Source organism: Gossypium raimondii, chromosome 8, assembly GCF_025698545.1.
Source record: "Gossypium raimondii isolate GPD5lz chromosome 8, ASM2569854v1, whole genome shotgun sequence".
In the NCBI taxonomy this organism is placed as follows: domain Eukaryota; kingdom Viridiplantae; phylum Streptophyta; class Magnoliopsida; order Malvales; family Malvaceae; genus Gossypium; species Gossypium raimondii.
Genome location: NC_068572.1, coordinates 44,992,732 through 45,062,055, shown reverse-complemented (window position 1 = coordinate 45,062,055; position 69,324 = coordinate 44,992,732). Strand labels below are relative to the sequence as shown.

Genomic DNA, 69,324 nt, shown 5'->3' with positions numbered 1-69,324 from the left:
TTATATTTAGGTCACCCTGCTCATAAGTACTTTTAAAGAGAGTGCAATATACCTTATTACCCAGTACTCGATTTTATATTAAAAACTCATATAGAGGGCAATGATTGATAAGGTTGTACGTAACTGTGCATTCCATTCGATCATTGGGCTTCCAAACCGAATATGTTTCAACTCATTCTTGTAAAATCAATCCATTCCCAAAGCACAAAGTTATGTTGAACTGTGCTAGTATAATAATAAGAGTATTTGAACTTTTGTAAGTAAACTAATTTAGAATTAGAATATTGACCTACTTAGCTTATGGTTAGTTATATGTGAAGGTAACTACCCCCAACTACATATGGTTGTCCATCTACTTCTATCCTATCATTGATGCCCTTAATTTTCCATGGATACATTTATTATATTACGTAAGCTGGGTGTAATTATTAAAAGGAATCACGACTTATTTCGTCCTCTAATTTTCAAAAAAAAAAATTTCAACTCTTAAATTTGCGTTATTTATCAAATTATCTTAAAATGGATGGAAAAGTTAACGTTGTTAACTTTGCTGATGTGGCATATATGTGGATTGCCGAATAGATTTCACGTCAGTAATAAATTAATTTTTTTCAAATTTTAAAAGATTCAAAATTTTATAAAAAGTATTTTTAAAAAATTAAAATTATTAAATTATAAAAATATAAGAAAATATTTTTAAATTTTTTAAAATTAATTAATTGCTAATGTGACATACAATTACAATCCACGTGAATCTTATGTCAATAAAGTTAACAAACATTAACTTTTCCATCCATTGAGAGTGATTTGACAAATAATACAAATTCAAAGATTAAAAGAGGTGAAGAATTAAATGAGGACTAAAAAACTTTTTTTATAAAATTAGAGGGTCAAAATATCATATACCTTATTAAAATGCCATTAAGAGTTTACGACCTTTATATTATAACAAAACCAAATACTTTTATTACACTTAACTATGGCACATTCACGATGAGAGAAAAAGAGAGTAAAATTTGTAATTTATGTATGGTTTAAATTACATTTTAATCATTAAATCTTAAAAATTATAATATAATCATTAATTTTTTTTTTATTTTTAGCTATTTAATCCTTTTTCTTTAATCAGTTGATTTACTTTGATTGTCGAATATTGATGGTGTTGAATGAGTAAGGCCAAAACCAACATAAGCATTGGACCAAGCGATACAAGATTGAATCACTTAAGGTGAATACGTTTGTTCGGATTTTAGAATGCGAAGATAATTGTAAAAATGTACAAGTGGAAAACTATTGCTTTACAATCTTGAACGAGCAAAGCCTTGTATAGAAAATAATTAGTATTATTGAGTTGGAGGTAAAAAGTAAATTATGAGTTTTATTTTTTATTTAAACATTGTTTTCATAAATATATTTATTATATAACGTGATAGTCTAGTATTATTTAATATATTAACTCATGCAAATTTGCAATTCACATATATTCATTTAAAATACTAAAATATTATCATAAACTCTTACCCGAAATATATATTTATAAAATCAAGATAGTTTTATCTATTTTTCAACATTATTACAGCGTGTTTGGTTCACCGTGTTGGGTATGCGATTACGCCTCTATTACGCGCGCCCCACCCATTCCTGCGTTTGGTTCGCTGTAATGCCCTATTACGGGCTTATGCGGTTACGGACGTATACGGTATATTCTCTGCTTCCAGGCCGATTCGCATTCCCTTCCAAAAACCACGATTACCCTATTACGGACGCATTCCCGAAAACAGAGACTGTTTTACCCTCGCCGAAATCGACCTGCAGCCTCTCCCTCTCCCTCCCTCCCGAAATCGCCGAAATCACCTCCACCCTCTCCCTCTCACTCCCTCCTGAAATCGCCGCTCCCGTTTCACTCCACCATCTCAGATCTCTGGGCCAACTGTTTCGGCAAGTGGTTCTTCTCATTTTTTCATCTCGGATTTTTATTTTCTTCCTCACGATTTTCTTTTTTATCATTTTATTTGTTTATTCCCACCGGCTGAATGTTGTTTATTTTTAAAACTGATTTGCTTGTTCTGTCAACACACAGCAGATTTGTGTTCTTCAAATGCAAATAAACCCCAAAGAAAACCTTTCCAATTCAATCAAGGTAAACATTGCCTTCCCTAATCCCTTTTATGTGTTCTGTCAATAATGTTTCGATTCTTTGTCAGTATAGTTAATACTCATTCAAATTTTATGATATTCTTTGGGGAATAGATGCCAAGTTTAGAGGTGTTTGGAGGACTACAGTGAACAATCCATAGATGCATTCATAATCCCCTTTATTTTTAGATGGTAACAAAGGCAAAAGACTGCTAAGACAATGATAAATAGCATTATTTCCTTCTGAATTTCCGTTGAATAGCACTAGATCATAACTTAATCAAGGAAAAAAGCAACCCATCAATGGTTAGAGTACATAATAGTCAGATACGACCGTAGGCATTATGGTTCCTCAATCTGTTGTAGCAACAAATTCCAGTTGGTATTTCATTTCTCTGTCCTACTAATGAATGGTTAGAGATAATCCTCATCTACCAACGGCTCTGATTTGTTCTATTCCTTTTTCTGAGTCTAACCGGTTCTACAAGGCAACCAAAAGGTTGCTCCTCCTCCGAAACATCATTGTTGTGAAGCGATTAGACTCATTCGTTGACTGTGGAGGCACCATAAGAAGGTTTTGTTTTTTCTTTTGCTTCAACAACATTAGAGCAAGTTCAACTTCGCTGTCACTGAATCAACTACCACATTTGGTCCTGTACAATCAGAAAAACAAATGTATAATAAATAAATAAATAATAAAACTTTTCTTCTTTTAGTTGTTGTTTACATAAATTCTACTTGTTATCACTTGTTTCTTTGTTCGGTGAAAGTGAATTGCAACATCGATAAATTAGGAGTGTATGCAATTAAATTTCATACCATCTTCAGCTACCAAGCAATGGATTCATCATGGCATATAACATATACTATAACAGATAAGCAACTACAACAGTTCTAGCAGGAAAAAGAATAAAAAAGAACCAAACCAGTCCAATGGCAAGAACATCTTTGATCCTGCTGAAATTGCTCAAAACGACCTATGACTGTTTTGAATTTAAATGGAAGATTATTTTGAATCTGATATGCAGTCTATTGTTCTGTTGAAGTTTGTCTTATTTAGATGAGGGTGAAGTTTGTCTTATTTAGAAGATTCTGATCTGCAGTTTAATGTGATTTCTTAGGTCAAATATCTGTATGTTGTTTGACATGGCTTGCAGTCTAATGTGATTTCTTAAGTCAAATTTTCTTATTTAAATTTGTATGTGTTCTATTTTGATGTTGTCAATATGAAACATCAGATCATCATGTTCTATCATCCAGCTTTAATTCTAGTTTATTCTTCTGCTCTTCCTTTGCTGCATGGAACTGCAAGATTTCAGTCCCATAAATTGAGAAAATTAATCTATGACTTGATATTAGATAGTTGTTTTTGTGTTTGTCATTAGATAATTTAGATTACACAAACATGTATTGTGTTTGATAAATCTGTGTAGGCACTTTGACTGAGCAAAAATGTTATTTGTTCTTTCTTGTTATTTGACTGAGCAAAAATCTGTGTAGGCACTTCTGCCCTTGTTATTTGTTCTTTCTTTTCTTTTGCTCGTTCTTTTGCTCGTTCTTTTGCTTAAAATGCGGATGTCTGTCACTAGGTTGATTGGTTGATTGACTGTTTGATTGACTGTGATTCCTTTGCTGTTACTTTGCTTAAAATGCTTAGAAGTGTGAATTCTTTTGTATATTAGCACCCCTGTTAAATTTCTTACAAGTGAGGTTCCAGTAAATTGATGTTCTATGTGAACTTTTGTAGGTATTGGACTGTTAGCTACCGATTTGCTCCAGACATAAATCGTTGGCAAGCTGAAGCTCTAGTTGCAATTCAAGAGGTATTTTATAGTTGCAATTCAAGAGGTTTTTATAGTTGCAATTCGATAGAATTGATTTGTTTTTTATGGATTACTCCATAGTAATGTTTTATAGTTATATTTTGCAAGTGGTGATGTAATAAGTTGATTTTTATTGGTATTGAAAATTATACGGATATATGTCAATTTGTTTATTAATACGGATGTGTGTGTAAAACTTATTGAAATGAAAAATGCATTTCTCGGGAAACAGTAAAACATGTTAATAGTGCAGAAAATCCAGTTTAAGGTACTGGTGTGAATAAAAGCATGAATTATTCCTTCAAAATCCAGTTTTCGGTTGGAAGCATGAATTTTGTTTCGTCTCTGCATTCTTTTAATTTCGGTTTTAAATCATTAGTAACTAGTTTAAATTGGACTATATAAATCGATAATGATTGAAATACATCAAAATAATCGATAATGATTGAAATACATCAAAATACATCAAAATGAAATTAAAATATCAAAATTTATGTAGGCTTCATAGACTTGTAGGACTGGAAAGCCGAGATGACTACTGCAACAGATCTCTTGATCTCAATACTCACCCAGTCTATGATAACTGTATTACCCTTGTACTGGGAATACAATATTTCACCAATTCATCAAATCATATCTCTAAAATCCTGAAATCTATCGGCAGATTATATTAATATGTTAGTTTAAGTACAGTCAAATGTAATTGCCAGTGAAGTTGATAATTTATGAATAATAAACTTTATTCTTAATAAATATTGGTAAATTTATTCATAATTAATACGTTTTTTTGTTATGATCCATATCACAATGTTTCTACCTTCTTATTTATTACAAGTATAATTGTATGTGGTATTGATTATCAAATAGTATTAATTTTAGATGATTGATAAAGAAATGAATTTCTTGTTGCAAAGATAGTTTTAATTTCTATTTTGTTCTTTGTAATGATTCTAAATTTGTATTGTTCCTTTTTTTTTATAGTGTGTTATTGCATCCTCTTCTTTTTTGGATTGTTTGACTGCTTCATCCACTCACAGTTGAGCGTCTTCTTTTCACGCAATCATTGTAAGTTCTTTGGCAATTAAATTATTTAATTTTACTGTACTGTTATTGAAATTATGCTTGGAGAAATGTGACCATTTTAAATAAATTTGACAATATGGAACACATTAATATCTTGCAGTAATGACTCGTCTGCCTTTAATTGCACAAACTGTGAGGCGTAAAAGAATTGGAATTGTAGTGACAATATGGTTGGAAATTTGTAACATTGTCAGTTGGTTTATACTTACATTGGGTGTCATCGATAGCCTTCATACTTATAGACCAAGGATTAGGTCTTATATTTTAGATTTTTATGCACAACGGGATTATGTGAAAAGGCTTGTACATGCTAGTGACGAGACCTGTATTGAACAAGTTAGGATGAATAGATTTGCCTTTTTCAAACTATGTGAGATGTTACAAACGTTAGGGGGATTGAAGTCGTCAAGGCACATGCTTGTTGATGAGCAAGTTGCAATGTTTTTACATATCATTTCCCATCACCTTAAAAATCGAGTTATCAAGCATCACTTCAATAGGTCCGGTGAAACTGTTAGCAGATCATTTCATAGTGTTTTAAACAAGTTAGGATGAATTCTGATGCAACTGGTCATTTTTCTTCTTCAGTTAATGATGCTGCCACTTTATTGGCTGAAAACATTCGGGCCATTGGCGAACAAATTAGTAGGAGTATTGCCTCCGATGTGGTAGTTCACTAGGGCATCCGAGAAAAAGTGGCAAATTTATATCCAACCTTATGTGAAATAGAAGGTTTAACTGTGGATGAACGGTTTCAAGCATTGACTAAAATTCCAGATCATCCAACTCAAATGGTAGTTTTCTTTAGTTTACCTTCGATGTACGGTTGGAATGGGTCGGAAGATTTCTTCTTGACCATTAAAATTTATGGTTTTGTTGATGACATTTTCGTAACTTTTACATTTGTAATATTTGGGATGGTATGTCATATACAATGTTCTAACTTTTGATGTGGCAAAAGCGTATAACATATGGATTGTGACATAGAATTTTATGAATCTCATTTAACCTTTTGTTAATATTCATTGTTATTATGTTTATGCAAAATACAATTCTAAAGTTATTTATTCTGCTAATATTTTTTATTGTAGAATAATTAAATTATTTGTTCCACAAATGATATTTTAGCACATTAAATATGTATTGCGTTTAATAATAATAAAGTATATTATAAATTATATTTAATAATAATTATTTAAATTATATTTTATAGTATTATATATTATAATTTTAGTAAATTCATATAAGAATAAGAATTTTATTTATTTATTTATTATTATTAAATTATATTTAATAATAATTATTTTAAATTATATTTTAGTATTATATATTATGATTTTATTAGTAAATTTATATAAGAATATTTATTAACAATTTTATTAAATTATATATTTTATTAAATTATATTTTATAACAATTATGTTAAAATATGATTAAATTATTTATTATTTATATTAATAATCTTATTAAAATTTAATAACAATAACAATAATCATCTACTTTAAAAAAATTCTACTAAGGGTATTCTAGTCATTTTAACTTTTTTCCTTATGCTATTACACATCTATTCCATTCAACCAAACACAAGAATACCATTACGCCTCTATTCCATTACATTCAACCAAACAAAAGAATTACCTATTACGCCTCTATTCCATTACGCCTCTATTCCATTACAGCGAACCAAACGTGCCATTACTAGTTTTTTGCCCACTACTCTCTAAGCCTAAGCCACAGTTGTCGTTCATGTGAAAGGGGAAGAGGGAGAGGACGATGGTGGGGGAGTGGGTTTGGGATGGGAATTTTTATTTTATTTAATCTTAATATAATTATATTTAATTAGTACTAATATTAATATAAAATTTAAATTTATTACTATAGTTTAAAAAATATTTATGCATTTTTATATATTTTTTGAATTTTTTAGAATTAGAATCCAGTTGAGAATATTGTAAATTTAGAGTTAATTTTAGATTTATGATTAAATCAACATAATATATAAAAGTTTAGGGTTAAATTTATTATTAAACATATTCTTTTAACTATCATGTCAATTTACCGTTTATGATTGTAACGGAATGACCAAAATGATTAAAGCGTATAACGTAGATACTTAAATTATGAACTTTTTATTTTAAATACCTAAAATAAAAAAATATAATTACATGAATATCTTTATAATTGTTATGAAGCGTCGATAATATTAATAACAATATTATCGAAATATTTAGATAATTATTATGCCAACAATTATACTAAGAAAATTCCCGATTAAATTGGAGGGTCACAAATGGTCCCACTTAAAACCCAACAACTAGACAGAACTCGAGTTAGTTATTTATAGCAATAATAACTAAATAAATATAACCAACATAAAGCTATTAAATATAAGCAAACAAATGAGAAATAAAACACCAGAATTTTAACGAGGTTCGGCCAATTTAGCTTACGTCCTCGAACACTACCAAATTAATATTTCCGCTAGAAATATTACAAAAGAGAATATCAACACCAAGTTACAATTAGCTACTTGGATTTTCAAAATGAGATTTTGGGATGATGAAACCTAAGGGGGAGGGGTTCTATATATAACAAACCAAACCCCTCCCTTTCTATCTTTTCCCAATGTGGGATATTACCAATATTCAACAAATCTCCACCTTGGCGATATTCCACATTTTCAAACATCTTCTCATAACACAAACTTCAACAGTGTCTTCAAATTTGCGCCAACGACGCCATATCAAATGTGTCGGACATTGATCAAGTTTAAACAATGTTCAAACTTGGCCCTTGTAACCACCTTAGTCAGCATATCTGTAGGATTCTCCATAGTGTGAATCTTTTGGAGAAGTATCTCCTCTTCTTCGAGAATTTCCCGCACAAAGTGATAGCGAACGTCTATGTGCTTCGTTCGTGCATGAAAGACTTGATTCTTTGCTAAATGAATAGCACTCTGACTGTCAGAATATACCTTAAGTTGTTTCTGACCAACTTCCAAGTCTTTAAGCAATCCGTGAAGCCAAATTGCTTCCTTCACAGCCTCTGTAATTGCCATATACTCTGCCTCTGTTGTAGACAAAGCCACCGTGGACTGTAAGGTAGATTTCCAACTAACTAGCGCTTTTGCTAAAGTAAACAAATAGCCAGTTGTAGACCGTCGCTTATCCAAATCACCTGCATAATTAGAATCACAATATCCAACTATGCATTGACTAAGTGATTCATCCCGCTCGAATGTCAATCCGAAATCTATGGTATTTTGGAGATACCGCAGAATCCATTTCACAGCTTGCCAATGACCCCTGCCCGGATCATGCATGTACCTGCTAACAACACTAACAGCCTGTGAAATATCTGGTCTCATACATACCATTGCATACATCAAGCTTCCAACTGCATTTGCATATGGGACTTTTGCCATGTACTCTCGTTCTTCCTTAGTCGTTGGAGATAACTGGTTACTCAGTTTAAAATGAGGAGCAAGTGGGGTACTTACAGGTTTTGTACCTTCAGACATACCGAAACGTTGTAGTACCTTCTCTAAATACTGTTTTTGTGACAGCCAAAGTTTGCACCTCTTTCTATCCCGAGTTATTTCCATGCCGAGAATCTTCTTGGCTTCCCCTAAATCCTTCATCTCAAACTCTTTACTCAACTGAGCCTTCAGTCTATCAATCTCCATTTGGCTCTTTGCTGCAATCAGCATATCATCAACATACAAGAGTAAGTAAATGTAGGAACTATCTTGAAGCTTGCGCAAATACACATAATGATCGTATTTGCTTCTTTTGTACTTCTGGTCCTTTATGAACTTGTCAAATCGTTTGTACCATTGTCTCGGAGATTGTTTCAATCCGTACAACGATTTGCTAAGTTTACAAACCCAATTTTCTTTACCAGCAACCCTGTATCCATCTGGTTGAGTCATATAGATTTCCTTCTTCAAATCACCGTGTAGAAACGCGGTCTTCACATCAAGTTGAGCTAGCTCCAAATTCAACTGCGCTACCAAGGCCAACAAAACTCTAATGGAGGAATGTTTAACAACTGGAGAAAACACCTCATTATAGTCAATTCCCTCCTTCTGAGCGTAGCCTTTAGCCACCAACCTTGCCTTGTAACGAACATCTTCTTTGTCAGGAAATCCTTCTTTCTTTGCAAATACCCATTTGCAACCAATCGCCTTCTTCCCTTTTGGTAGATGTGCCAGCTTTCACGTCTTGTTTTTCTCTAGAGATTGCATTTCCTCTTCCATTGCACCTAACCATCTATCATTCTCTGAACTTTGAATGGCTTTGGTGTAAGTGGATAGAATATTATCAACAACTGGAAGTGCATAAGCTACCATGTCAGTGAAACGAGCAGGTTTCTGAATTTCTCGTCTCGCCTCGATCGCAATTGGCTCGATTCTTGTTGAGGTTCTTGGTAGGAACCTCTTCCTCATCGACTCTGCATCTGCCAATGAAGAATCACTAGTGGTACCTTCTGCTGGAATTACCACACTCTGCTCAAACTCCACCTGCTGCGAAGTACACTCCACCTGCTGTGAAGTACTACTCACTCCTTCTGGATTTACCTTATTCAACATGGCAGATTCATCAAAGGTAACATCCCTACTGATTATCGTCTTCTTTGCCTCTAGACACCACAAACGATATCCCTTAACACTAGCATTGAAGCCCATGAATAGAGTCTTCTTTGCTCTTGGATCTAAATTTGATTCTTTAATATAATAATATGCAATAGAACCAAAAATACGCAAGGTGTCATAATCAGTAGCAGGTTTTCCATACTATTCCTCCAAAGGAGTCTTGCCATTTATAGCAGATGATGGCAAATGATTGATGAGATGTTGAGCGTACGTCACGACCTCATTTCAAAACTTTCTATCTAATCCAAAGATTAGATAACATACATCGAACTTTCTCCTGGCGTTCGATTCATACGTTCGCCACCCCATTACATTGCGGTGTTCCACCTACGGTGAAGTGCCTTACTATGCCACAATCTTGGCATATCTTCAGGAATGGATCGCTTTTATATTCTCCACCGTTGTCTGATCGGAGAACCTTAATCTTCCTTCCTGTCTGATTTTCAACTTTAGTTTTCCACTTAAGGAAAACTTTAAGCACCTCATCTTTGTTCTTCATAGGAAACACCCAAACTCTTCTGGAAAAATCATCAATAAAGGTGACAAAATAACGTCTTCCTCCAAGTGATGGAGTCTTGGACGGTCCCCATACATCAGAATGCACATAATCCAGAATACCTTTAGTATTGTAAATCCCAGTGCCAAATTTCACCCTTCGTTGTTTTCCCAGAACATAATGCTCGCAAAATTCAAGTTTGCAAGTCTTTGTATCTTTCAATAATCCTTGCTTGGCTAGAGTTTGCAAGGATTTTTCACCAGCATGGCCCAAACGCATATGCCACAGCTGTGTTGCCTCAGCGTCCTTCTTGGTACTCGAAATTGCTGCTGCTGTTGTCCCCACCACAGTACTACCTTGGTAGTAATACAAAGTGTTCTTTCTTATGCCTTTCAACATCACCAATGCTCCTGAAGTTGCTTTAAGAACTCCATCTCGTATTGTCACAACTAGGCCTTTAGATTCTAACGACCCCAAAGAGATGAGATTCTTCTTCAACTTTGGGACATAACGTACATCCCACAAAACTCTAGTAGATCCATCATGATTCCTCAGTTTAATTAAACCTATCCTGACTGTTTTACATGTGTTATCATTACCCATGTAAACAACCCCTCCATCTAGTTTTTGAAATTCAAAGAACCATTCCCAAATGGGACACATATGATAGGAACAATCAGAATCCAAGATCCACTCATCTGCATGTGATGTTGAAGATGACATACTAAGAGAAAAGTCTGACTCTGCTTCACTATTGCATTCTGCAACATTTGCATCTTGCGGAGTCTTCCCTTTTTTCTTCAATTTTGGACAATCTTTCTTCCAATATCCTTTTTCTTTGCAAAATGAACATTCATCTTTGGCAACAGCTCGACCTTTAGACTTTCTTTTCTTCCCCTTAGACTGACTTTGCTGATGACCTCTTGTTACCAATGCTTCCACTACTGCTTCACTTGAACCTTTCAACTTATCCTTTCGGCGTAGTTCATAGCTATACAATGCATCAGTTACTTCATTGAAAGTTACTTCCAACTTTCCATGAAGTAGAGTAGTTTCAAGGTACTGAAACTCCTCAGGAAGCGATCCCAACAACATTAACGCCAAGTCTTCGTCTTCAAAAGTCACATCCAAATTCAACAAATCAGCCACCAGCTGACTAAAATTGGTAATGTGCTCGTTCATCATAGTACCAGGAACATAACTGAAATGAAACAGTCTTTTCTTCATATGTAACTTATTTTGACTGTTATTCTTCAGGAATTTCTCCTCCAATGCTTTCCACAACTTACTTGTAGAAATCTCTTTACTGAATGTATACTTCTGCTCTCTGGAAAGACATGATCGAATTGTACCACATGCCAATCGGTTGATGGTCTTCCATTCTTTATCATCAACCCCTTCTGGTTTTTCTTCCTCAATGGCAATATCTAGACCTGTTGAAAGAGGGATCTAGAAGCTCACTTTGCCACATGCCGAAATGACTGTTCCATCAAAATTTCCACCGCAAATCTCAGATTTGCGGTTCCAACCTCGACAAAATGTACGAGGTGGAAGTTGTTGATGTGGATGGTTTTTCTTTCATCATTTTGCCATAGCTTCTATTTAATAGCCACCAAATGCGAATACCCACAAGCTTTAGGAAATGTTTCGATGTGTAAGATCGACTAAGTCGCAAACACAGAGCATACTACAAAACCTTGGCTCGGATACCAATTGTTGCGGAAGCGTCGATAATATTAATAACAATATTATCAGAAATATTTAGATAATTATTATGCCAACAATTATACTAAGAAAATTCTCAGTTAAATTGGAGGGGTCACAAATGGTCCCACTTAAAACCCAACAACTAGACAGAACTCAATTAGTTATTTATAGCAATAATAACTAAATAAATATAACCAACATAAAGCTATTAAATATAAGCAAACAAATGAGAAATAAAACACCAGAATTTTAATGAGGTTCGGCCAATTTAGCTTACGTCCTCGGACACTACCAAATTAATATTTTCGCTAGAAATATTACAAAAGAGAATATCAACACCAAGTTACAATTAGCTACTTGGATTTTCAAAATGAGATTTTGGGATGATGAAACCTAAGGGGGAGGGGTTCTATATATAACAAACCAAACCCCCTCCCTTTCTATCTACCACATGCCAACCGGTTGATGGTCTTCCATTCTTTATCATCAACCGATTGGCATGTGGTAGATATAAAGGAGGTTTAATTATCATTCATTTGAAAATTTTGAATTATATTGATTTTTCTTTGTAATATTTCTAGAGAAATATTAATTTGGTAGTGTCCGAGGACATAAGCTAAATTAATATTTCCGCTAAAAATATTACAAAAGAGAAGATCAACACCAAGTTACAATTAGCTACTTGGATTTTCAAAATGAGATTTTGGGATGATGAAACCTAAGGGGGAGGGGTTCTATATATAACAAACCAAACCCCCTCCCTTTCTATCTTTTCCCAATGTGGGATATTGCCAATATTCAACAATAATTTACCCTAAAAAATAAATATATACACACCAAACTTGAGAAGTAAATTCCTAGATTATTAAGTGCCTTAAAGGACACGATATGATTAAAAAAAAGCATTACCATCTTTTATCAAATTTGGTAGTTAGAGTAAATTAAATATTAAAGTGTAGATAATATATCCAATTACGAAACCCCTTTATTTAGTCAATTATATATTGCCTTGACCTATGTATACGGTACATCTTACATGACGCTGCAGATTGCTGAACCAGTGTTTCTCAGGTGTGTGTGCCGATATGCATTTGACTTCTTTTTTTTTTTTTCTCATATAGCAGGATAAAAGTAGCAGAGTTTCAGAATTCAGAGGCAAAATGGGCATATCTTTTTTAACAAAGGAAAGCATTTAAAGATTTAGAGAGTCAAACTTTCCTCCGCATGTATATCTGAGTGTCAAGAATTTGTTTGTAAAATATATAAAAGGGATAATTTACTATACGTCCCTAAATTATGGTTCAGAATCTATGTTAGCCCTCAAAATATAAGTTTTGTATCAAATTAGATTCTTCCATTAGCCTAGCAATCGACTTTAGTGTTAAACGATAGCTCGAATGTGAAATATATTTAAAAAACGTAGATCAAAATTTAAAAATTGTGCCCATCACGTGAACAACTTAGATCTAATGTGTTCAAAAATAGCTCTCTTATATTTTAATTGTATTGTGTTGTTCTTAGCACGTGAAGTCTAAACTGTCCATGCAGTAGCTATACATATATTTAGAATTTAATCCATGTGCTTTAACTATACCCTGTGTAGATTTAAGCTAGTATTTAATGCTAAAACCAAAAATCATAATTTGTGGACTAATGGTGAAATTAACCCATATATAAATCCATATTCGCTGAACCTTCCAGGAACAGTTACAGAGATTAAAAAAAAAATCAAAAGAGAGAAGTCAATGGAAGAATGTTGAAAAATAAGGCACGCAGCGGCTGCATGCTTGTCTTGTCTGCATGGAGCGTTGGTAGTAAATTGTTGGTGGTGAATTGCTCACCTAACCAAAGCCCACATGACTTAACCCGTTTCATTTAAGACACCCCTCCACTCCTCCCCTTTCTTCTTCCCTTACCGCTATAAAAATCACAAACCCTTAGCTATATATATATTATTTAGCCTGAACTGCACCAAAACAAAACATTCTACTATGTTTTGGTCTGTCTGAACCCTTTCATTATTTTCTTTCCATAGCTTCATTGCCATCATCTGTCTTTTATATTTTATTTTTTACAGTCTTTTATCTGTCTGTCTTGGTTCCTCAACTAAACTCATTTAATTCTCTTTATTCAATGCTTGAATTTAAGACCCTCTAGTGTTTTTTCTTTTCTTTTTTGATCTTTAAGGAGTTTCAACAACCTCTCAGTGCATTTATGGTGGTGCATCTGATGGTTAGACACTAAAGAAAGGAAGAAACAAGTTGGTGCAATTGAAGGGAACAGTCTGTCTCTAGTAATTGCTTCTCTTTATAATTTCACCTATAAATCCTATTTCTTAGTGTTTTTTACTTTGCTTTTTATTCTGAGTAATACCCATTTTGAGGAATAGTCTTTCCTGAGAAAAATAAAGTTTGTTTTTTCCTGAGAAAATTTCTTCGGTAGAAGGGGTTGTTTTGTTATAGTTGTAATAGTATGGATATATCGACTGCCTTGCTCCTTTTGGCAGCTATCACAGCTTACCTACTGTGGTTCACGTTCATCTCACGGTCTCTTCGTGGTCCACGTGTCTGGCCTCTATTGGGCAGTCTTCCTGGCTTGATCAAGAACTGTGACCGCTTGCATGACTGGATCTCCGACAACCTCCGTGCTTGCGGTGGGACGTACCAGACCTGCATTTGTGCCGTCCCGTTCTTGGCCCAGAAACAAGGTCTCGTGACGGTCACGTGCGATCCGAGGAATTTGGAACACATCCTCAAGACGCGTTTCGACAATTACCCCAAAGGTCCTACGTGGCAGTCCGTGTTCCATGATCTGCTCGGTCAAGGAATCTTCAACTCGGATGGTGACACGTGGCTATTCCAGAGGAGGACTGCCGCGCTGGAATTCACCACCAGGACTCTTCGCCAAGCGATGGCTCGGTGGGTCACTCGAGCCATCAAGTTCCGGTTCTGCCCCATCCTTGAAGAAGCTCAAGCCAAAAGCGAGCCGGTTGATCTACAAGACGTATTGCTTCGGCTCACGTTTGATAACATTTGCGGATTAGCTTTTGGAAAAGACCCGGAAACATGCGCTCAGCGGCTCCCCGAGAACGGCTTCGCTTCAGCTTTTGACCGAGCCACCGAAGCATCTCTTCAAAGGTTTATTTTGCCAGAGGTTTTATGGAAGCTTAAGAAATGGCTTCGGCTTGGATTAGAAGCCAGTCTGAGCCGAAGCCTCGTCCACATGAATGAGTATTTATCCGACGTGATCGTTACACGTAAGCAAGAACTGCTGAGTCAGCAGAAAGATGGGAACCCACACGACGATTTGCTCTCAAGATTCATGAGGAAAAAAGAATCCTACTCGGAGGAATTTCTCCAACACGTTGCACTGAATTTTATTCTAGCGGGACGTGACACTTCATCCGTTGCTCTTTGTTGGTTTTTTTGGCTCCTCACTCAACATTCAACTATTGAAGATAAAATTCTACATGAAATTTGCACCGTCCTAATCGAAACACGTGGTATTGACACGTCAACATGGTTCGATGAGCCTTTAGGATTTGAAGAAGTTGACCGATTGATATATATGAAGGCAGCATTATCTGAAACCTTAAGGCTATACCCGTCGGTGCCGGAGGATTCAAAGCATGTCGTGGTGGACGACGTGTTTCCGGACGGAACGTTTGTGCCAGCAGGTTCGTCGGTAACATATTCAATATATTCGGTGGGGAGAATGAGGTCGATTTGGGGTGATGATTGCCTCGAGTTCCGTCCCGAGAGGTGGTTAACGGCTGACGGCAAGGAATTCATCATGCACGACTCGTACAAATTCGTGGCATTCAATGCTGGGCCAAGAATATGTTTGGGAAGAGGCTTGGCTTATCTTCAAATGAAATCAGTGGCAGCGGCAGCGCTGTTGAGGCATAAGCTGACGGTAGCGCCTGGGCATAAGGTGGAGCAGAAGATTTCGCTGACATTGTTTATGAAATATGGGCTTAAAGTCAACGTGCATGGCAGAGATTTGGGAGCCATTGTTGAAAAGATTATCAACGAACAAAAATTGCATGGTAAATGAGGGTTTCACGGTTGAGGATATTTAAGGCATGGCGGCGGCGCGTGAGTGACGGTGGAATGCAGAGTTCAAATCTATTGGTTAAAATTTCAATTTCGTGTAAGGAAACTAGGAAGTGGGGGCCATGCTGATATTGAGGTTAATATCACAGAGGTTTTAATTCATGACCTTGGCGTATACTTTAATATTAAATTCTTGTTTTTTTCTTTGTGGGGACATTTTGAAATTGCTATTCTATAAAATTCTTTTATCTTCTTTCTTCGATCTTTCATAATTTTGTGTCCAAATTATTTCCGTGTATTGTGTTTTTTTTCTTTCAACTTTGGGTGACGGTATTAGCTGGGCCAAAACAGGCCCACAACTTCTCTTGAGCTATGACCCAAAGAAAAACTTACAATTATCGGATCAATGATGGTAAAAGTAACATGTGGCCCAAAATAATTGGTAAAACTGTTGCAAAACCCCCTGTACTATACTCTAGATTGCACTTTAGCCCATCTACTGAAAAAATGGGCAAAGTGGTCTTTGTACGTTAGATGAGTGAGCAAAACAGCCTCTCCGTTCAAATTGCAATATTAAATGTTTATTTTAGCGTTTTATATTTATATATATATATATAATATAATAACAAAGTTAGTCATCAAGCTTTACATCTTTATTCAATCTGACCCTACTCTTTTATTAGAAGTAAATTAGAAATTTTGAAACTAATAAGGCTAAACGGTAAAAAAATACCTTAGTAACAACAAATTAAAAATTATTAAAAATCACAATATATATAAAAAAACTATAACTTTTATGATTTTGTTTATAACTCTTAAAATTATAAAATTTTTATATGGAACAGGCCCACTTCTCTTGAACCATGACCCAAAGAAAAACTTGGAATGATTTAGATGATAAGATATATGAATTTTCATTATCATATTTTAAAGAGTTAATTCATTTATTTTAATTTATTAAAATTTATTTTTTATTTTATGAAATTTTAAAATTAGTTAAATTGTTAAATTTGACTCAACAACAACTCAATAATTTGTAAGGACAAAACTCAAAATTATTCATCAGTTTTGATTCAATGTGAAATTTGATATGTGAACAATGATTTGGAACAATTATACACATGAAACTTTGATTGTGATTCAAATGTATACATAAAATTTTAATTCGACCCAATTGTATACCTTTAAAGAAATGGATACGTCTATTTATTTTTATATTAGATAAATGTACTTATTTGTATATGTAATATAAAACATAAAATGATGTTATATTTGTAATTATATTAATAGTTTGTGATAATTAAATCAAATCAAAATTTTATGTATAAAATTGCACAAAAATCAAAATTTTTGTAAAATTGCACATGAAACCAAATTTCATGTGTAATTTTGAGATTTATCCCTAATTTATACCCAATATATTAGCAAAAAAATCATTTCAACAAATTATATGTAACAAATTAACAAAAATCACTTGTTTTATTAACGATTAAATTAATTTCTTTATTTTTATAAAGTAAAAGAATCAAATGTTGATAAATTAAAATGAAGTGATTAATTTCTCAAATTAAAAAAAAGAAGCATAATTATGCATAGATAATAATGACTATGCTTAAGTAGTTGATTGAGTCTTTGCTCGATTGGCATTACATTGTTGTCAGTGCAAGAGAACGTGGGTTCGAGTGCGTTGAAGCGCATTATCCTCCTATTTAAGGGTTGGGGGGAACTATGGATAGTTCTAGGCATTATTTCTTATCAAAAAATGAGCAGATATGTTTCCATAATGAAATTAATGTTAAAAAAATATGTTGAAGTAATATATATTTATATAAATTTTAATATATTAGTAATTAGTGTTTTTGCATATTTTTAACAAATCAATTTATCAGTTTTGTATTTTTATTATGTTTTATATAGAATTTTAAGCTCTATATTAGACCATGAGACAAAACACATAAGAAAAATTAGATTACGATACATTTATGATGTAGGTGAAAAAAATTATATAATAAATATATATAAGATATAAAAACCAAATGTGGTTTTAATTGAAATGATAAAGTTGAAGAGAAGATGATTATGAAATATTAAGTTTTGTTGAGTAATTTTGTCTCGTGTCTCATCAACAGGAACATCCGGGTATTTCTACTATCACAACTTACAACCTAACCCCACTGTTTTGTCTCAACTCCATCGTTCTTAAGACTGGCATTTCGTGCGGGTTCCAGGCTTGCTAGACATGTGTTGCGCCCTAGGTCGCCTGTAATGTACATGGTCCTCTCTGTACCTAGGATTAACATTCTGAGTGGGCTTTAGGCCCGCAGGACACGTGTTTCACTCTAGGTCGCCTGCAGAACACGTGATCTCCCTTCTGTGAGCACCTTAGGCTTTCAACAAGCACCTTGGGTATATGCGGATTGGGGCCACAATCCATGTTGGAGTAGAATAGCCAATCCATGTCACGAGATTCAGGGTGTAACGCTTTTACATCCTTTCATAACTCATCTATCTCATTTTTTCACTCTTTCACCTGCATGCCCGATACCTCGTCCTGTGTGTTGACGTTGTTTTGAAAACTAGAGTTATCAAAATGCACATTTCTCCTCACCTCCTCAATTTCTTCAACAGCTCCTGCTAAAAAGCTTGTAGTTGCTTGAACCGTGTTTCTTGAGTAGCAATTTGCTCCCTTATGAACCTCATTTTCTCTTGGAGGGCAAAAAATTATTGTGGGGGTGCCTCTTGGTTAGGAGGGAGCGGCAACCCCTGGCCGACGGAAACGTTCAGGTCTAGAGGGTTAGAAACTCTCTGACGAACTGCATTGCCGAAGTTCTCTAGTCTACCGGTGAACAAATTCGTTTCATTGTGTTGACCGCTTGAGCCTGAGGCTCGGGCTTGTTATGATAAAAGGTTGAAGGGAAAAATTCTCATTTGGGTGAGTTATTTCTATTCTCCAACTGAGGAAAAGAGAACCAAACTTGTTGAAATCCGATGATCGGAAGTCTATCCATGCTCATCGCACCAATTGTTGAGTAATTTTGCCTCGTATCTCATCAACAGAAGCACTCGGGTATTTATACTATCACAGCTCGCAACTTGACCCTATTGTTTTGTCTCGACTCCATTGTTCTTAGGACTGACATTCATTGCGGGCTCCGAGCCTGCTGGACACGTGTTTCGCCCTGGGTTGCCTGCAATGTACATGGTCCTTTCTCTACCTGGAACTGACATTCTAAGTGGGCTTTAGGCTCGCTGGACACATGTTTCACTCTAGGTCGCCTGCAGAACATGTGATCTCCCTTCTGTGAGCACCTTGGGCCTTTAGCAAGCACCTTGGGTATACGTGGACTAGGGCCGCGATCCTCACTCAATTTGTGCGAGCTGGATCCGAGAGCTCGCCTTGTGAGCTAGATCAGCGAACTCCCTTGTTGTCCTCACGTGGTTCACTTCGCACTCAATCATTTGGTGGGACCTATTCGGGTCACAGGTCGTTGACCCGGGTCTTATCTAGAACTCGGGTTGGTGATCACTGATGTATAACAAGTTTATATCTTATCATAAGCATATATTTTTAAAAATTGTATATAAAAAAATAAAAATATCTCTAATCTATATTTATTATTTAATAAAAAAACATTTAACTTTAGATAATTTCATACATGGATGAATTGAGATGTGGTTGAGAATAATCATAAAGTCAATGACAATATATATGAAAGAAGGAGATTTCACCTAAAAGACTTTTTTCCATTGAACTTCGAAGTAGACAAGGGCCTTAAAGGTTGGGGAGAAAATGTTCTTAACAATTATTTTATTTTCAGATTTTTTTATCGTGATTTAAAAGAATATTTATTTGTTTATTTCATGTAAAAACTTGTGATTTAATTTAATTATATTGGATTTTATTTTTAAAACAATTTTATTATAGATTCTAATTATATATGCTTTTTTTGACACAATGCCTAAAATTATCATAGCTCCTCTCAACCCATAAATAGGAGTTTAATACGCTTCAATGCACTCAAACCCACGTCCTCTTATATTAATAACGATGCCTATGCCAAACGAGCTAAAACTCAATAGACAATAACTGCCTTTTTATTTATTGATTGATAATAGATACAAATAATCTTAACTATATTTTAATAATTTTATAAAGTAAAACATTAATCTACCAAAACATTATTTTAGCTTCTTTTTGTAACACTTTTAAAATTTGTCATGAAAGCACCAATAAAGTCAAATAAAATTTTTTTTTTTAATCAAAGTTACTCGCCAAATATTTGAAGGGATCCTTTTTAAAAATTCGACATCACTAATCATACAAGTATAAATATATGTTCGAAAAAATGAATTACAAACATTTATGGTATATACTTAAGGATGAGTCTCCTCCTAAGCTAGTTCACAAAGCACAATTCAATATACATGTGATTAATTAATTTGATTGATAAAACATAAAATGTTAATTCTAATTGAAAAAAAATCATTTATTTGTTAATATAAGTGTATAATAAGGGAGGGAATAAGGAGGCAAAGGTGGTGGTGCTAGGAGAATCGGTTCATCTAAATATGTGGCAAGCCAAAAAAGGACATAAGTCAAAAGAGGGATAAAAAAGCAAGGGAGACTGAATGTAGGTAAAGGCTTAAGGATGTAGAGGAGGCAAAAGATCCCTCCTTCATCATCTTAAATGGTATTTATAGGGAGGGAGGTTTTGTGCCCAGTAATGCTTGTACGTGGGTTATCGTTAGGTGCAGTGCTACTTTGACACGGTACAAGGTTGTTACACCTAGTGGTCCTTTGATAGTTCCCTCTAGGAGATGGGTGTGTTCTCGCTAAAACTTGGTGGCTTAGAGGACAAGACGTTCGGTTCACCAACCGAGTGATGTAAGACGAGGGACTATCCAGGTGATCCTCATGTGGGAAACTAACCAAGTGATGTGAGACGGAAGGCCATCTGCGAATGCCTCTTAGGTCGAAGTAAAATCTTGTTATTAGCCACGTACTATGCGCAAGCTATGGATTTAGTCTTTATTCTCCAATTTGATCATTTTTCGTTATTTTTAAATTTTGAAATTTTAACTTTGATTCAAAAGGCAGATGTTAAATAAATTAACTATAACATATTTTTTTTGTGAAACTTGCAAATTGACATGACATTAAACAAGTGATGATGTATTTGTTGCATAATATTTTGCAAATAACAGAATTTAACAGCTACTTTAAGATAAAAATTTTAAAATAAGAAATGTGCATGACCAAATTAGAATATAGTGACTAAATCTAGAACTTACATATTGTGTAAGGATTAATTGCAAAATTTGACCTATTACAAAACTATGGACTATAGATGTAATTAACTAAAATTTTAAAAAGTACACCCCCAAAAAAAAAAAAAAACACACACTATTTTCCTCTCTCGCCTCCCTCTCTGTCAGTTATCCTTTCTGAGTTCGCCGACCACCGCCATATCTCTGTAGTTCGAAAGCACTGAAATCTCCACTGCTTTTTTCTCGAAGGTACAATCAATACAACGACGTAGACGTATTGCTTATAAATTTCAAAAAGAAAATAATGAATTACTATATATTAAGCATCGAAAAGAACTAGAAAATCGTTTTTACACTTACCTGTATAGACTTACTTTTTTGAATCATTCCTTCATTGTTTCGTTTCTTTAACGGATTGATTTGCGACAGAAATGTCTTCCACTTTATTATTATTAAAATTTGTTTAATTTATACGTATCCGGTGAATTAGCTTTCAGGCTCTGTGAGCTAGGTATGAACTGTGATTAATTCATTTTTGTTTGATTTTTAGATTTATTTATGTTGATTTGTTGCTCTATGTGTTTTTATTTATTAGAAGATGTCTGTTTTCTGAGAAAACGAATGTGACTGGCAAAACAGGAAAATAATTATAGGAAAATGAAAAAAAATTAATCATGAATTAGGTATTCTTCGTTGTATTTAGATTTTAGAATAATTGATGCATGCATGATATTAGGTTAGCGTTTAGTCTGCAAGCTGTTGAAGTTGTTTTTGGGTAAAAGAACTGTTAGAACGGAAGAAAGACAGCTCCTTTATCTTGTTTTTTTTCGAGAAACTTGGCAAATGAAAATTTTGGCTGCCATGTGATATTTCGGTAGTTCTAACAACTGGCAAGGCACCTAGCTTTTCTTCGCGGTAATGATTTAAGTTGCCATAAGTTGAACAACTGATTTTAAAATTTAAATTGATGAATTTTATGTTTATAAATGGTAATAGAGGTGGAATAGTTGTAATACTAGAAATAGTTTTTCCAGGGAAGTGTTTAACCAGAGGTGTCAAGCTCATTTGTGAACAGGAACTTTTGTGTTGACTTCCTATGAGGGAATAATGCTACCATGGATCCTGCTTGGTTTGCTGCTGTTGGAACTATCTGTATGCTTAATGGTTGTGCCATGATTCATGAGGCCTTAGATAATCAAGTTTTGTCTTGTAGTGGGATAGAGCAAACATTTCAGTGTTAGCTTTAGCAAGAACATGTATTAATTCAGAGTTTTGTATTTCTAACGGCTTGTTATGCCTCATTTGTTGAAACCATACTATTAGGCTCAAACACACGCAGAATTAATTAAAAATGCGTTTGACAGAGTCAGTTTATGTTGTGACCTGTTTATTAATTACTACTTAAATGCGGAAGCTTGACTTTAATTTAATACAATTGTTTAACTGTGCAGTTATTTAACAAAAACTGAATGATCTGTCTGTAACTCTGCTGCATATCATTCTTTCTTCTTCATTTTCCTGCTTGAACAGCATCAAATTGCTGGTTTACATACCTATTGAGATCTACTTCTGAATCAATGTTCATGCAAGAGAGAAATTTGCCACTGATTAATAGTACTTGGGAAACTTATTACAGGTTTGAGAGTCTATGTCACTTAAGAAGTGCATAGCTGTTGTCTGATTTACTGTATTCAAGCTTTTGAGTGCCAGAGTATACTACTACGATAAGCTGTACACAGATACCTTTTTCTGTGTTTCAAATATCCTTTCAAATGTCAGAGGTTGATATGGCAGTCATAAAGCCTGAGGTAAGTTTATAGTGTTGTTTTCCCTTTGATCATAATGAACAGAGGTAAGGTACATCCTACTTTCTATTTTCTTATTTTACATTTTAGGTTATGAACCATTTACTATATATCCTACAATAGTGCAGATTCTATTGTATTCTTTAGGGTTCCTTTTGTAGGTATAAATGACATGTTGTTCATTATTACATGTACTTCTCTAGCAAATACAATATCCTGGGTATTTATCAAAATATTTAGCTCTGGTGTAACATGGGCCTAATTACTGTGCTGTGAACAATTATTGTTTGTTTGTTTTTTTAACCATTATGTTTATAACTTCCTTAAGATAGGCTAGATTGATATTTATTATTTGTATTAGAGCAGATTCTTTTGTATTCTTTAGGGTTCCTTTTGTAGGCATAAATGACATATTGTTCATGATTACATGTACTTCTCTAGCAAATACGTATCCTGGGTATTTTAGCAAAATATTTAGCTCTGGTGTAACATGGACCTAATTACTGTGCTGTGAACAATTATTGTTTGTTTGTATTTATAGCCATCATGTGTATAGCCTTCCTTGAGATGGGCTAGATTGATTTTTATTTTTTTGTATTTTTAACAATTTTGTCTAAAACTTCCTTGAGTTTGGTTAGATGGACACCATGTTGTGAATGAAAACTATGTTTCTGTCTGGTGAAATTTGTGCCTTACATAGTTTGCTTAGTAGGGTTCAATGAGTACCCAGAAAATATGTTGTTTGAGTGTTTGAATGATGGGATATGGGTAACTTCAAACTCAGACTGGGTAGAGGAAGGATTGAGTTAACTGTTTAGTTGTTAGATGGCATAGAATTTCTTGTAACAGTTTGCAATCCTGACAATTATACTTTAGTAGCCTTGGTTTGTTTTTGAGTATATCCTTAAGTTTTGATTCTGAAGGATTGTTGGATTTGTCTCAGATAATGAAGTCTTATATTTGGCTTCAAACTGTTGATGGCTCAATCCAACAAGTTGAACAGGAGATTGCGATGTTCTGTCCCATGATATGTCATGAAGTTATACAAAAAGGCATGGGATCCTCCAAGAATTATGCTATATCTCTTCCCCAGCAAGTCAATCCTGCCATGTTAAGTCTAATCCTCGATTATTGTCGGTTTCATCAGGTGCCTGGCCGCTCGAACAAGGTAGGTTCAACGTAATTCTCAATTAGCATTTGCCTCTTATGTCTGATGCTCTCCTCTTGCTTTCTTTAGTAGATGTTTAATCTTTCTGGAGTGGCATAAATGGAGCCAAAAAATTCCATTCTTTAGGTATAGAATGGCTTTCTTTGTATACTTGATTTCCTTAGCCACTTCTTTTTGCAAAAGGAAAAAGGAAAACGTGTTTCTAGGATATTCAATTCCATATAACAAACTGACTCTGATCTTCCTTGTTTCCTTCCTTTGCATGTTATTGTTCCTGTTTGAAGGAGCGCAAATCTTTTGATGAGAAGTTTATCCGAATGGACACAAAGAGGCTCTGTGAGTTGACATCTGCCGCTGACAGCCTTCAGTTAAAGCCTCTAGTTGATCTTACTAGTCGTGCCCTTGCACGAATTATTGAAGGGAAAGCCCCAGAGGAGATACGTGAGATATTTCATTTGCCTGATGATCTTACTGAGGTGTCTGGTGCTAGTTGAAACTGCTTTATTTTTTATCTGTTCTCTTAATCTCTTTTCTTATTTTAGAACTTGCTTTGTTGGTTTAGGAAGAAAAGCTGGAGCCTCTGAAAAATGCCACCGATGACCCACGCATTCGACTGTTAAATAGATTGTATGCGAAAAAGAGAAAGGAACTAAAAGAGAGGGAGAAACTAAAGGTGACTGGGCTCTTGTTTTCTGCTGCTTTAATGCTGGTTATTTATTAGCTGTTCTGCTTTACTTCTTACTTCTTAGTAGCATGTTTATATGGTTGACATTGCTTTGTCAATTAATTTTTCAAGGCATCATTTTTCAACTCCCTACTTAAAAAATGCATGCAAATAAGTCGGGATTTCTATGTTTCAGAATGTTGAGGTTGACGAAGAGCTTGTTGATGATCGTTCAGTTGATGACCTCTTGTCATTTATTAACGGAGATGATGGAGGTATACTTAAGTTTTTCTCTAACATAGATTGTCAGCATATATTTATTTTTCCGTCCAAATGATTGTAGTTCTGTATAAGTTTCTGTGTTTCATGACTATTTTGGTTGGTTGACCTGCTTAAATTAGCAGAAGAGATGGTTTTACTGATTAAATAGCTCCTTCTATAAAGAATAGTTTAGCACTTTTGCTCCTGTGGTTGCGTCTCATGTGTCAATCCCAATGTCCAAATGTCTTCTATTTCTCTGCAGTCATTTGTGAGTGTGAGGGACTGAGGAGTGAATGATAGGGGCCAAAATTGAAGAAAAGCAAATTGTTTTGTGTTCCTTTATCATAATCCTGTTTGATGGTAAATTATGAAGACATCAAAAGGATAGGACCTTTCTTTGAAGATGTTACAAGATGACCTGTTTCGAACTTTTTATAGCATAGGATTAAAAAATAATTGATGTTTCCTTCAATCATCATGGTCTAGGAACTTAATCTAAGAATAATTTTCCAACAAACTACAGTTAAAAATTGTTGAGATTTCAGGCTCTTTTATGGATATCTCGTAATGGATAGATTGTTTAAAATTCTAATTCTACATAAGTTTTATACACCACAATTGTAATCTTTTAAAGTTGTGCTGCTTTATGTATACCAGAAACTTCCCAGTCTTCATTTTTTAGTTCTTTCTGAAGGCCTCATAGGAGGTAAGGGAATTTTATTTTGCAGATTCTAAAGGGATTAAAACTTCGAAGAGTAAAAAGAAGAACCGAAGAAGAAAAGATTTGCTGAAGAGCACATCTGCTCATGAAGCCACTAAAAACCATAATAAGGTCTGGACCTCTCCATTCATTTTTTTTTCTTTCTTTCAATACTGTCAGGTTTCTGAAGTTATCATGTTCAGGAGTCAAATGGTCTTAACTCTGTATGCCGTAGTGCTGAAGTTGGTCAGATTCTGCCCGGTGTTGGTGCTACCACAAACTTACAGGATGTCGAAGATGATATTTTTCCCAATAAGAACGAGTTTGATGACGGTGATATTGATGATGAGATTGATCCGACATTGAAGGAAAAAATTGATAGGTAAGGTGATTTTTCCTTGTAAATCTTCTTCCTTGCTTCTTCTTCTCCACTCTCTGGAGCATTGAAAGACAAAGTGGTCACATTTCCCTGGATTTTGCCATGAGGCTTAGTGTTTGCATATTCTTCAATTGGTAAGCAGACAAAGATGAATATTGTACCTGATGAAGCAACACGTTAACATCTTAACACGATTTTGGAGGAAATTTATAGATTAGCCCTACCAGTCCTTTTTATGTTGTGTAGGGAGGTGGAAGATTTTGCCCGTAGATTGAATTCAGATTGGCCGGAAAGAATGCAAGAAATTCTCTCTTTGGGCCAAGAAAAGAAACCAGTGCATTTGTCACTTAATGGCAAGGGTTCATAAGGAGATATGCAGGTATGCTGCTCTCTCTTTTCTTTCGTAAGTTTTAGTGTCTATGTTACTTGGATTTAGGTGTCAGATAGTTTTGAAGCTTTTCCATGTATTTGAAGGGCCCATATTCCCGCCCCCATTATCGAATGTCAGACAGAGATACTTTTAGCAAAATGAAACGTTGGAACAACATAGTCTAGTGTGGTTGCTTGTGAAAGTTTTAATCAGATTATCTTGGACTTTTATTTACTTAACGCAACATGTTCATTCTCGTGATGGTTTATCATTTGAAAGTTAAAACCGAACTTGGTTTTCTTCATTTGTCTGATCAAATTAGTAAAAGAAGCAACATTAAAATAATCTTGTATGGCAAGACTCAGATCCGGAGCAGAGGTGATTCACAATGAAGGTATGCCTGAAAATTTTTGATGAGATGCTTTGCAGGTGGATGAAAGATGGCTTCTAGAAGGGCATTGTGGATCCTTTGTGAGTTTTTAATTTCCTTTTTAAAATTTATTTTTCTTTGTTGTGCTTAGTCAGGCTGCAATTTTGATTCTGAGTGCAACTTCTTTTTACTGTATTTTATTCATATCATCTTTGTGTATATTCTCGTGTTATAATATTATTTAAGGTATTATATATTTTATTATAGTTTTGAGACATTAATAGTTGGTATTATATAGATTTTGAGACACTGATGTTAGTTTTTCTTTGTAGTTGTGTTGTGCTGTGATGGTATATGTTCAAAATTATCGGGTCATATAGTGTACAATCATGACATTATTATAATCCGAATTATATCTAATCGATATGGTATGGTATATGTATTGACAAGAAAAGAAAAAGGTTCAGCTGAAGTTATCCTTCTCCCATGCTGAGAGGGGGTCCACATGTGTGATTCGTCCATTAAAGATAGTGCGTGTGTGAGTAGCCGACCATGTGGCCCCCCCTTCTTTTGCAGCTTCAGTGCCTTCTGTCTAGAGAAACCCATATGATATTCCCCTGAGCTCAGGTCCATCTCTACCAACACGTGTTTCGCTTCGAGTGGTTGGGAATGGAATTCGACCAATAGTTAACCAAGAAATCAGTGTGGTTGATATTACCTGATTCAGTTGTAGTAGTAAATATACCAGGAAATCTGTACGGTCCATACGGAAACTTTTAACCATTTTAGACAGTAGCCGGTAACCTTTGAGCTTCAGTAGCTCTCTATTATGATATATTGACCCACGCGTTTTCCGTTTTTCAACCACACTCGTCGCTTACTAGTAAAAAACAGAATCATTCCCTTTTGTTTGTGGCCTCCCATTTCTCTTTTTTCTTTTATTAAATTAATATTTAATATCAATATGAACTGGTCTTATGGTACATCCCGAAAGAAATAAAAATATTTAAATCATGATTTTTTAAAATTATAACTATTAATTAAATAATTAAATAATTTTATTAATCAGATTTTGAATGTGTTGGAAAGTTAAAGATCTTAAAAATCTTGCTTACTCAAGCTCAAATTCATAATATGGTGGTTTTTATTTTATTTTTAAATAAATTAAATTATCTATATAATTATTTTAATATATGATTATTTTTAAAAGAAGTTTAGTTGGTAATTTTTCAATTGAGTTTTTATCCGAATGATTCATAATTTCAATACATAAAGGAACCCATTCAGATTCTATTAAAATTTACAGATACGAACAGTAATAAAACAGCTTGGATTTTACAAAAATTAATACTAAAAATGAACACTTTTATTATTATTATCATAAACAATCTTCAACATAAAGTTAAAAGGCTAAAACCTATTTCTTCCCTTGAGCAAAAATCAGTCCACCCAAAAATGAAATAGCGTGAAGTGCACACTTCGGCCAGAGCGTGAACAACACAGGACAAGAGTAAAAGGCATTTCCTCGCTGTTTATTTCATGTCCGAACCTCAAAACGACAACTCAACCAAGTGAGGTAAAAAAGGAAGAAAACAAAACAAAAGCGATATTTTTCATCTTCATTTCCTTCATGCTTCCATCTTCTGTACCTTCTGATAGTTCTTTTTTAAAATTCTCTGAACAAAAAGGAGGAAGGAAAAAAACCCCTAAAACCAATTTATTTCTCTCCTTTTTTTTATGGTGATTCTTTCCAAATATGGAAATTAATATTGTGTTTATCGTAATTTTAATAGTAATTTTGAGTGCTGGGTTCGTTTCAGCTGGGGACATAGTTCATCAGGACAACGTTGCTCCAAAGAGACCTGGGTGTGCTAATAACTTTGTTCTGGTATTCCCTTTAAAAGTTCTGAACTTTTTTTTTGGGTCCATGTTTGATTGGTTGCTGAGAAATTGGAGGGATGATGAAAGAATCTAGCTTTTTGTTCTTGTCCTTGATTTTCGGTTTAGATGTTCTCTTATATTCGATAAGTAGTTTGAATGTTTTTATTTACTTCAAATTATGACTTTTGTCTTTTTGCTCTTCCTGTTTGATTACTGAGAAAATGGTGGGAATATCCTTTTTTTTTTTTTTAAATTTTGGGCTTATTTTGTGGTTTGGTCGTGATGGAAAAAAGTTAATGTTTTCTCGGGAGTTACTTCAATTTTGGTGTGGATAAAGGGAAACTGAAGTGGTCAGTTTTTCTATGAACTAAATTATTGTGATGTAGGCTTTTTCTGTTTTTCCTTTCTCTTAATTTCGTTGTTGAGGTTGGGAGGAAATACATTGACTTCGACTTCTTTTGTTTATATGCATCAAAAGGAAAAAAGCTTTGTTTAAACTAGGCTAAATAATGATTTTGACCTTTTTTTTTGTGAAAGAGATAATGACTTTGACTTAACTAGGACTTATGTCAATCCGACTTTGGTGTGAATGTTAAATACAGATATGTTCAAAATTTTAAAGCTTTTCATGTATTTGGAGGATCCTTGAAGGGTCATATCCCCGTACTCATGTCCAAATGTGTTTGACATAGGTGTCGGTCAAGGATACTTCAGGAAAAATTAAGAGTCCAAGCAACATAGAGTAGGATTTTATTCCTGCTATATTGGCATGATGAAGCACTTTAATGCATTTCCTATCAGCCGAAGGGAACTTTGATATCTCCTCAAATTTTAAAGTATATCAGAATTATATTTTACTTGGATGATAACATTTTATTGGAATGTCTTCAATCTCCAAAATACTTGCAACTCAAATTCAGCTTGAATTTGTTGAAAATACTCTTGCACCTTCGTTGCTTTCTTCTAAATTATATATGCAATAATTGATTTTCTTACTTCTTTGCTGTCCTTTGAAGTTGGAAATGCTGCTTGTTTACTCATAGCTCTTTTCTCCAGTTTATTGTTTTCAAAATTATGAATGTGGACTTTTTATATTTTATTTGATCGAATTTCTTTTATAGGTAAAAGTCCCCATCTGGATTGATGGTTTAGAAAACACAGAGTATGTTGGTGTTGGTGCTCGTTTTGGACCTACTATGGAATCGAAGGAAAAACATGCAAATCATACCAGGCTTGCACTTGCAGATCCTCCTGATTGCTGCAGCAAACCTAGGAATCAGGTTTTTGAATTTTTCATCTTTTTACAGTGTTCATCCAATTTGACTCCTTGATATATTCTTTCTAACATTTGCTTATGCTTTCATCTGATCAGTTGCTCTTTCACTTGTTCCTTTACTCTCTCAAAACGTTGAATATCTTGTGTGTCGGCAGCTTACAGGGGAGGTCATTCTAGTGCATCGGGGTAACTGTAGTTTCACTGTGAAGGCAAATGTTGCTGAAGAAGCTGGTGCTTCTGCGATCCTCATAATAAACAACCAAACAGGTATTTTATGCCCTTTCGTCACTTATTTGGATAACGCAAGAGTCTGAACATCTTGCTGGAGTCGTGTAGTGAAGATTAGCTCCTTACCCAATCCATATTCATGTGGTATCTGCCTGTTGTAGAGGCATCGCCTTGATGGATAGATCTTCATTTTATAGTAAGTTTTTGTTTGTTATCCAAAGAAAAATAAGAGCTTCTGTGCAGAACACATGATAAAACTATTGCTTCAAGTTGGAAATTTGGAGAAATTTTGTGGGCATATATTTTGGTTTATGATATCTTGACATGTGAAAAATGTTAACTCTACTGCAACTGTGATCGGAAAATTACTCATAAGATCTTTTTTGGGGGTGATATGTTTGTAGATATCATTCATTTTCTGTCCAAATACTCTATGTAGCTGTTTTGATAGCACCCTTTTCAATAATTGAGCCGTAAAGGGATAGAAAATGTTACATTGAAAATATAGAATTTATTATAATCGCTGATTACAAATTTACAATCATTATGAACAGTCCAAAAGTTATTTTTGCTTTCTGAATACTGAACTAGTTAATCTTTTTCTACAGAACTCTTCAAGATGGTTTGTGAATCAGATGCTGATGTAAATATAAAAATACCTGCTGTCATGCTTCCTCAGGACGCTGGTTCCAATTTGGAAAATTATATAAATAATAACACCAGGGGTATGCCTTTCTTTTTTGCTGCATTAATTTCCTTTCTGTTGTTCTGGAGCAATACTCTCTTCAGCTCCTTTTCCTTGCTTGGTGATATACTAGGATTTAAATTGTTTGCAGTTTTCATCTTTATGTAGTTTCTGTTGCGTTTTACTCCCCAAAGCGTCCGGCGGTTGATATTGCTGAAGTTTTTCTGTGGCTAATGGCTGTTGGTACCATTTTGCTTGCTTCTTATTGGTCTGCGTGGACTGCTAAAGAAGTTGCTATTGAGCAAGACAAGCTACTAAAGGTTTCTTTATACCCTTTTAGAAGCAAATCTTTTATGCACTTTTTGCTATATTCAATATTATTCAATCATTCACCCCAATAATGTGCTGATTGATGTTGTATGAGCAGGATGCATCAGAAGAATTTCTACAAGTGGGAAGTGCAGGTTCAAGTGGTTTTGTTGACATAAATACAATGTCAGCAGTTCTCTTTGTTGTGTTTGCTTCATGTTTCTTGGTCATGCTTTACAAGCTTATGTCATTCTGGTTTGTTGAGGTCCTGGTGGTTCTCTTTTGCATTGGTGGAGTAGAGGTGTGTGCCTTTCCCCATATATTTGTATGCTTAGTGCAGTGTGGCTTATTTCCTCCATCTTTTTACTGGTAGTTTACAAGTTTTCACTGAGCTACTTCATATGATATCCTATGGTTCCCAATATCTTTTACGGTCAGTTTTAAGATTTTATTAACAATGCTAGTCCTTTTTCCTTTTCTATATAATTCTCTTATTCCTGTGAGACCTGTGCTGCTTTGGAAAATCTTACCAAAAGTTGTATTGCACTGAAAAGTCACGTCGGTCAATCTATGCTAGCTGCTACGAAGTTACCAAAATCTTTTCAATAACTAATCCAAAAGATATGTTACCAACAAGAAAAGTTTCATCTTGGTCAATGTAACTTTTTAAAGATGGTAGTCGTTCATCTATAACTTAGCGTGCGAACCATGACTATCTGCAATTCTCTTTGAACCTCAATTGAAAAGATTTGCTCAATAAATATGCCTGGATGTAAAATTTACTTAATCAGAAGCCACATCTGAATTCCAAGTTGCATTACTGTTACCTTCTCTTGTGCTAAGGCCTGATAGAAAGGGTTGAGGGTTGGGGTTAGGGGTAGGGGAAAACTCTTTTGAGATGAATGTTGATCCATGGCATCCCTTTGTGCTTGCAGGGTCTGCAAATGTGCTTGGTGGCTTTGTTATCAAGGTATGCATATTCCCTCTTGATTGCTTTTTCTGTGTTTACATGTCCATCTTCTTAATTATTCTTCTTTACTGTAATTGAACATCATTAAGACCAAAGTCTCTCTCAGAAATATGTGGAAAAGGGAAGCCAGCAACTAAATCTCTATTCAATGTTTTAAAAGCAACTCTATTCCTAGAATATGCGTATTTTCTTTCAAGTTTTAATAACAACTTACAATTCATATGATACTGACACTAAAGTTTTATATAGTTTCAGGTGGTTTCAACGCTTTGCAGAATCTTTTATTAAAGTGCCCTTCTTTGGAGCTGTTTCCCATCTTACACTGGCTGTTTGTCCCTTCTGCATTGCATTCGCTGTTGTTTGGGCAGTGTATCGACGTATCTCCTTTGCCTGGATAGGTCAAGATATTCTTGTAAGACAACATGTCTAGCATCTTATCTTCACATGTATAATTCCTTCCGCATTGCATTCACTTCTGGTGCATTCCTTCTCATTGAGAATCAATATGTTTGGAAACTTAGTTTGATTTGCACTCTTTATCATGGTGAAGTGCTGATATTTAAACCTTCCCTCTTATTCTCTCAATCAGGGTATTGCGCTTATAATCACGGTCCTTCAGATTGTTCGTGTACCAAATCTCAAGGTGAGTACCTTGATTTGTTTTGCTTTTTCTACTTGTTACTCAGGGTTCTTGCATGTTTTGCTGTTATGTGGGTTGTATCCTCTCCATGTACTTTTCACTCACAGGATAAAATATGCACGTATCTAGTTGTATAGTGTATACATATGAGAATAATTGAAGATGGCTTAAATTTTTTATGCTTTTTAGTGTTGAATTTTTATTGAATCAGGTTGGAACGGTTCTTTTGGGTTGTGCTTTCTTGTATGATATCTTCTGGGTCTTTGCTTCCAAATGGTTGTTTCATGAGAGTGTGATGATAGTGGTAAGTAGTTATAAACATTATCTCTTCAGCATCGAATTCTGATGGTGGTTGATGTTCTTTCTGTGGATCTGCTGGACTATTTAGGGAATGACCATATTTTATTATTATTTTCTATATTAGGTAGCTCGTGGTGATCGGAGTGGAGAGGATGGCATACCAATGCTACTAAAAATTCCGCGGATGTTTGATCCTTGGGGTGGTTACAGTGTTATTGGATTTGGAGACATAATCTTACCCGGACTGCTTGTGGCCTTTTCACTAAGGTTTGAACATTTGAAACATTTTGAGCCATATGTAACTCTCTCATGGCTACCATCTAGGAATTAAATTTCGATCTTTTGTTGATTTTCACGCTTTTGTATGGTTTAAGACCTTATTAACTATAAGACTGAAACATGCTGATCCTATTATTTTTAATGGGCCAAGATTCGTAAGGCTTACGAATGTGCCATTGTTTGAATTCAATGTGCAGCATGGTTTAAAGTTTAAATACGAAAAAATTTGCTTTTGTTTGTTTTTACAGTATCCAATCTCTTCATTCAAATGTTATAGTAATTAGATTTGTTCCAAATGAAGAATTTGATTCCCGACCTTTTGTCTGTTCATTGACTGCTGGTGCTGATGACTTTTGCAGATATGATTGGCTCGCAAATATGAATCTTCGAGCAGGCTACTTCGTATGGGCAATGACTGCCTATGGTTTAGGTACAAAGAAATAGTAACTAACCTTAAAAGCTTCCATCTATAAGTTTGCCAGCTATTTTGTTTTCCTACCATCTTGCGTATCAGCTTGTTAATTCTTTAAATTTCATTCCGCAGGTCTTTTGGTCACTTATGTGGCCTTGAACCTGATGGACGGGCATGGCCAACCAGCTTTGCTTTACATCGTTCCTTTCACACTTGGTAAGTAGCAATGAGATACAAACAGCGTAGTCAATGTAATGTACATCGCATCATGCTCTTAAACCCCCAGATGAAATATTATCTTCCGCCTAATTTCTCTTACCGTGAATAACTTGTTTGGGATTGCAGGGACCTTTATTACATTGGGAAAAAAGAGAGGTGATCTCAAAACTCTGTGGACACAAGGAGAACCGGAACGGCCTTGCCCCCACTTGCAACTTCAGCCGTTACAACAAAAAGATTAACGGTAATAAACCATGAGAAACAAGTATCTCAAATGTCAGCCAATTTTAGTTTCTAGCAGAGAAGCAGTTGAAAAAAAATGCTCTTTTTAACCTTTAGGTTGTAGAGAAGAAGCATGTAATATTTGCTATCTAGTTATTTCAACACCTTTAGAGCTTGACCCTAAGTAATTTTAAACCAGTTCAACTAATCTCTAAGAGATTTTACCATTGATTCTGTAAATCTATGATCAAATGAGTTTGAAATTAGCCTAAAACCAAAAGCTATGCTTGTTCGGTTGAGTGGTCAGAAGATAATATTAGGAGAGTTTTGCTTCTCATTTTAAGGTTTAACTTACCTCTGATTCTCAATCTGGCTACAGTCTAACGTGACTTTTGAATAGCGAGGGATTTCAGAACAAAATGTAAATTTCAGATGGCTGTTTAGCCATGATGACTCTGGGTTGCAAGGACTGGAAATGCCATGATATTTTTAAGGATTTTTGTTTTAATTTTGACTAAATTATTATTAAAAAAATATTTTACAAATAAGTGTTGGATGCAGTAATAAAGTTGGTACTTTCAACGATGACAGAAGTTTGAATTTTGGAGTAGTCACAAATCCTAAATATAGATTGTAAAATGTATATTGACTCATAACAAAATCACTCTTATTTTAATAAACTTTGATACTTTATTTTATAATTTTTAATATATTATTTTATAACTTTTTGAAAATATTAGATTTTATATTATATATATATATATATATATATATATTTATAAAGGTATTTCAATAAATGATTATAGGTGGAGTGAATAAGAGATATTTGTTAGAAGAATTTGTTGATATTATATTTAAGTCTTAAATAATATTCTTTTAGTTATTTTATTTGAAATATCATATAAAAATATGAAATAATAAAAATATCCTTATAATAATATTAATTGTATTCTAATAATTTTATAAATAAATTGTTGTAACAACTCAATTAACCATTTTATACCTAATTCAATAAATTGCAATATTTTATGAGACTTTCATATTCAGAGACACTTGCAGTAGCTTTTTTTTTCTTTTCTTGAAACTCTTTTGAAACATCTCTATCATGATCAGGCTAAAAGAAGTCGTTAAAAAAAATCAAAATTTCCAATTAAGAATGTTCCATTAAGAGATGATAAAAAATTAATATTTCTATATAATGCTTAAAATTTTTATAGTTCGACTCTAGTACTTAGAAAAGAAAATAAATGCATTTAAGTACGTTCAAATTCATGTCTTCCTGTATTGGTAGCAGTATTGATGCCAATCGAACTAAGACTCAATCAACATAAAAAAAAATTAATATTTGATACATCGAACTAAAACAATACAAAAGATTTTTAATTTATTTAATTTTATTTAGACGAAGTGTCTAATTAACTAATAATAATATATAACAATATTCTAGTTAGGACTAAACAAGAAAATTTAAGAAGTAACATAAATTTTAAAAAAAACTGATGTTATCCGAACTAAATTTTATTTTTATTTAATTTATAATTAATTTTTATTTTTATTGTGTAAAATAAATATTTTATATTTTTGGTATGAAAATATTTTATATTTAAAATAATAAAATAACCTAAAAGTCTATATAAAACTATTTTTCAAAAAGATTAATTATTTATTTACTTGGAAAATAAATACAAGATTAATTATTTTACTTACTTGAAAAATAATTTTAAAAAATATTTATGGAAAAAGTTTTGAAACTCTAAATAGTATCCAAATTTCATAAAATAAAGTTAATTTTGTCAAAAATAAGTTCAAAAGTCCATAATCATACCAAATTTTGATGCACAATTTGAAAATAAAAATAAAAAACTATCAAATTTGTGACACCTTATATACGACTTGACCAGAGGATCCAAATATAAAATGTCACATTTTCTTACCGAAGCAACCTACTTTTCTGGTTCACTTTATCAAAATGGAAGCATGGTGGTAAAATTATTTTATTAAAAATTTCGAATGCTGCTTATTTTACGTAAAACCCCTACAAAATTTAGATTTCACAATATATCTATATTCAAATCATCTCCCAAATCAATTCTCAGCACTTCGATATTCCGAAACATACCACAAACTAAGCACATCACACTAAAACCTTTTAATTGACTAATAACATTGTAATTATTGCTACTAAAAAAATTAAATCTTTTATGTCACACATACATAACTATAGTCAAATAACTTTACTAAAAACCAAGTACATGTCAACTTGAAACAAAACAAAATATACGAACTTTGTTGAGTCTAGGATTTGTTGGTTGGATGTTGACGACTCTGAGTACAAGATCTCAGAATACACCTAGCCTGCATATGAAAACAAGATCATTCATTGAGTAATAATTCCAATGGTATTGTAATAACTCACTCAATATATCATGAAATTTAGATATTGGACTCAATTGATTTGTTTCCTTCTTAGACCGATTCAAGTATGTATATCAAAGTTTATCCAATACATTAATATACAAATGTATCCCAAATAAACAAAATGCGATATTTCAATTAACCAATCTATTTTAACGAACTTATTAACATTTTATGCTAACGATGTATATAATCTTATTCGATTTTGTCTCATTTCGTCATATCGCATTGCATTACCAATTTGAATCAAACCATTCTTTCTATTCAACATTTATATTTGCTAATACATAACTCAAATCTGAACTAATTCATGGAACCCACTAATACAGTAATTTGGCACCCAGTGCCTTATTAGTATGTCCTAAACTAAACAAATTGTGCTCAGCACTCATCGGTTCATCTGAAGCAATAATCATGCTTAGCACTCTTTGGAACGTCCGATGGTTAATGCGTCCAACGCTCATCAACCTATAGTTGACGTAATCCGTATCGAGACGTTCGACGTAAGCAATTCGCACCTAATGCTCATGGCTCAGTCGGGGTAATACTTGTGAAAGGCCACAGTCGGGATGTTCGAAGAAAAGTGTGCCTAGTGCTCATCAACTTATAGTTGAAGCAATTCCTTTTCACTGGATTCTATAACATGCCATTTATTCTCAACTTTGCCCAACAGTTACTACGACAACCAGTAATTTGATTTCGTTCTAAATTCAACATCCATTCTATTGATCTCAACAGCATCAATTCTTCAATCAAACACCATTACATACAAAATATGACATGATTCGTCTCATGTTCAAGCCAATTTCGCAGTTTCATTAAATTATACTATTTCTAGTTTCATTTAGATTAACCTTTTGTCACAATAATTAATCTCAATATTGTATTTCTAATCAAATACTCATGCATAACTTCCTTTGTTATGCCAATATACCTAATAGTGTAAATAAATGAGGAAAAAAAAAATAAGTTGAGTTAAAGAAATACAAATCGGAAATTTCGAGCTATTCATCAATGGCTTTAGCTTTTTCCTTTGCTCTTGAGGAATCCAGGTCATCGGCAGCTACGAATTAACATAAATACATAACACCATCAATAATCAACCCAATTCACAATCAATTGTTATCTCAAACAAACCTTAAATTTCATTTAATTTAGTCCTTACAACTGAAACATGCATAACTTTTAATTCTAAGCGCCGATTTATAATCCGACTTCATTTCCTTCTATTTTAGACCCTCTATTATCGGTTTCTAACAAAATCTCATAACAGCTTTACCTGTTATCCATTTAAGTTCTCAAATATAAAATCTAACATCTAACTTAACAATCTAGTCATTTTTCATGTTTACACTCAAAACCTACCAATTAAACATAAAAACCTAGAGAATTTATTAATGAAAACTTTTCAAAACATTATTAGTTTTATAAATTGAAACACAAGCTAGCTAAATTAAGCTCCCACGGCCACAAAAATATAAAAATTAGAAGAAAAAGACCTAATTATACTAATCAATTTAGTTCTCAAAGTCTGAAGCCCTAAAACCCAATTTCTTCTCTATTTATTTTCTTTCTTTTGCGCGTGGAAGGCTTCTCCTTCTGCTTAACTCATTTATATCACAGCCCACCCTCACGTTTCGACATGTTTTATTGCCATTTTAGGTTTTTGGGCTATTAGCAATTTTAATCCCTTTAACTATTTTCTAATTAAAATCTATAACGATTTGTTTTATCATTTTGTCTTTGGACTAGATTAAATATTTAAATTAACCAAATTATTTATCCTTAATTCAATTTATTTATAAATTAACTCTGTAAATATTTTTATTAATTATTTATAGACTCAATTCACTAAAACAAGACCTCAAACTATAATTTTCGACACCGCTATTTCGGGTTGTTACAAAATTGAATCCATCTCACCCCTAATTCAATAAACGTACTATGAAGGTCTATGTACTAAGAATCAAATTGCATTTTATCCCCTCTACTAAAAAAATAAACAAATTAGTTTTTGTACGTTAAATTAAAGAGCAAATTACTCATTCTGTTAAAAAATTAATTCATTTCTACTATTAAAAATTGGTAATTATATGTCAACATGAAATGCACGTTGCCATGTATCACCATCTAATTATTCTGTCAGCACGCTAGTTTTTAACTATATAACTGAATGAAATTTTTAATAGAAAAAAAAATTACTCCATCCATGCTTTTACCCTTAATTCTAGTGCACGAAATTTTTTTTTTTATTAAAAACTATCAACAGCATCAGGGAAGAGCAGAAAAGCCTATTTGGGTTTATGAATAAAATTTTGGATCCGGTTGGGGTTAAATTGCTCCAGAATCCGGGCCCAACCAAACAAGATACCGTCCCGTTACTTTTCACCCTTTTCAGTTTCCCGCCATCGTCCACAGCTCCTAGCTATTTAAGCAACATCGTTTCATCCCTTGGATGCTTTTCACTGGTAACTAGCTCCTCTTTCTCTTTTTATCGATAATTCGAAATCCAACGATCTCACTGTTTTTTTTTATGGTATAAATGAAGTTGAAGATCAACAAAGCTTGCGATCTCGGCTCCATCTCCGTTTTTCCTCCTCATACAAGGTTTCTCCTCACCTTTATGATTCTCTTTGTTTCCCGAAAAGATGCATACAAACATAAATTAATTAAACTGTTTACTTCGTGAAGGTTTGATATTATTAGGAAATTATAATTATCTAGCTTAATCGAGCATTTTTACGGTTTTCTCTTACTATAGGGAAGAGAAGAGGTGATAAATCTCTTGTTCATTTCTGTTAATTTTCTTAGATTTTGGAAGGAGGTCAATCCTCTTTCGAGTCTTCAAACTTCAAAGACACGTTTGACTCCGGTTTCATATTTTTCAAACTTTCTTTTTGGAAAATAAGAATTACTTGTGGAAAATTTATTTTGCAAAGAAAATCATGTTTAGATAATTTCAAGATTAGCATCATCTGAGAACTAAGAGTTGAATTTTTCAATTTGATTTGCATTGTTTGGTTTAATGTATCTGAAAGGAGATCGAGCCTGCCACCGAGTGTGCCTCAATCATCACAGCTTAGATCACAGCCATCACAACAATCATTCTCACAGGGGATTTCATCTCAGCATGCCTTATTTTCTCAGATCTCACAAAGCTCACTCGATGAAATCGTGACAACTGATCAGGTTGAATTATTCTCATCTCCTTTTTTCTTTTTGTTTTCCAGCATTCAAGTTTGTATATAAATCACCGTATCTTTTTTCTTATGAGAAAAATTGCTTTCTGTACTTCATCTTTGCAGAGATTTGGTTCCCAAGAACGAGAGAATACTGCCAGCAAGTTTTCTTGCTTGGCTCCAACCAACTTCACAAGAGAAGATAGTCAAGTGCCGATTTCTAGATCTTCCACCAACTTAATACGCAAATGGAATCCTGTTTCTGCTCCAGAGCATAGATGTAAGATTACTATTTAGTTATTTATTACGTTTAACATGACCAGTTTTATGATCGTACCTTTGAGTAGCTTAATTAAGCTTTTGAACTACATTTTTGGTATATTACAGCTATAGACGGATGCTGAACCTTTTATTTACTTGAACAGGTCAAACTTCTGAAGAACTTGAACACCGGCTTTCAGTGATTGAAACTTCATTGAACAGAGTTGGGATGATCTTGGATTCGGTTCAAAGTGATATAATGCAGGTGAACAAAGGAACAAAAGAACTCTTGCTGGAAAGTGAGTCATTCAGTTCCTTAAGGTTACAAAATCCGGAGAGATGATAACTTATTGCGCAATGGTTACACCTGTTAATAACTTGTTTGTCTGCATAAGAATGTTATAGGCCTGTCATTCTAGGGCATGGTTCCATAATTTTAATACATAATGTCCAAGAATTGGACTTAAAATCAACTGGTTTTAGGTGGAGAGCCAACTTTAATATAAGACCACACAAAATGCAATTATACACATAAGGACAACCTTGCTTAGGGTTAGGCAAAAACAACATAATAGTACCATGTGCCCAATCTTAATGCAAGATCATAGACAACCCAATACTTAAAAGATGTGGGATAACACTATTTAACACTTATAATTGACATTTTTTTTAAAAAACCCCGCTTTTCCATTGTTAAAATGAAGTTTCTTACAATTTTATTTCAGTGGAAGGGATGCGGCAGAGGTCGATAGCTGAAGATACCTCCCTAAAGCTAATGGTAACAACTAATAACACATCACTATATCCTCTTTTACTTTGCAAATTGACTAGTGTTGCTGTCATGAGCATCCGTAAATATATACTTTTATAAGACAACTGAGAAATGGTAAACAGATCAAGGGACAAGAAGATATCAAAGCCAGCCTTGATGGCAGCATGAAAGCGGTATCGGATCAACTAAACAATGATAAATATCGAGATAAGTTACAACAGATCTTCTTGGTGCTTTCTGCTTTACCAGAACAGATGGAAGCTTCTTTAATCAAAGTACGAAATGAGCTTTGCAACACGTTCACCAACGAAATAAAGGTATGCATAGAACATTTAGACTTTAAAATCATACATTCAGCTCCATGGTCTCGAATGGGGTGAAACAGCTCTTCACCGTTCCCTAATTTCAAACTTTTTCTGCCAATCATGTTTCTTAGCTTGTAAACTGTTCCATCTTATTGTGTTGAAACTTTCAGGCAATTGATTGCAAGACTCTCAGCCAAAAAGCTCCAGTTGCTGCTGCCATTCTACCTAAGGTGCTTATCCTTTTCATTCAATAACCCTTATATCTCTTGAGCTGCCATGCAATGACAACAGAATTTCTCAGTAAAACTTTCTTATTTGTGAACATTCAGTCTACCGGCTGTTCTGTAACTCCACGAACCAAACCATTGGCAGTTAAGAAGTACGTAATATTCACACCATTGACGGCTTCTTCATTATTTTCTTTTTCGACTATTTTGGTGCTCAAATTGATGCAGTCTTATGAAAAAAGCTTTTTGTCCTTTAGAAAATTTAAACTTCTCCAGCCTCTTCAAAACTCTAAAATATTCTCTTGCTTGTAGGCAAGCTGTGCCTCCAAAAATTTATGAGCAAAACACTGTAGCTGCGGAGGTAGAAAAAGGAGGTTGGAAATCTGTAAAGATGAAACAATGTGCTACCAATGAAAGGGCATCCTGCAAAGAGAACGACAAGAGAAAAGGAGTTTCATCTGTTGAACAGGTGGTTCTTACTTCTTTGTTTTCATTTTTCTCCTCCACTTTAACCCTTGGCTCCTATTCTTCAAGGCCTTTTTCAGGATATTCTAAGGCAACCGATTTGCTTGAATAACGGGTTACATGGACTTAACATTCCTTTAACCATTTGATAGTTTGCCATAGCTTATTTGCTACATTGAGTTGTTTATGCTTTGATTGAAATTGCAATCCATGTTTCAGGAAACATTCAGAATCTTAATTGAATCAGATGAAGAGATTGATGCAGGGTTTTCCTGCCTGCTTAATGACAAGCAAACAGGTACTTAACTAAATAAGAGAGATTACATGATTCAGTTTCTGCTTATTAGTTATCATTTTTATAAAGTTCATACATGAACTGCATTGCTAATTTGTTTTAGCTATGTTGTTCCAAGCTCTTCTTTTTTCTCGATACAAATTCTGAAATTTCAGAGAAAAAAGTATATCTAACAAAAGATTATTTTTCCCTTTATTTATTTATTGTTCTCACTTCAACTGATGCAAACTGGATAATATGGGTCTCTGCTGCGAAGGTTCTAATCTCTCTTTATCATCATCTTTCTGAACTTGTATTGTTTTCTAAGATGACGCAATGAACATTTTGATAGAGGAAGCAAAGGAAGAGACTGAACGAATTTTGAGGAAGGCTAGGCGGCGAAAGAGAAAGCCCCTTAATCCCATAATTATTAACTGAAGGTACTAAGGCATATAATAATAAGCATAAAAAGTAGGGTCGAAACTCTTTACTTTTTGTAAGGTGAAAAAAATGTGTTCATATCGATTGTACTCAACAGTAGATTCTGATTGATGCTTCAGCTAAATCATGTTCCAGTAAGGATACTTTGTAACCAAAATCAATTATATTTTGGATAGTGTATAATTCAATGCAATATTAATGAATTAAACCATACATCATGAAAAATTTTAAAATTAAATTCACCCAAATTTATTTTTAATGATGTAAGATCTTTTATTTATTAATGCTTCATTAATTTATGCACCTCAATACATTAAATATTAACCTATTTTTGTTATAAATAGTGTCCAAATTGTAAAAGATTTTATCCAAATATTCAAGTTTCGATTTAGTGGTTATATGTATAATCCCTTTTCAACAAAGTTTTGATTTATGAATGATGTTTCTAGACAAAAATAATTTAGTTCCCTTTCTTCTTCTTTTTCCTTTTTCAAATAAAACAAATAAAATAATGTTTCAAGAAAGTTGGATTTTGTTACAAATGCTAACTATGATATAATCCTAGTAAATCTATAAAAAATATTATCATATTGAGTTCAATCTCATTTAATGATATTAATTTAACAAGCTCATCAACTGTAAAAAGTTAAATCCAATCCTTTTTTTTCATCAACACTTATAAATGTCATATCCAACTTAAACCCTAAATCGAGATCAACATTCAACCTTATAAAAAAATCATCCTAAATGGAGGCCAACTCTAAGCCCTTCTTTATCTACAAGTATCCTTTTGTACTCAAGTGGGAGAGAAGAAAGACAATATTGAAACTCTAGTTCAACATCACCCATGCATCCTTCAATCATCAAACTTAGTGACTCACTGCGAACCACCTTTATTGTAATATTCTAAATTTTGTATAACTTAATTGTTATAATAGATTTTATTAGATGCGAGTTTAGCTATATGTTTTTATTATATTTTTAATTAGCACTTTTAAATTTTTATTAAATATGATCAAATTTTTCATTAAATTATATATATATATATATAGTCCTTAATTCGTCCACAAGCTTTTTCTTAATCACATCTAATAAAATCTTATAGCAAAGTGGTTAGAAATTTTGGTTCTTCCCAACTAATTTTTTATTTAGTTTAATTTCAATATTTTAAATTAATTGTATGAATAAGATATCACAATATAGATAAATGAATTCAATTTGAATATATTAAGAATTTGTTGTTAGTCGTGATTAATAATTAATTGAAAATTAAATGTATTGTCTTTGTTTATTATATATTATGATGGCAATTGGTACTTTAATTAAAAAATTAAATGTTGATGTATATAAAAAATATATACTATTAAAGTTTTATATGATTTATAATATACATACAAGTTACAACAATCATATACACATATACAATATGTATATGTCATGAAAAGGAAAGAAATAATATAATATTAATTTAAAAGATGTATCTATATTTTAATGTACATAACTATTTATAAACCCTTCAAAAGGAAAGTTTGTGTCTTTTCAAATAGGTATATAGGTACCTTTTGATACTATGCATATAGACACAAAAATAGGATCGATATATGGAATTGAGTTTGAGAGAATATTACTATTAAAATTATATATTTTTGTCTCTGAATTTTATTCTAATTAAAAAATTTAAATTTTAACTCTAATTTAAAAAAACAAAACGCTAACTCTAAATAAAATATTACACATAAAAATGTTTCGAGTTGAAAACGTTTTTGTAAAATCAACTTATTCTCATAAATTTTCGAGAAAATAGCTTAAACACTTAAATTTTTTTTATATCGGGATTCGTTGTCGTTCATAATGATATTGTTTCTAAAAGTCAATTATGAGAGTAGAATCTGAGTTATCACAAGAGAGTAAAAAAGATGTTGATTAAACGAAAATATTTAGTGATGGCAAAGGGTGTCGTAATTTGCAAAACGATTTTCATAACCGAGTTTAGCAGGAATCACGAATCACGTGATATCTCCACCCTAAAGAGAGACACCCAAATCTCGTGTCCGGTCGGGTGATCGGGTCCCTCAAGTAAGGCCCGCGGCACGTGTGAGAGGTGTTTCCCTCGCACGTCCGTAGATCCCCGCTTAATACACTCCTATCTCACACACGCCCCATTCGTGCTAATTCCTAAACTTCACACACACATTACATGCTCGCCAATCCCGCACACGCGTGGAACCCTAAGCCTCACGCGCTCGCTTCTCCCTCTTTCACGCGCCCCTCTCCCCTTCCGGCAATACCCCCGTTCTCGGCCCTTCTCCCTAGCTTCTTGTTTCTCGTCAGCTCCGGAGGAATTCTAGTTTTACCACACCGGAGGTACCCTCCGGTCGCCGGGAAAAAATAGGTTGGAGTCCAGAAAGTGGAATTTGAAGAGAAAGTGAAGGATCGGATATATTTCGAAGCTTCATTTCTAGCAGATTGAAGATTGCCTGACAGTTAGGGAAAAAAAAACTGAGACGTTACTTTCAAGGTAATTTTCGAGAGAGAAGACGTTATTTTCAAGGTAATTTTCGAGAGAGAACTTTCAAATTTTGCTTGGCCATGTCTTTTTAGTATTAAATTCTCCAATTTTCTGGAAAACTTGTTATTTTAAGTTCTAGAGAAAATGTTTTCCTTTTCTTTTTCTTCTTTTTTTTCTGTTGAGGTCTTGTGATTACTGTACAACGGAGAATTTAGTTCAGTACTTAAGTCTTCATGTGGTTGCTGAGAAAGCGTTGGAGAAGTGAAAGCAGATGAAAAATAATAAAATTTGACTCTTCTTTTTAAGGTTTTTTTTTGTTTAAATTCTCATGAACAAAAATTTAAAATCCAAATAAGACAAATAGTTTACTAACCGACAATTCTTTCTGAGGTCTAAGAAGCTTAGTAGGTGCCTTATAATGATTATTGTCATTATTTGGTCATTGTGTTAGGAAACATGTAGATTTGGAAGTTGGAGCCATGTCTAATTGGGGTGTCCTTCCTCCCCCTTTCGTGTAATAATATGAATTGAAGTTGTGATTGTTACCAGGAAAATTTGAAATCTTGGGCCGGGAAAATTGGTTGCTTCATTATAAGAGAAATCAATGGTATGTGTTGATTTTGCACAAAGTAAGGAAATGGTAATTACATTTTAATGTAGGGAAGTTATAATCCAAAGGTTATTTAGGAGGTAGAGGTTTAGGATTAGAGTGGGAAGTTATGGCAACAAGTATGCAGAAACTAGTAGGAGTTAGTCAGGAAGATGATGAAGAGGAAATGGAAATGGATGTAAAAGAAGAGGATGATGAGGATGAGGAGAATGGAGAGAAGCAAATTGCTGCACAGATGATGATCGGTGTTGATGAAGTGATGCCAAGTACGAGCAGTAGTGATCAGTTTCAATATCAGCCGCAACTTCAAGAGCAAGTCAGCAACCAGAGTGGAGGAGGAGGAGCTCGGAGGTCGCGACCACTGGAAGAAAAGGAGCGAACTAAACTAAGAGAGCGGCATCGAAGAGCAATAACAGCAAGGATCTTGGCAGGACTGCGGAGGCATGGGAACTATAACCTGAGGGTTAGAGCTGATATCAATGATGTGATTGCAGCTTTGGCCAGGGAAGCTGGCTGGGTTGTTCTTCCTGATGGAACCACTTTTCCATCAAGATCTCAGGTACTAGCCTTTTGAATGCATAAGTTTTATCTTGAATTGAGCAATTATTTCATTGACATTACTGCTATGCACAACATTGAAATGTAACCTTCGATTTATTGTTCCATTGATTACCTTAATTCCTAATATTGGATTAATGTATGCAAATTAATCCATCCTGCGTAACATTGATGGTAAGGCTTAGAACCACGTGTCATGCATTTAATTACGCTGCTCTTTAATGCTCCTTTGATCTTCTTTTCTGTTAAATCTATGGGAGAACCAAATTGAAATGTTTTCTCTTTGCAGAGTTCACCTGCTGCTGGCACTTCTGCTGGCATGACTTCATCCTCCTCTCAAATGGTGTCACAACAGATTCCACCTCCACCTGCCACTTTGCAGGGAGTCTCTTCTGGCTATCGCACCACAGTGGAGTACAATGCTTGTCGTATGAAGGGTGTTTTCATGCCTACCCCTTCACCTTATGATCTATCCTCAACTGCCCCGGCTCAAAGTTTAGGCGTGGTTGCTGATGGTGGAGAACAAACAGAAAGACTTCCTCTTATTGCTGGCTCCACGCAAGTGATTAATGACAAACAGGTATGGAAGAGTTATATGGAGGTCACATGTGAATAACTATTTATGCGTTCTGTTGCTAATTGGTCAATCCCAAATGATGTTCAGAAATTTGATCTAAAATTCCTTGCTAGAACTTGAGTGTCAGAAAATATGTGATTGTGGCACTTTCATATTTAAATAATCGGTTGAAATAGACACTGATAGTATGATCTTGTTCAGAGTGACATATAATTCCACAAGAGCATGTGCTCTTATCGATAATTCAAGTAGCTTTATCCTTATATCTCTTGTAAAACTAAGTTACTTTGATTTGCTCATTTTCTTTGATTTCTAATATTCATTTTCTCTTCTAATTACAATCTTTATAGATTATTGGACTACCTACTAAGCTACCAGAACGTGATTTTGCTGGCACTCCATATGTTCCTGTTTATGTGATGCTACCTGTGAGTTTTCCAGTTCCCACTTCTTTCTATATATTTACATTGGATCCCACTTATTCTTCAACACTTCATATTGGATTATTTATTTATTTGTCAAATGGGTATGCATAAATCTTATTCTGTTTCCGCCTCACATTTTGGGTTCTTTGACACTCAAATGTTTTTCCAAGCTAACTAATGCTAAATGTGACTACTTTTTAAGATACTTTAGTTTCAGTCTAATGATTTACTTTAATTGTGACAGTTAGGGGTCATCAACATGAAATGTGAGCTAGCTGATCCAGATGGTCTGCTAAAGCAGCTAAGAGTACTGAAATCAATCAATGTAGATGGGGTTATGGTTGACTGCTGGTGGGGAATAGTGGAAGCACATGCTCCCCAGGAATATAACTGGAATGGTTACCAAAGACTCTTTCAGATGGTTCGTGAGCTTAAGCTTAAGTTACAGGTGAGTTTTCAATAAGGAATTGTATATGAAGTTGAAGGCTTTTTAATGCTTGAGGTAGTACTCTATTCATATAATTGTTTGATTTATTTGTTCATGTGAGCATAGGACTTTGATAGTCCCCCTCATTTGACCTCATCTCATCCCCTGTGAATGCTGCATGTCAATTCAGGTTGAAAGCAATACTACTTGGTATCTCTGGCATGCATTTGTCTCTAGATGTCAGCTTTTGCTGATCCTTGAATATGAGGATGTGGATGCTTTAGCAAGACGAAGGTTGGGGGTTCAATATGCATTGGGATTGGAATCCCCTTGTGTCTTGATATGTCAAACTTGGACTCAGTCGCTGCATGTCTCAGTAGTATTCCTCTGGATAAGGCTGTTGTGATGCAATTTGTGAAAGAATACACCAATTTAATTGGCGGCCATATTCTGCAGTGGTATGCCTTAGGTGGAGAGGTTGCAGTTTGGTTTGTACTTTATTTTAGAGCTTGGTCAAGCTTTTCAATATTGGAAGGAAATTTGACATTTCCTCCAGTTCCTAATCTTAGAACTAAAAGAAACAATCCAAACAATTACAACTTAGTTCAGATAAGTAACCCTGACAATTTAGGACTTGCCTTCTTCTTGTGAAGGTGTTGAAGAGGAGCATATTTGTCATTTGTGATCGTAGAGTGTCTTTTCTCTTCTTTTTTGTTTTTACATTTTGGATGTGATTCTTCTAAAGATTTGTGCCAATTGTGACAGTTGCCTTATTGGTGGATCAGGTTGTAATGTCATTTCATGAATGTGGTGGTAATGTTGGTGATGATGTTTGTATTCCACTTCCCCATTGGGTTGCAGAAATTGGTAGAAGTAATCCTGAAATATTTTTCACTGATAGGGAAGGAAGAAGAAACCCTGAATGCCTCTCGTGGGGGATTGATAAGGAACGAGTTTTAAGGGGCCGAACTGCTGTTGAGGTATCAGTCTTTGATATAATTTAGCCATTAGTTAGTCTCTAATTTTGTAGCATTTGCTAGCTATACTATTGTGTAAATCATACAAATTGCAGAGCCTCACTGTACTACATTCTGCCTTGACCTTTTGTTGTGGATCATTTAACTTATTTGAGTCCAACTGAAGCTAGTTCTATCTTTCTTGCAATATAATTGGTAATGGATCTGACTTTGGATCATATTTATGTTAAATCAATAAGCGTTGCAAAAAACAAAGTAACTTCAATTTGATATTTTCTGAAATTTACCTTTGAGGGATAATTTAAAGTTTAAACAGATTTGTTATGCTAACTTGATCTGCACTTTTCTCCCTTCACTGTGATGCGAATATTTCTTTCAAGAGTAGATTTTTTTATGTTTTCTTTTTGTGGCTAACATAGGTATACTTTGACTATATGAGAAGTTTCCGTGTGGAATTTGATGAATTTTTTGAGGACGGTATTATATCCATGGTCGAAGTTGGTCTAGGTCCCTGTGGGGAGCTCCGATACCCATCTTGTCCGGTAAAGCATGGATGGAGATATCCTGGGATTGGGGAGTTCCAGGTAATTTAATTACAATGTGAATTTTAATCCTTGTTATTTGACTTTTGCTTATTCAACTTATTTGGCCTCACAGTGATTTAATACAAAGTTTCTGCAGCAAGAACATTAATTTTTTCTTTTTGTGGGAAATTTGAAAGAGAATCTGTACTTAGAACCAGGTTCACTAATTCTATTTTGATCCCTAAATGTGACAACTGATTTTTTAATCATTGTATATAGATTAATTGCGTTGCTGCTATATGTATGTTTTGCCTCTATGCTTCAATCCATCACATTTTCATGCACCTAGAAACTTACCCTGCAACTTGCCTCCCTCTCCCATTTATGTTTACCCTTTTGAAGGAAAGAGACCAATAAATAAGAAGTGGTGGCTAGGCAGGCATTCTAGGATGTCTTTAGATATTCTTATGTATCCTGCTTGTGTTAAGACATGGTTCCTTGCCAGCAATTCTTTTTAAACTTACTGTAAATATTCTCATCATGGTTATCAGTATTGCTTCATTGCCAGCCTAGCAAGTTTTGGTTCTCTTTGTTTATTCTTTTTAAACGTGCCCAGAACATTAAAGTTTTGGTTCTTCTCCAGGAATCATGCAACTCTTTCTTTTTGCAGTGTTATGACCAGTACATGTTAAAAAGCCTGAGGAAAGCAGCAGAAATGAGGGGACACAGCTTTTGGGCTAGAGGGCCAGATAATGCTGGGTCCTACAATTCCCAGCCACATGAAACTGGTTTCTTTTGTGATGGAGGAGGCTATGATGGTTACTATGGTAGGTTTTTCCTTAATTGGTACTCTCAGGTATTACTCAATCATGGAGACCGGGTACTCTCTCTGGCGAAGTTAGCTTTTGATGGCACATGTATTACAGCAAAGGTGAGTGCCTACACTGATATTTCTTATACCCGACAATATTATTCTTATTACCCTCCAGAATTGGTATTATGCTTTATTGTTTGCCTGATAACAATTTTCTTTGTCTTCAACCCTCTCAATCCTTTTGCTTCTTCAAGATTGTTGTTACTTCCCAACCTTAAGCCTTCCTCAACCCTGGTGACTCTGTAATATTTTAAGGCCCGAGTCTTTTTTCATTTCTTAATCTTACACAGGTTTAACAATTTTTCTTTTTTTAAGAGCTTATTCTTTAATATGCATGCTTAAAGTAACTCTTGGCACTTGAAGATTATCATTGATATGTTATTCAACTTTGATTCTCATATGGAGCATTTTTTTTCATGATAAAATAAGGAAAATTTGTTGTATAACATATATTCTTTTAAATTTTCTATTTTACTGTTTTATTGAAATTCCAACCGTTCATTTTTTACTAGATCATTTCAATCTGCAAGTGGATAGGTCTTCTCCCCCTCTTCTTTCTCTTATACATTTTCTGTTCCTTTTCCTTAATTTTGTTTAGGCTTCCTCCTGCTGTTAGGTTTACTTGAATGCAAATTTGGTTACTGTTTGTAACTAATTTTAAAAGAAGCAGCTGCCAGGTATTCACTGGTGGTATAAAGCAGCCAGTCATGCTGCTGAATTAACAGCTGGGTACTACAATCCCTGCAATCGAGATGGCTATACAGCAATAGCAACAATGCTACAGAAGCATGGAGCTGCTTTAAGCTTTTCATGTGCTGAGCATCACATTTTGGAGCAGCAAGATCACCTGCGGGAAGCACTGGCAGATCCTCGGGGTTTAGTGTGGCAGGTGACATTTGGGGAGCTCTTGATAAAACTTAACATTTACTTGCTATTAGAGAAACACTTTTTCTTTGGAAACAATCTAGCAATTTAGAAAATTTGCTATTTCAGGTGCTGAATGCTGCATGGGATGTTAGCATTCCAATTGCAAGTGAGAATGCTTTTCTTTGCCATGATAGGGTAGGCTATAACAAGATATTGGACAATGTCAAGCCAGTAAATGATCCAGATGGGAGACATTTTTCATCTTTTACTTATCACAGGCTCAGCCCACTTCTCATGGAGAGACAGAATTTCATGGAATTTGAACGGTTTGTCAAGCGAATGCATGGTGAGTTGCTATATACTTTCTCTTCTAGACTTTTACTATTTATATCTATTTCTGGAGACTGAGGTTGGGGGGGGGGTTTAAGTCAAATTTAAAAACACACACACTTGTCTATTGAAGCCAAACAAAAGTCAAAGCCAAAAAACCTGGGGCAAAAAGAAACTAGAATAAGGAGCAAACTTCAACCTTTGAATCCCTAACGAAGAAAACCATTTTTGATTTTGGCAATCGATATATGAACTTAAGGATGATTCTCTCTAAATTGAAGATCTCAAATGTGGAACGAAACCAAGTTTGTTTGGCTTGGTTTTCCTAGTTCTGGGATGTTTAAGGAGGGTGTCAAAATTTTCTTTCCTTCTCGAGTTTTAGTTAGGGTTAATGTCCGATGCAGCCCCTATAGAATTAGGATTACAAGTTCAGGTATCCGATTGAGCATTTTTTTCCAGTACAGACAGATACCCAATGTCCAAATCCATTAGAACTGCATAGAACATTATGTCATTAGTTTATTATTCTTGTCTGTCCCTCTCGAATTCATCGGCCATCATCCTCTTAAACATGTCTTTTTTCACATTAAGGATGAAATCACTTTGAGCAAAAGAATGGCATTTGAGTAAAATTGATTGAGCCGTATCTCATCATATTCACTGCAGGGGAAGCGGTTCTTGATCCCCAGGTATAGCAAGGTGTGTGAAAGCACTTAAAAGAAAGAAAGTTTGCCTCCCAACAAAAAAGTATATTCTTAGTTTTAGTTTTAACAAACAGTGTGTAAATGAATGAATAATTATTTGGGACCATTCCTTGGCATAACTAGCTGTTTAACTTAGGTTGTGTAGTTAAAATCAATTGATGAATGTATTATTTGGGTTTGAGGACAATTAACATTTATCACACAAACTACCCCTTTTGGAAGTTTCTTGTATTGGAATAGTGGCAAATAGATCCCAATGAATGACTGATGGTATCTTTCCTGATATGAGGATCAAAGAAATTCAAATTTTAAATGTAGCCATCGTGGTTATACCTTTTAATTCAAATTTAATCATCACGAGTGACAATAATATATAGATGGTCCAACAATAATGAAATAAACACTCAAAAATTCATTATATTACTAAAAAATTTAAAATTATTAAAAACATCAATGGTTAGTTTTCTTGTTCTCGATTTTATTAACATTTCAATTCTAACAACATTGACTTTACCCGATGCCCATTACTTGTAAGGCAATGAAAACTAAATCAAATTTTATTAAGTTTTTATTCGACTTCAATTTGATTTTCGAGTCACAATGATAAAACACCATTATAATTTTTTATTTATTATAAATAAATAGGTGAAAATAACTTTGAAAAATACATAAATATAGTTTTTTTTTAAAAAACGAACCAAGCCAATTCAAAAAATTTTGGTTCTGGTTTTATAAAATAAAATAATAAAAAAGGCAGAATAAGTGTAATTTTATTCCAAAATCGATTCAAATCCAACCGTTACCAAGTCTTATTACTTGGATAATGACTAAATCAGGAATGTCTATTAGGATAGATTTGATTGCCCATTATGTACAAAACTTCCTTATCCTTATCATGATAGTCTCAAGCAATAAACCATGGTGCACATGACAGAATTCATTTGCAGACCTCTCTGTTTTCTCTTTTTGAGGCAACCAGGCAGGTCGGGGACTAATGGAGTGATGTTGAGGGTTGTTCTATGGAACTGGCTTCTCCAACACCATATCCCCGGACTCGGTCAACCTCCCAACTATCCCTTCTTTTCCTAGATGATAACTTAGAAGCCTCTCTCACTTGATCCACCAGAAGATCCGGCTCCTTCCATTTCATGGAATGTTCCATACGTGGAAGGCGAGTAAGCCTGCGGGATATCCAAAGCAACTGCCCTCTGAAGAGCTGCCTTGTGCTCTTCACTGTGTTCTCGAGCAAGAGACACATGCCGTACCATTTTCTGCTTTGCAGGAACCCGCATTACCCCATCTTTCTCCACCATCAACTACATTTAACAGAATGAGAGCTTATCGTGTTGTTGCAATAAACGGAACTATTTTCCTATTTCTACCAACCTAAACTATTCCAGCTTCAATCATTCAGCTTTTCTTACTCGTTGATTCAATACCATTTAGAGCAATTGTTGAGATAGTTAAATGCAAAAGTAACGATTAAGCTCGTAAAGTACAAACTGAAGGGTGTGTATCAAATGCAGAAAAAATACACATGTGATTATTTTTTCCGGCCAACATGAGATTTTTCACTATACATCTTGTTAGTCGCTTCACCTTAATTATGCTTAAATGCTGAAGTATAGGTTTACAGCTTACTAAGCAAAGTATACTGATTCTAAACACAAATTGATTATAGTAGCCATATTGTACCTTCCAAGCACCATAAAGGCATGCGAAGCTAAGATTCTTAATATTTTTTTATCTCTGAAGAAAATTTTCTAAGTCTAAGATTCAAGCTCTCACTTCTGTGTCAAAACAATTTTCTTTTCGAACAAAAAAAAGGGTCAAGAAGCCATAAACTTACATCAAGAGCTCTTTGGGACTCTCTTTCTATCCAAATAATAGCATGATCAGAGGTTGCATTGCAGGAAAGAACTATATGCTCAAACCTCCCATCCACAGGAACTGCAGTCCTCACCACAGGGGGAAATCTTCCTATCCTGCGATCGGGATGGAGAGAAATGCATATGAAACACTGAACCAAAAATACATCTTAATTGATCCCGATCTTATATGATTATTTAAGGGATAGAAAAGATAAATGATTGACCACGACTGCGAGTCTTGCTTATTAACATCTTTCACTAAGAAATCCCGTCTTAAAATATCAAGCAGGTTGAGTGTTTTTATAAAAGAAAAACGAGTAATTCACTATACAGTGTTGAACAGTTCACAAATTTGTCAACGTAACCTGCAAGGTCTTCTTTCAACAATGTGGTACAGGCGTCCAGGTGCATACAGCCGCCTCGGATCTTTCAGCATCTTCTCCTCCATGGTGCAAGTGTCTTTCAAGCACATTAGGCACAAAAGACACGGTAAACTGCATAAGAAGCAAAACCAGCCCTGTTATGCAAACATCAAAATCAATTCTAAGAACGAAGAGAGCTTGGTTTTCAAAGAAACCCCACCATTAAGGAAATTACTAACTGAAAGGTGACTAAGACATACTATATTTTACCAGAAGAGTGATTTGAAAACATCTTCCAACGCAGTGGTTGTTCGAGGTAAAAAATCATCCTGGTGCAGTACAACAGCTCATGTTAGGGCCTACGCATACAAGATATTATCAATTGGCATTCAACTATATTTGTTTTAATCTTAAACCTTCTAACCAAATTTGGCAAGCTGAAATCAATGATCCAAGTCCATATATAAGCACACATGCATACAAGTTTACAATATATGGTATGACAAGTTTACCTGAAGCACTACTGAATTGATTACATCTGCATATCGAACCGCCAAATTGAGCGACATACACCGAGCGGGAGCAATGGCGTAGCATCTAAACCGGTTCCTCTCTGTGATTCCCAGTTTGCTACGATTTTGAACGGCAACCATCACCAACAAGGCCACCAAGCCTGCTCCAAGGGAATGACCTGCAAATGTCAAAGTGTAGCTAGGATTCTTCTTAAGTAATTCCCTTAAAACCTCACACTCGGCATCAAAAACCCACTCGGCGGCTTTCAATAACCCGTTGTGGACATATCCACCATCAAATTTGGTCTGCCCCAGTTTGTTATCAAGCAAAACAGCATAATCACTTTCCTTGGCTAAGTTAAGTCCCCTAACAGCAAACACAATATCAGCATTTTCATGATCTAAATAAATCATGTAAGGTGGAGCTCGGCCTTCAGTTTCTTGGTCATTTCTTCTTAAGAAAACCCAATCAGGGTTAATGCCATAACCTCCAGGGGGTGCCCAAAGAGGGTTATGGAGATCATCTTCATAAACAGCTAGAATTAAACGACAAAGGCGTGGGACTGGCTCAAATTCTTCCACTGTGGCTAAACCCCAGTGCTCGCTTTCATGGCCAGCAGTGTATAGACATTTCTGCCATGCCCAACGAGCACAGGCTAAACAGTAGACACATTCAAGGACGGGACAGCAACAGGCGATTGACATAGGCTCCCCTATGAATCAAACACATTTAATAACACACCATGGATCAATGTAAAGATTAAACAATATGAAATAAATACAAAAACAGGGCTTTTTTTAAAAAAAAATCCATGGTGGAAACTATAAAGGGTAACTTAAGTTTTCAAAGGAACTAGTCAATCAATAGGCTCTGAAAAATCCTAAGTTGGTTCACGTGTCAACCAAAAGAGAAGATGAAGAAGGGAATTCCAGATGATCAGGAAGAAACTACAAGAAAATTCTTATAATTTCACCTTGGGATTTGTATAAAAAGTGATGGACAGAAAAAAAGATAAAAAATTTTAAAATAAAAGGAGAAAACTTTGAATCAAAACAAGGGGGAATTCAAGAAGGAAAAAGAAAAGGTATGAGGATTTGGGGTATGTGAACATTGAAGAAGCTTAATGGTGGGGTTTGTTTTATGGGTACACAGCTACCTTTCTAATTAGCAAAGGAGAAAGAAGAGACAAAAGCTTGAAAAAGAAGCCATGGCTGAATCGGCTATAAAGCTTTGTTTGTTAGTACCTGCTAGTCAAACACATTTTCGCTTGTTTTTGAGACTTTGAGTTGGCTTCAGAGAATCTACGCAAATGGAATCATTCCATTCGCTGCTTCCATGCGAGTATGCTTTCTTGCTAGTTACTTAACTATTGACTGGAAATTAATGGTTCAACTGGTTCGGCCCATTTTATTATTGGGTCCAAATAGTTGAAACTTCCTTCGTTTTTGTTTTTCGGCAATTATGGATTTCTGAAAATTTGGTTAACAGGCCCAATGGAGCCCCGACCCGAATTACAACAGGAATGAAATTATTTTTGTGCTTTCCATCGAAATTAAGATATAATCTTTATAATTTTATTTTTTTTGACTTACCAAATTTTATGAGAAAAAAATATTCTGAAATCAAGTTGGAAAAATATGATAAATTTCATGTTTAAGTTTTTTAACATATTAATAATACCATAGACCTAAAATTCGACACCATTTATGGTTGAAACAGGGTTATATGCTCAGGCCCTCAACTTTCCCTTCCATCTATCCAATCCCAGTTGCGCCGTAGATCTGACACGCTGGAGCCGACGAAAGATGCGAAGATTAAGAGAACTTAAAGGGCGCGTAGCGTGTGATGAAAGTGAAAGTGAGAAATTAGGGTTTTAGTTTTAGAAATTGGCTTTTGTTCAAAAGAAGGAACGACAGATTGGAGTCCTGGACAAAGGGAAAAAGGAAAAGAAGAGGAAGCCCTATTTTCAAACAAGTAACCTGGTTTTCAAATTTCAAAGCCCAATCCAGTAAATGCCTAATTTGCTAAAAATATTATTTATAAGTATTGTTTGGGCTGGCTGCGCCTGCAAAGCTTACCCGAAGTCCAGCTTATTTAAAAAGCGGGAATCAAATTTTTATTCAAATCCATTTTATGGGTTTATATTTTTATTTAAATCTTCCCATTTTTTGGACGGAGCTTCTGGTCTGATCGGGTGGCCCAGACCTTGAATTAGTCTACTTTAGGTTGGGTTATGAAAGGGTATTTTTGTTTTTCTCCTAACCAAGTTGATGACCCTATTAAGGGTAACACCAACTCAGTTAGGAATTTAAATAATAGGATAACTCAATTTAATTATGAAAGGGTATTTCTATAAATCTTTTAACTGACTTGATGACAAGGTTAAAGATGACGCCAATTAGTCAGAAGTTTAAATAATAGGATAGACCCTCCTGCTAATCTAATTCCCTATTTTCGATCTTGTCGTCTTTCAGTTGCCTCCATAAACCGTTAAAGCTTAACTATGAACAATAAAGCAAGTGAATGTTTCTCTCCCTCTCTTTTTTTTTTTTTTTGCTTTATCCATTAACTTATGGAATTCCTCTTATTGATCTACAGGAAGCTACCAAAAATATATAATTTTAACCAGAAAACTTGATCTCCCACTTGATCACGCGCTTAGTTTCTCCAAAAATTCATAAAAATCTAAGAAAAAAGTAAAGAAAAAACAAAAAAATTACTTTACTTGACTTTTTAGACTTTTATGAATTTTAAATTATTTATTTTATTATTGTTGGTTCGACGGTTAAATCGACCAAACTAGTGGTCTAATATCTTCAATCATTTGTTCAATTATTAAATTGTCAAATTTAAGTGCCAAAGTGAACAAAAAAAAAAGGACATGTACCAACATGATCCTAATTGTCAAGTTCAGGGGGGCCAAAAGTTGCACTATCCTCATTTTTTTCACTATCGTTAACAAAATGGGCTTAAATGAATAACGGTTTTTAAGTTCAGGGGTCAACGTAGATCAAAAATAGTTTAGGGTCCAATGTAGATCTACTTGCTGAGTTTAGGGGCCAAAAGTTACATTATTCCTTTTATTTAAAAAAAAGAATAAATATATATCAATATGATTGGATTTGAACCCGTGCCAATTAAGTTTAGAAAACCTTAAATTTACCACTCAATTAAAGTTTTATTTTAATATTTTGATACATTTTAATTTTATCATGTACACTTGATTACCTCCATCAATTGTATATTTTATCTATACTATTAATAAAATTCAGTTTCATTTTAACATTTTTATACATTTTAATTTTACTATGCACACTTGATTACCTCCATTAATTGTATATATTATCTATATTATTAATAAAATTCATAAGCGAGTTGGTGTCACAAGTCAATCGGTCACAAACTCGTTAGAAAAATTATAAAATGACCTTCGTATTTTAAATAAGCTATATTATTTGAGAGCACTCTAGTCTTTTTAATTTATAAAAAGAATAAAAATATGCATGTGGTGGGATTTGACTCTTGCTAATTACAGTGGAAAAAATTTAAATTTACCGCTCAATCAAGGCTTTATTTTGTTTTAATTATACATTTTAATTTTATTATGCAAACTTTATTACATTCATCAATTGTATATCTATCTATACTATTAATAAAATCCTCGATTGAGTTGGTGTCACAAGTCAATCGGGCACCAACTCAGTTAGGGAAATTACAAAATTAAATTTTCATATTTAAAATAAGTTATATTATTCAATGGTACTTTAATCTTTTATTAAAAACAAAACAAAAACACTTGTAGTGCGATTTGAACTCACAACAATGCATATATTTTAAATTTACCACTCAATATATTTTAAGTTTATTATGCACACTTTATTATCTCCACCAATTGTATTGTTAAAACCGTGGTTTCCATACATATATGTGTGTGATAGTATTCCTAGTATTAATAATGTTGTTGATTGAGATTGTGTTACAAATTAAATCGACACCAATTTAGTAATCTTAATATGATGTATTCATGTGTTTAGATTTTATTTTAATTACAATTTTAATTATTTTTATTTTAAAATCGTATATATTTCATGTGTTATTATTATTATTAATTAGTTTCAAAACATACATTTCATTATTTATTGTATGTTATTTTCAAACACAAATTTATATTCTAAATATGTGGTTTTTACACACATAGGTAAAGTTTCTAATATATACTAGTTTGGATTCCCGGCAATGTATTGAGTTGTTTTTGTGTATTAATATTATAATATTTTTATAATTTTAATTTTGGTTTAATTTGTTTATTTATTTAAAAATTAATGATAAGTGCATAATTTTCCATTTATATAAAAATTATTGGTTTTGTTCAACAAAAATATAATGTATAATAATACATTGAAAATAAAATTAGTTAATGAATTAAATATAGAAACATGTACATGTAAGTTTGTTGCTATATATATATATTTTAAATTATCTTCAATTAAAGTTTTTAATAATAGCCAACAGTTACACATGCAGATTATTATCATGATAAATGATATTTTATAAGCTATATTGCATGGGAATTGTTTCCTTTTTTGGAACATTGTATTGCGATAGTGTGTGTATATATGATGGGTAAGCTACATCCAAGTATTTGGGCTACTCAACTTAAAAAAGTTACGAAATAGACATCGAATTATTCAAAAGTTTTCATTTAAGTCATTAAGTTATTAAGTTTTTATTTTTTTTAAGTTCAGCTGGCGAGTTCTAAGCAACAATTTGATAAACAGTACGATGGAATAGCATCTATCAATGAGTAGAGACAATTCCTTAGATCCAAAGCGATTTGACACCCAAAGTCGGGAATAGAAGAAGAAACCTTTTTGCATTTTGCTTCACAAAATTGTGACATTCAAAACTGTTCCATAGAAAAAACTAAATTGTAGAAGAGGAAAGAAAAGAAAGTTTTCGATTAATGTTGACGGTGTAAACGGAAAAAGTCATACAACGACAATCTTACCAATCCAATGACTTAAATGAAAATTTGTAAATAATTCAATTACTGTATATTAAACTTTAATTAGGTAATAATATATTTAGAGCTAATCTAATTTTGATTTTATTTTTCTTTTATAAAATTGAGAAGTTTTATTCTACTTTATAAAAATAAAATTGACAAGTTAATCTATAATTTTGTTGCACCTTACCCGACATCTTTGAGTGGCAAACAAATTAACAAAACCAATAAATGAAACAACAATTCAAGTTCTTGTTATTACTTATAATTGAATTAATTTTTGAATTTGTATAAAATACGAGATCAATTTTATAAATTAAAGTAACAAAATAAGTTTTCAATTTTAATAAAGTATGAAGGATTTATAATTACTCTAAATATATATAGCCAGGAATAATTAAAAGGGTTAAATCATACCAGTTGAATCTTAACTCGATTAGCATCGATATTGTTATTAATGTTCAAGTGCGCTAAAGCGCATTTTCCTCCTATTTAAAAGTTGGAAAAGGACGAAGAGTTGTTCTAAAGATTGTATAAATAACAATAAATATAATAAGAACTTATAATTGTTTAAAAAAAAGGTTAAATCATTTTTTTGGGCTTAACTATTTTAAAGTACAATTCTTTTTTCAAGTTTAGCTTTGAACCTAGCAACCACATTGGCACTTAAACTTTTTTTGTCCAAATTAATCAGTGATATTTCAAATCTCGATATAGGAACAATGATCAAGTTCAAATCCCAATATGAGAAACAATTACCATGTTTAGAGTATAAATTCGACAAAAAAAATATTCAAACCCAATGTGAGAATAATTACCTAATTCAAATCACAATGTTCATGCTTCAAAATAGTGATTTATCCCTAATTAATACTATTAAAGCTCAACAATAAAGTGTTTAAAGTTGCAAACTTGCAAAGATATCAAACTCTAAAACTAGTACCAAAAATGTAGACAACTTACTAAAAAGGCTAATCTTAACAAATAATTACACCGAAAACAGCTCTTACATTTTAAGAAGACAATCAAAGCCCCTAGTAGAATTGAGAAACAAAAATACTACTAAATAAAAAAAAATGCATTTCATTACAGAAAGCTCCCTTGCGGTACAGACATTGAAATCAATATCTTCAAGTAATTACACCATAACCATACCTGCAATGGTGGAAGGAAAAAAAAAACACACACACACGAGTAGAGTAAGCCTTTCATTTCGAAATCTCGATTTCGTCAATTATGAAAATAAAGCTTCATTGGATCAACTAATTTTCTCTTTTTCAAAGCAGGATGTATAATGCCATTGCAAGACTCTAGCTTCTCAATCCTGGAAATGCAAACTTTCATCCTTTTCAAAACAACCGGCATTGCTGAAATGTTGCTCGAAATTTTGCCTTTAAGTGATCGTATCCTCTCTTCCGCCCTTTGTTCGGCATCTGAGTTCATCTCTTTTGAATCTATAAAAATAAACAAAATCTAGGTCAATTATGGAGAAAAAATTATTAAGTCCCAATTCCAAAAATCTTATAAAATTGAAGGGTGTAACTCTACCTGCATTATTTTGTGCTGAAGGTCCAGGCTCCGACCCATCATCAATGCGGGGCAAATCGGGTCTTTGAGTGGAAAGAATTGAATCGAGAGTCGTCTTAAGCTGATCTGGAATAGTAGCTCTATATTCTAGAATCTTCTCTGCCATTTCCTTCACATCTGTCTGCAGCTCCTCCAAGTCCTCTTCGGAGTCGGGTTCCGATTCGGCCCGTCCATTGCCAATGCGGGTCTCTAGGGTTTTGAGCTTGTTGTTTAGAGCCATCTATCAGAGAAGATTAGATTTTATTTGCAGAGACCCCTTCTTCTTTTGGGAACATTAGGGATTTGAAATTTGAAAAGTTCGAGCGTGTTTTGAATATTTTGATGTTGAACCTGAAGCTCTGTACGAGCTGTTGGCCCCCACTTAGGTCAGCACAACGTCGTCGTATAAATTCGGTGCAACTAGACCAACTCAACGGCGTCGTCTGAAAGCTTCCTATATACGCCGTTAACAATTTAACACTAAACATACTAGTTTAGGTCTAATGATGATTGCAGTCCCTCCACTACTATAAAATTTAGATTCTAATCTTCCTATTTTAGATTTTCTAATTTTAGAATTTAAAGCTTCCTTAATATTATCAGTAAATCCAAATTGTTGATAAACACCGTTAATAGTTGCCTATTTTCTTAAAAAATCCAATAAATAGTGTTCAATTAGTCTATGCCGAATCTCAAAGCTGGGTTTTCTTTTTTAAATGATGTACTATTAGCCATTTGAACCTACCAATAATATTGTAAAAGTAGAAAGACTAAATTATGCCAAATCAAAGTAGAAAAACTGAATCCCAAATTTCAACATAATAAGGGGACTAAAACCATAATTAGATCACTAAAATCAGGCTAATTGTAAAAATATTGTTCAATTTTGCCTGTGCCTGCATTGAACAACTACTAAATATACAAGCATTTTACTCATCTTAAGGATTTGGGACTCAGATAATAAATTAGTACTTTTTCTTTTCATTTCAAGAAAAAGACATGATTTGTCTTTCATTTGCTAAATATATAATATAAGCATTTTAAATGCAATAAAAATATTTATTGTAAAATAGTAAGTATTTTAATATTACTAGCAGTAAATAATCAAAGGACCGCCATTGAAATTCCTTCTTCAAAAGCAATATGTACAAAGTACACACTACCAGTACTGCACAAACACAAAATTCCCTGTTGAAAACTCAAAAGGGACAAAGGAAGCTTGGCCTCATACAACAATTTTCAGGCATTCCCTAATGTAATAATAACCATAAAAAGCCTTATTCAATAGTCAAACCTCATCACTGTTCGATCTTGTATCCTATGGATGGAGTATAGACCTACGGGTGTTCTTTAGCGTTGTTGTTGGAACTCTGCGAACTTCCTTGCTGTTCTTCCCTTGATGATCCCGCGATAAACTCTTTCAGAGAACTTTGTGCTGATAGTATGCTCTTCTTGATCTGCACTCAAATATTATTTCAATAGAATCGCAAACAAATGGAGATGAAGCCAAATTCTAAAATGGCCTTAATGAATACTGATAATACAGAACACAAATACATCACAACATCGGTCAAATCCCCAAATGACCCCAAACAAAGAACGTAAAGATCAAGCATCCAGGTCTCCAAATACCAGATCCTTGTTTCTTTCATATCCTAATTCCTAATTCCTTTCTTTTATCATTCTTCTTCCCTTGGACTATTATCATTCAAACTTAACAAGCGAAAAGCCGATTCATCAACAACCAGCATGCTACACACAACAAACATAGGAGGCAAAGCGAAATTTATGCCTAACAAAGTTGAGAAATTTGGAGTATTTATGAAAGTAAAGAAATTATAGAGGTGTGGGCTCCATGGAATTAGAGAAAACAAGTATTAGGAGAACAGAAAAAGATTAGATTTACAAGCATATTAAAACATGGGAAGCTTAGCGCAGCTAATGTACAGGAGACCAATCATTTACATTTCACAATATTCTATTAGACAACATCTTACAAACGAAAAAACTTGCTTTTAAGAAGCCAAAGCCCAAAACACGAAAGCAATTAAGGTTACCCTACATGTGAAATATATATATCATACAGCAATTAGAATCGAAACCCGAAATTACTACTCTATGGGAGACAGTATTGCTTAATCATTTGTGTGCTGTCCATGATGATGAATAAATCATCAGACTTCCTAATTTCTCAATAATTGCATTTGTAAAGTGTAACATAAATCATGAGAAAGTATCTTTTTTCAACTTCCAAAATTCACATAAAAACTCTCAGTTCCAGCATCTAAGTTCTTTTCTTATATTTCTGGACTTCATTCTAAAGGGGTTAGTTGCCATCCTATCCTGCCTATAACTGATTAAAATTTCTTTAACTAGAAGGTCCAAACCCCAATCTTTCAGGTCTTAACTATTTCATTTTCTTTTGAAAATGAATGGGATTTGAAGTTTATACTTTATTTTTCAAGATCCCTTGGGTCTAACTAAATCCAGAGTTGAACCAAGTCAAATCCCTAAACATGGGCGAACTCAGCAATGTTTTCTCCTCCGCATGACTCCAACCCGAAACGAGATTGAGCTACTGACTACTCGACCCAATAGGTTAATACCTAACATGCTCAAATTCATCATCATTTATTATAATTATCCACACTAAATATGAAAGTAGAACCTAAACCACCAAATTGATGAAAACCCACATAGGTTAATACCTAACATGCTCAAAAATAATATGACCCTTATCCTAGGCTGCAGCAGATAAGAAAAAATTGAAAGCCCAAAGATTGGCCTTTGAAACCGAAATAATAGTAAAGAGTAGAAGATACTTACAGGGTCGAGCACATTAGGTTCAGGGCCATAGTCAGCGGTTAAAAGGAAATAAGAGGCAGTGACAGTAGCCACCATGGTGATCCTCCTCACCAACTTGTCTGCTTGGGGATTCATATTTTCCGTATCATCAAATATGGTTTTTTGCTTCTAGCCTTCTCAATTTTGTTTTTTGGGCTTAGTTTATGGAAGGTTTTCGAAGGGTCTCGGAGGTTTTGACGGCAAGTTGCTATTAATTTTAGGGTAAATTGCACAATTAGTTACTAAACTATGGGTATGTTTTTGTTTTGGTCACTTAACTAAAAAAAAGTTATAATTTAATCACTAAACTATTCGAAAGTTTTCATTTAAGTCAATGAAAAATTCAAAAGTTTTTATTTAAGTCACTGAGATGTTAAGGTTTTTTTTTTTTTTAAGTTCCATCGGTGAGCTCCAAGCGACGATTCAACGATCGATTTGGTGGATCAATACCCATCAACAAGCAGAAGAACATACTTTAGATATAAGTCGATATGACAGTCAGTGTCGGAAATCAGAGAAAAAAGTTATTTGAATTTTGGTTTGCAGATTCGTGATGTTCAAAATTGTTTCATGATAAAAAAAATGAACTGAAGAAGAGAATGGGAAAGAAAGCTTTCGATTGGTGCAGGTAGTGCGAACATAGAAAGCCATATAGCATCGATTTTAACATCCTAGTGACTTAAATGAAAAATTTTGAATAGTTTAGTGATCAAATTGTAACTTTTTTTGTTAAGTTACTAAAATGAATATTTATCCATATTTTAGACACAAATGGTGTAGTTTTCCCTTAATTGGGTTGGTGAATTTCTGAAATGACCCTCCATCCTTATTTTTCGGTTTAATTCTAAACTTTACTCAAATTCTTTTATTCTAGTACCTACCTTTTTTTTATTAGAAAAGTGATATTTAAATTACACTTAATGCACAAATTGCCCCTAAAGTATCTTAGTTTTCTTTGCTTCAGTTACATGATTTATCTCAAAACGTTAACCCCGTTAAAAAAACCCGGTCATCTCCTCCAATCAATTATAAGTTGTCACATGGTGCATTCCGGTAAAAACATCTAAACTTACCAAAAAAATCATTAAAATTGTAGAAAATATTTTAAAAATGTAAAAATCATAAATATATATAAATGTTAAAAATTAAAAGGTATTCAAATTAATTTTTTTTAAATGTAAAAACATATAAAAACAAATTATAAATATATAAAAATATATAAAAATTATGAAAATGAAAAAACATTAAAAATTATAAATCATTTTTCAAAATTCAAAAAGTATGTAAAAATTCTAAAAAGTTATTTAAAATTTAAAAAATATAAAAAAGGGTAAACTACCAAAATAGTCACTTTTGTTTACCTTAAATTACATTTTAGTCACTTACGTTATCGCGTTGTAACATTTTAGTCTCTAAGTCGTTAATTGCCGTTAATGATGTAACGGTAAGCTGACGTGGCACGTTAAATCATCATTTTAAACAAAAAAATTTAGGTTAATTTATACAATCGGTCCCCATATTTTTTCGTTTTGAGCAATTTATTTTTTCTTTTATGTTCTTTTAACTTTCCTTTTTTTCTTTATTTTCTATTCTCTTTTGCTTCTCCCTCTGTTTTCCTCTCTTCTCTATTTCTTTTAATGTAGTTTTTCTATGTTTTCCATTTGTTTATATTTTGAACAATTTAATTTTTCGAGTGAGGTGAGCTTGTGGATTAGTTTTAACAAATGGAAAACATAGAAAAATTACGTTAAAAGAAATGAAGAAGGGAGAAAAACAGAGGGAGAAGAATAAGAGAACGGAAAATAAAGAAAAAAAAGGTTAAAAGAACATAAAAAATTAAATTGCTCAAAATGAAAAAAATATAGGGACCAATTGTAGAATTTAACTTAAAATTTTCGTTTGAAATGATGATTTAGCATGCCATGTCAGCTTACCGTGATACTATTAACATTAATTGATGGCTCAGAGACGAAAATGTTGCAACACGATAACGTAAGTGACTAGAACATAATATTTCAAACATAAGTGACTAAAATGTAACCTGAGACAAACAAAAGTGACTATTTTGATAGTTTAACCTAAAAAAATTAGGAATACTTATAGATCAAAACCAATAAATTTTGGTTTTTTTCCTAAAACTTTGTCAATGAAACCTAAAGGAGTTAAGAAAAATTGAAGCTAGCAATGACAGTTGCCAGACGGAATTGTAATAAAAGTGTTTTATCTTTTCATAAAAATACAAATTAAGAAATATAAAATTTTCTACCAACCTTTTCATGAGTGTTGAAAACTCAGAGAAAAAATAACTCAATCTTATAAAAATACGAATAAAAAAAATCAAAAAACCTAAGAAAGATAAAGTAAGTTAGAAAACAAAGCAAAATATCATGTTTAGCCGCTGTTTGGCAATTGAGAAAAAGTAAAGAGATGAATATTTTTAGCAACTATTACTCAGTGCATATATATTGACTCAGAGAAGTTGGTAATCATGTAAAGCATGCTCATACGTATGCATAACAACTTTAATAGATCTTTGCTAACAACTAATCAACTGAGCTGTTACAGTAGTTGGATAACAAACTCAAGACGTACATACTACCATTCTATCATTCTCTTGGTTTTTGTTATCTTGAGAAAAACTGACGTTTCATCAAGAACTTGAAGACCATGCCTGAAGTCAGCAAATCGACTCAGTGGAATTGGTTTTGTAAACACGTCTGCAAGTTGATGGGCGGATGGCACAAAATTGACTTGCAACAGACCAGCTAACACTTTCTCACGAACAAAATGTAGATCAATTTCTACATGCTTGATTCGAGCATGATGAGTAGAGTTTGCAATCATAGAGACAGCAGAAGTATTATCGCACCAAACAATAGGAACCTGACAGAGATATGCCAAGTTTCGTTATCAACGGCTGAACCCATAACAACTCAGACACACAATTGGCAACACTACGATACTCAGCCTCGGAAGATGATTGTAAAATCACATTCTGCTTCTTAGAACACCATACAACCGGATTTGATCCAAGAAAAACACAATATCCAGATGTAGAACAATGATTTTCTACCGTAGAAGCCCAATTAGCATCAAAATAACACACCACAGTAGGTGAACCTTTGGTAAAGTACAACCTATGACTCAACGTGCCATTGAGATACCTTAGAACACGCTTCACTGTCTCCTAATGAACTTCAAAAGGACTATTCATATACTGACTAAGCTTGTTTACACAATATGCTAAGTCAGGTCGAGTGAGACACACATATTGTAAAGACCCTATCACACTGCAATAGAGATGTCCATCTTCAAATGGGCTGCCTTCTAATGGTGATAACTTTGGAGTGCTAACCATAGGCATAGGGGTAGATGCAGCACCTGTTATACCTGTTTTTGTAAGTAGTTTAGTAACATATTTTCGTTGAGTCAGAAACAACCCATTTGGGGTACGACAGATTTCAATGCCAAGAAAAAAATGAAGAGCACCAAGATCTTTCAATGAGAATGTATTATGTAGCTGTTTCACAACCTTATCAATATCATCAACATATGCCATGAGTAATAGAGTGGACGTAGTAGAAGTCCTTATGAACAAAGATAGATCGGCTTTAGATGGCTGAAACCTGAGCGTATCAGCCAAAAACTTTTGAGGTGTGTGAAACCAAGCTCGAGGTGCCTGACACAAACCATACAAAGCCTTGTGAAGACTAAGGGTGAGTATTTGATCGAGTCGAGTCGAATCGAGTCAAAAAATTTTGAGTCAAGTCGAGTCGAATTAACGAATCTTATTATTTATACTCAATGTTTCGTTTACATGGGCCAATTATTTTACAAGTAGACGAAGTACAAGCTTTTAGATTAATTTTGAGTAAAGGAAAAAAAGAGAATGGGGCGATTCGGGAAGGAAAGTAAGACTAATGGGTAAAAATTTATCAAAACAATATAGTTTTGTCTTTTAACTTGATAGTTTTGACTTTTAACTTTAGAAAAAGGTAAACATTTATCAAAATGACGTAGTTTTATATTTTTTTATTTGGATTTTCGGATAACTCGAATTAGGGGTGAGCGTTCGATTGAATTGAGTGAAACCGTTTGAGTTAAATTAAAAAATTAATAATGTTAAATTAAAATCTTGTAGAATATAAGTATTTCCTTGTTAGAACACAAAATTTGAAACAATATATATTTGAAATTATTTTAAGCAAAATAATAAAAATAAGATATTTTAGTATGATAAGCTTGAATCATTAAGCACTTATTTAAATTCTAAAATTATTATTTTATTAAATTTTATATATATTTTAGATTTTTAAAATTTATAATTTTTTAAAAATATAAATTTTAGAATTTCTATAAATATTTTAATTTTAAAAATTATTTTCAAATTTTGAAAACTACTTTGATTTTTTGTAATTTTTGTTTAGAGAGAGACCAATTTGCTTATTTTCAAAATTGACAGGGACCAAAATAGTATTTATACTAATATATTATTCGAATTATTCGAGTTATTCAAATTGTAAAGATTCAACTCGACTCGAACTTGAAATCTGAAATTCCTTATTCGAGTTGACTCGAATAATTTATAATAACTCAATTCGATTAACTCAAAATTTGAAATTTTTTTCGATTTTTTCAAATCGAATCGAATTTTGCTCACCCCTAGTGAAGACAACATACAAGTTTCTCCTCATTAACACCAGCAACTCCAAACCCGGGTGGTTGTGTCATGTAAATTTCTTTTGTCAACTTTCCATTAAGAAAAGCATTGTTAACATCCACGTGGCGCAATGACCATCCTTTCATAACAATAAGAGCAAGCTTAATACGAATAGTATTAGCTCGAACTACCAGACTGAAGGTGTCAAAAAAATCTAAGCTGATATTTTGAGAAAACCCCTTAGCCACTAACTGAGCCTTGTATCTATCAACGGAGCCATCAGGCTTTTTCTTAACCTTAAACAACCATTTACATCCCACTGTGTTTCTGTTTGGAGGTAGAGTGCAAAGAGACCATGTATGATTGTGGATCAAAGCTTCAAGTTCATCATGAACTACTGTCTGCCAAGAAGAAAATTGCAT

General features: G+C 33.7%; 8 protein-coding genes across 19 annotated transcripts; 5 read left to right on the top strand and 3 right to left on the bottom strand.

Annotated features, from left to right (window-relative positions):
• The first annotated feature begins 13,876 nt into the window (after positions 1–13,876).
• Positions 13,877–16,226, top strand: LOC105791610 (cytochrome P450 86A8). The gene has a single exon (XM_012619762.2). The coding sequence runs from the start codon at positions 14,372–14,374 to the stop codon at positions 15,953–15,955; it is 1,584 nt and encodes a 527-aa protein (XP_012475216.2). The 5' UTR covers positions 13,877–14,371; the 3' UTR covers positions 15,956–16,226.
• Positions 16,227–21,340: 5,114 nt separating this feature from the next.
• On the top strand, positions 21,341–27,248 carry LOC105791611 (SKP1-like protein 21). Of its 4 annotated transcripts, none has more exons than XM_012619766.2 (10): positions 21,341–21,471; positions 22,859–23,030; positions 23,971–24,195; positions 24,480–24,671; positions 24,758–24,868; positions 25,056–25,134; positions 25,849–25,952; positions 26,024–26,202; positions 26,446–26,578; positions 26,999–27,248. In XM_012619766.2, the coding sequence occupies exons 2-9, from the start codon at positions 22,995–22,997 to the stop codon at positions 26,564–26,566; spliced, it is 1,047 nt and encodes a 348-aa protein (XP_012475220.1). In that variant the 5' UTR covers positions 21,341–21,471; positions 22,859–22,994; the 3' UTR covers positions 26,567–26,578; positions 26,999–27,248. The 4 variants fall into 4 exon arrangements, with proteins under 4 accessions (XP_012475220.1, XP_012475218.1, XP_012475219.1 ...); XM_012619764.2 differs by having other exon boundaries at positions 26,935–27,248; XM_012619765.2 differs by having other exon boundaries at positions 26,929–27,248.
• Positions 27,249–28,396: 1,148 nt separating this feature from the next.
• LOC105791609 (signal peptide peptidase-like 4) lies at positions 28,397–34,868 on the top strand. 3 transcript variants are annotated; one of them, XM_052620318.1, is made up of 15 exons: positions 28,397–28,515; positions 28,760–28,827; positions 29,942–30,100; positions 30,252–30,363; positions 30,933–31,049; positions 31,178–31,329; positions 31,437–31,619; positions 32,254–32,288; positions 32,538–32,700; positions 32,878–32,931; positions 33,140–33,232; positions 33,353–33,495; positions 33,867–33,937; positions 34,052–34,135; positions 34,265–34,868. In XM_052620318.1, exons 3-15 carry the CDS (start codon positions 30,017–30,019, stop codon positions 34,378–34,380), a joined length of 1,407 nt encoding a protein of 468 aa, XP_052476278.1. In that variant the 5' UTR covers positions 28,397–28,515; positions 28,760–28,827; positions 29,942–30,016; the 3' UTR covers positions 34,381–34,868. The 3 variants fall into 3 exon arrangements, with proteins under 3 accessions (XP_052476278.1, XP_012475214.1, XP_052476279.1); XM_012619760.2 differs by lacking the exon at positions 28,397–28,515 and having other exon boundaries at positions 28,533–28,827; XM_052620319.1 differs by lacking the exons at positions 28,397–28,515; positions 28,760–28,827; positions 29,942–30,100; positions 30,252–30,363 and adding an exon at positions 30,482–30,520.
• Positions 34,869–39,247: 4,379 nt separating this feature from the next.
• On the top strand, positions 39,248–42,882 carry LOC105791608 (putative recombination initiation defects 3). Its single transcript, XM_012619757.2, has 11 exons — positions 39,248–39,382; positions 39,814–39,964; positions 40,081–40,234; positions 40,380–40,514; positions 40,941–40,993; positions 41,110–41,304; positions 41,463–41,522; positions 41,622–41,671; positions 41,832–41,988; positions 42,204–42,282; positions 42,587–42,882. The coding sequence occupies exons 1-11, from the start codon at positions 39,318–39,320 to the stop codon at positions 42,694–42,696; spliced, it is 1,209 nt and encodes a 402-aa protein (XP_012475211.2). The 5' UTR covers positions 39,248–39,317; the 3' UTR covers positions 42,697–42,882.
• A 1,827-nt stretch (positions 42,883–44,709) lies between these two features.
• On the top strand, positions 44,710–52,302 carry LOC105791606 (beta-amylase 7). Of its 6 annotated transcripts, none has more exons than XM_012619752.2 (11): positions 44,710–45,217; positions 45,758–46,377; positions 46,666–46,956; positions 47,304–47,381; positions 47,623–47,826; positions 48,591–48,785; positions 49,202–49,366; positions 49,977–50,237; positions 50,851–51,069; positions 51,174–51,393; positions 52,044–52,302. In XM_012619752.2, exons 2-11 carry the CDS (start codon positions 45,928–45,930, stop codon positions 52,070–52,072), a joined length of 2,112 nt encoding a protein of 703 aa, XP_012475206.2. In that variant the 5' UTR covers positions 44,710–45,217; positions 45,758–45,927; the 3' UTR covers positions 52,073–52,302. The 6 variants fall into 6 exon arrangements, with proteins under 6 accessions (XP_012475206.2, XP_012475201.2, XP_012475205.2 ...); XM_012619747.2 differs by having other exon boundaries at positions 45,660–46,377; XM_012619751.2 differs by having other exon boundaries at positions 44,710–45,250.
• Positions 52,303–52,823: 521 nt separating this feature from the next.
• On the bottom strand, positions 52,824–56,193 carry LOC105791607 (uncharacterized). Of its 2 annotated transcripts, XM_012619756.2 has the most exons (6): positions 56,072–56,193; positions 54,827–55,539; positions 54,585–54,643; positions 54,318–54,446; positions 53,931–54,066; positions 52,824–53,397 (listed from the first exon to the last, which is right to left on the bottom strand). In XM_012619756.2, the coding sequence occupies exons 2-6, from the start codon at positions 55,529–55,531 to the stop codon at positions 53,179–53,181; spliced, it is 1,248 nt and encodes a 415-aa protein (XP_012475210.1). In that variant the 5' UTR covers positions 55,532–55,539; positions 56,072–56,193; the 3' UTR covers positions 52,824–53,178. The 2 variants fall into 2 exon arrangements, with proteins under 2 accessions (XP_012475210.1, XP_012475208.1); XM_012619754.2 differs by lacking the exon at positions 56,072–56,193 and having other exon boundaries at positions 54,827–56,063.
• Positions 56,194–60,781: 4,588 nt separating this feature from the next.
• On the bottom strand, positions 60,782–62,349 carry LOC105791603 (uncharacterized). Its single transcript, XM_012619744.2, has 2 exons — positions 61,381–62,349; positions 60,782–61,286 (listed from the first exon to the last, which is right to left on the bottom strand). The coding sequence occupies exons 1-2, from the start codon at positions 61,637–61,639 to the stop codon at positions 61,063–61,065; spliced, it is 483 nt and encodes a 160-aa protein (XP_012475198.1). The 5' UTR covers positions 61,640–62,349; the 3' UTR covers positions 60,782–61,062.
• A 150-nt stretch (positions 62,350–62,499) lies between these two features.
• On the bottom strand, positions 62,500–64,402 carry LOC105791604 (uncharacterized). Its single transcript, XM_012619745.2, has 2 exons — positions 64,225–64,402; positions 62,500–62,855 (listed from the first exon to the last, which is right to left on the bottom strand). The coding sequence occupies exons 1-2, from the start codon at positions 64,336–64,338 to the stop codon at positions 62,736–62,738; spliced, it is 234 nt and encodes a 77-aa protein (XP_012475199.1). The 5' UTR covers positions 64,339–64,402; the 3' UTR covers positions 62,500–62,735.
• Positions 64,403–69,324: the final 4,922 nt, after the last annotated feature.

Coding starts and splice junctions, on each gene's coding strand:
- LOC105791610 (XM_012619762.2), top strand. CDS start 14,372: ATGGATATATCGACTGCCTTGCTCCTTTTGGCAGCTATCACAGCTTAC.
- LOC105791611 (XM_012619766.2), top strand. CDS start 22,995: ATGTCAGAGGTTGATATGGCAGTCATAAAGCCTGAG. Junction 23,031..23,970: donor TGGCAGTCATAAAGCCTGAG/GTAAGTTTATAG, acceptor GATTTGTCTCAG/ATAATGAAGTCTTATATTTG. Junction 24,196..24,479: donor TGCCTGGCCGCTCGAACAAG/GTAGGTTCAACG, acceptor TCCTGTTTGAAG/GAGCGCAAATCTTTTGATGA.
- LOC105791609 (XM_012619760.2), top strand. CDS start 28,696: ATGGAAATTAATATTGTGTTTATCGTAATTTTAATAGTAATTTTGAGT. Junction 30,364..30,932: donor CATAATAAACAACCAAACAG/GTATTTTATGCC, acceptor CTTTTTCTACAG/AACTCTTCAAGATGGTTTGT. Junction 31,620..32,253: donor TTTGCATTGGTGGAGTAGAG/GTGTGTGCCTTT, acceptor TTGTGCTTGCAG/GGTCTGCAAATGTGCTTGGT.
- LOC105791608 (XM_012619757.2), top strand. CDS start 39,318: ATGAAGTTGAAGATCAACAAAGCTTGCGATCTCGGCTCCATCTCCGTT. Junction 39,383..39,813: donor GTTTTTCCTCCTCATACAAG/GTTTCTCCTCAC, acceptor TGTATCTGAAAG/GAGATCGAGCCTGCCACCGA. Junction 40,994..41,109: donor ATACCTCCCTAAAGCTAATG/GTAACAACTAAT, acceptor AATGGTAAACAG/ATCAAGGGACAAGAAGATAT.
- LOC105791606 (XM_012619752.2), top strand. CDS start 45,928: ATGGCAACAAGTATGCAGAAACTAGTAGGAGTTAGTCAGGAAGATGAT. Junction 49,367..49,976: donor CTGGGATTGGGGAGTTCCAG/GTAATTTAATTA, acceptor TTCTTTTTGCAG/TGTTATGACCAGTACATGTT. Junction 50,238..50,850: donor GCACATGTATTACAGCAAAG/GTGAGTGCCTAC, acceptor TAAAAGAAGCAG/CTGCCAGGTATTCACTGGTG.
- LOC105791607 (XM_012619756.2), bottom strand. CDS start 55,531: ATGTCAATCGCCTGTTGCTGTCCCGTCCTTGAATGTGTCTACTGTTTA. Junction 54,447..54,584: donor GTTTTCAAATCACTCTTCTG/GTAAAATATAGT, acceptor CTTCTTATGCAG/TTTACCGTGTCTTTTGTGCC. Junction 53,398..53,930: donor AGTCCCAAAGAGCTCTTGAT/GTAAGTTTATGG, acceptor TGTTAAATGTAG/TTGATGGTGGAGAAAGATGG.
- LOC105791603 (XM_012619744.2), bottom strand. CDS start 61,639: ATGGCTCTAAACAACAAGCTCAAAACCCTAGAGACCCGCATTGGCAAT. Junction 61,287..61,380: donor TTCAGCACAAAATAATGCAG/GTAGAGTTACAC, acceptor TTATTTTTATAG/ATTCAAAAGAGATGAACTCA.
- LOC105791604 (XM_012619745.2), bottom strand. CDS start 64,338: ATGAATCCCCAAGCAGACAAGTTGGTGAGGAGGATCACCATGGTGGCT. Junction 62,856..64,224: donor AACCTAATGTGCTCGACCCT/GTAAGTATCTTC, acceptor ATTTGAGTGCAG/ATCAAGAAGAGCATACTATC.